General features: G+C 36.7%; 5 protein-coding genes across 15 annotated transcripts in view; 3 read left to right on the top strand and 2 right to left on the bottom strand.

The window, feature by feature from the left end:
- Positions 1-20,141: 20,141 nt before the first annotated feature.
- ctps1b (CTP synthase 1b) lies at positions 20,142-26,624 on the top strand. Its single transcript, XM_039680016.2, has 17 exons — positions 20,142-20,297; positions 20,982-21,160; positions 21,358-21,528; positions 22,369-22,469; positions 22,741-22,857; positions 22,963-23,046; positions 23,119-23,351; positions 23,434-23,566; positions 23,767-23,855; positions 25,171-25,265; positions 25,370-25,432; positions 25,540-25,583; positions 25,676-25,772; positions 25,886-25,941; positions 26,020-26,116; positions 26,202-26,346; positions 26,456-26,624. Exons 2-17 carry the CDS (start codon positions 20,995-20,997, stop codon positions 26,532-26,534), a joined length of 1,770 nt encoding a protein of 589 aa, XP_039535950.2. The 5' UTR covers positions 20,142-20,297; positions 20,982-20,994; the 3' UTR covers positions 26,535-26,624.
- Positions 26,625-27,009: 385 nt separating this feature from the next.
- On the top strand, positions 27,010-30,282 carry taf12 (TAF12 RNA polymerase II, TATA box binding protein (TBP)-associated factor). Its single transcript, XM_039679828.2, has 6 exons — positions 27,010-27,169; positions 27,632-27,864; positions 28,020-28,097; positions 28,878-28,992; positions 29,273-29,361; positions 29,458-30,282. The coding sequence occupies exons 2-6, from the start codon at positions 27,694-27,696 to the stop codon at positions 29,491-29,493; spliced, it is 489 nt and encodes a 162-aa protein (XP_039535762.1). The 5' UTR covers positions 27,010-27,169; positions 27,632-27,693; the 3' UTR covers positions 29,494-30,282.
- On the bottom strand, positions 29,535-33,911 carry rab42b (RAB42, member RAS oncogene family). 2 transcript variants are annotated; one of them, XM_039679826.2, is made up of 3 exons: positions 33,754-33,911; positions 33,432-33,661; positions 29,535-31,304 (listed from the first exon to the last, which is right to left on the bottom strand). In XM_039679826.2, exons 2-3 carry the CDS (start codon positions 33,647-33,649, stop codon positions 30,863-30,865), a joined length of 660 nt encoding a protein of 219 aa, XP_039535760.2. In that variant the 5' UTR covers positions 33,650-33,661; positions 33,754-33,911; the 3' UTR covers positions 29,535-30,862. The 2 variants fall into 2 exon arrangements, with proteins under 2 accessions (XP_039535760.2, XP_088973950.1); XM_089117824.1 differs by having other exon boundaries at positions 33,432-33,628; positions 33,754-33,880.
- A 2,405-nt stretch (positions 33,912-36,316) lies between these two features.
- Positions 36,317-52,056, bottom strand: LOC120484565 (discoidin, CUB and LCCL domain-containing protein 1). The gene is made up of 15 exons (XM_039679825.2): positions 51,849-52,056; positions 48,375-48,596; positions 47,255-47,392; positions 44,392-44,443; positions 44,180-44,252; positions 43,867-44,000; positions 43,298-43,335; positions 42,449-42,628; positions 42,238-42,350; positions 40,589-40,760; positions 40,298-40,384; positions 40,104-40,197; positions 39,189-39,229; positions 38,983-39,090; positions 36,317-37,110 (listed from the first exon to the last, which is right to left on the bottom strand). The coding sequence occupies exons 1-15, from the start codon at positions 51,946-51,948 to the stop codon at positions 36,698-36,700; spliced, it is 1,965 nt and encodes a 654-aa protein (XP_039535759.2). The 5' UTR covers positions 51,949-52,056; the 3' UTR covers positions 36,317-36,697.
- Positions 52,057-56,344: 4,288 nt separating this feature from the next.
- The window catches only part of ptprub (protein tyrosine phosphatase receptor type Ub), a 223,210-nt gene continuing 207,465 nt past the window's right edge, over positions 56,345-72,089 (top strand). For all 10 annotated transcript variants that reach the window (XM_039679819.2, XM_039679822.2, XM_039679818.2 and 7 more), the window contains exon 1: positions 56,345-56,653. In XM_039679819.2, the coding sequence (XP_039535753.2) occupies positions 56,584-56,653 (70 nt within the window). In that variant the 5' untranslated portion in view covers positions 56,345-56,583. The remainder of the gene's footprint in view (positions 56,654-72,089) is intronic.

Here is a 72,089-nt window from a genome sequence, read left to right as displayed (position 1 = left end):
TACAACAACTTTGGGATGGTGCCATGGTGGAATAAGAAATTCGCAGCGTTCTGTAGCAACAGCATGATTGCATCATGCCAATATGGACCAAAATCTCAAAAGAGGAATGTTTGCAGCCCATTGTTGAATCCATGCCACGAATAATTAAGGACGTTCTGAAGGAAAAAGAAGAACCAAACCAGTATTTATAATATATAGAGTATATAGATACTGTATAGGAACACGTTCTTCATGGTGAAATCACATTAACCATTTATATATAGACCTTATTCAGAGCAGCGCCATGACAGGTATGAAAGTGAGGCTGTGAGGGATAGACTTACCGTGTTTCCAATGGCATCCGCTGTAAAAAGCTGAATAAAGCGGCTAGATTACTTACAGTTTTCCACAGCTTACATTGTCTCGAGTTTTTTGTCAACTGACATTTCTTTGAAAGATATTTTCCCAGTGTTTCATGAGCAGAACAATCTGAAAACACATTAAATAACAGTACAGCCCATTGAAGAGATGCAAGTCTATCCCTCACAGCCTCGCTTTCATTCTCATTAAAAATCAAAGATGGCGCTGCCGTGAATAAGGCGTATAGAACAGTCTTTTACAGCATGTAGGAAACGGCATTATCACCCGGATGTAGGTCGCTAACACAGAGGTTACAGGTTCAATCCCAGTAAGGCATGAGCCAGTAATGGACCCTGGAGAGTTTCTAGATCATAATCCAGTCATTTTACAAGTGTGCCCTTGACCGAAGTGCTTAACCCCAGGTTACTCCAGCAGGGCTGTTCCTGTAATTAGTGTGCTGTCAGTTTGAATGAAGAGCATTAACTAACTACTCATGTATACCCCACTTTAGGGTCACATTACAAGAACTTCTGTGTGTTGAAATAGCATTCAGTTTTATTTTGACAAGGTAAAATGAGGGCTCACAGTTCACTGAAAAAATAACTTTTGAATCATTTTAGTTAAAGAAGGGCACGACAAGTCATTATCCTTGAAAAAGTCATATCCATTATTCTCATTATCCCTAAATGCACACACTCAGAAAGTGAAAGCCAAACATGTACCTTGTATTTTCCATTTTAATAACACAAGCCTCTCAATACTGCATTATAATAAATTACATAATGTCTCTAATTAATGTTTTTGGATTTGGGTTCAGGCAATTTATGCTGCGATCCAGACTCTTTTTAATCATCATTTTGGGTCCAGCTTTAAGTTCCTGACTCGACGTAAAGCAGCGTACAATTACGATCATTCACAACATTTAACTGTAGATTAACTAAGATTGATACGCGTTCCTGCGGTGCCCTAGTGCAGGCAGTGTACGTGCTTGTCATATGACTGTAAAGGAAAGGATGGGTTCACTGCACTGTGTTGTTAAACAAGACAGTGACCCAACACCCTACACTGCTCTCCAAGGCACTTCTTGTTAATCGTTTCCTGTCATTGTGTGTTAGAGGAAAGGGAGTGGAAGCGATCTGTTTTCATTTGAAAAAACAGTTTGGAAGTCTCTGACAAACTCACAGGGTGTTTGTCTCTTTTCTTAGTGTGCTTTTGTTCGGCATTAGGTTGCGCTGGTCCAACTCGTACAGTTTTTGGGAAGTAAAGAATTGGAGTGCAAGTAGAACGCACTCTCTACAGATTATTTTTATGCAAAAGAAAAATCACTTGGTTGAGTGTATTGCTGTGAGCACTTTAGGTGCCAATTAACTCGAATGGTTAGGACAGGAAATCCTGAGACTGTGAAGTAATTGTGATAGTCATAGAAACAGTCTGTGAGGGAGTATTGATCGGATCTATTGATTGTGAGACCTGAAATCAGTAGGAGCAATTTGCCAAGACAGGGAAATGGAGAAATGTATAGTGTGTCCTCGATTACCATTAGGAACCAACCATATAGCGAATATTTCTCATTCACAGGGAAGAACAAAGATGCGAAAGTGTTTTGACACAAAGTAACTCTCTTAACTGTTGCTCAAAAGTTAAACCTTTTATCTTGTATGCTATGAGGAAACAGTTTGGCATGGACATGTTCAGCTTTTCTTCACACCGCTACTATTTTGTTTAAATGGATATGTTGTTCTACCAGATCTACTCATTAAATGGGCAAATTCATACATGAAAAACAGACGCCTTGCTATTCTAAAAGTTAAAAAAGGGCATAACATTTAAAACGTAAAGTTACTGAAACCATATACTAATCCTGTGTTTTTCAAAATGTTTAGGCCAAGTACAACCTTGTCACCATAAACATTGTTTTTCTAGCATTGGACAATATAATTACTTTTGTTTAAAGAGACAGTTCACCCAAAATCATCATTTATTAACCCCCATGTTGCTCATCTTGGAATGTAAAAGAAGCGCCTTGCTCTGTTTAAGCTATATATTAAATGAAATTGTGATGAATTTGTCTATTAATATTTTTTTTAACAGCAACGTCGCCTACATTGCAATTTCACCTAATACATCTTGTGTGTTTCAAAACCAAGGCCGTGGGTTTGATGTCTGGGAATCTGTGAACTTAATCAAATGTGTACCTTGAATAGAGTCTCTTCAGTCATGCCTCTTGAGGCAAGGGGAGTGAGGTTTACACACAAAGCTTACGTCCTTTACACTAGAAACGTCAAGAACATGAGTTTGGTTCGCAAGAAATGCATGAACTGATAGAGAAAATGTACTTTAAGTTACTTTAGATAAAAGCATTTGCCAAAAGCATAAGTGTACATGCACTCTCCGAAAAAAGGTACAAAAGCTGTCACTGGGGCTGTACCTTTTCAAAAGGTAAACTTTTGTCCATTTTAGGTGCTAATATGTACATTTTAGGTGCTGAAATGTACAATTTAGGTGGTAATATGTATATTTTAGGTGGTAATATGTATATTTTATCTACAAATATGTACATGTTAGGTGCTAATATGTCCATTTCATGAGCTAATATGTCCATTTTAGGTGGTAATATGTACATTTTAGGTGCTAATATGTACCACTAAGGTACCAATATGCAGCCTTTGGGTACAAAAGGTACAGCCCCAGTGACAGCTTTTGTACCTTTTTTCCTGAGAGTGTGTGCCTATAAACCAGGGGTGCCCAATCCTGTTCCTGGAGATCTACCTACCTGCAGTGTTCTGGTCCAACACACCTGTCTGTAATTATCAAGTGCTATGAACATTTTAATTAGCTGTTTTAGTTGTTTATCATGGTTGGAGCTGAACTTTGCAGGAAGGTAGATCTCTTGGAACAGGACTGGGCGCTCCTGTTATAAACGTTCTTGAAAACTTGAAAGACCTGGAGTGGAGTAGGCTGTTCTCTGGGCAGGCACTTACCCTCGTCATTTATATTAGTCATTACACAGCCTCTGACCAGGAAAAAAAAAAAACAGCCAGCAGAAAGGGAGACTTTGTGGGGGGCTGTTTCCTCAAAGTATCCCCTTACTCCCAAACAAAAGGCTTGTTCAGTCTGCAGGGTGTCTGAATGTGGAAGACCCTGAAGTCTCAGGACAAGAGACAAACCAGTGAGGATTGGTTGGGAGAGTGAATCACTTGCATATTCTTAGTTAAAAACATGATTTATTGATTTGTAATAGATTTGTAAATGTTTTTATTGTACGAAAATGAGCCACTCTGTGATGTTTGCGATGCTATGTATCATGTACAATTATAAGAAAACCTTAGATAATGTATTTTGAGTAGGTAGTGCAAATCTATTTGAAAAAATCTAGGTCAAAATACGGCCTGATAGATGAAAATAAACGAAGCAGTGACAAACACAAACCCATTATTCACAGCTCTCCTTGCAGTCCCGGCCCATGTCTACGAAACCCAGCCAACAGTTTTGGCAAGTGTGTAATCATTCTTGTGTCTGCATAATTCAAACGTGGCGCACATCAATTATGCACACAGTGGAGTGATTAGCATCTAGATTTAGCATCGAGAAAAATAAACACGGAACCGTTTTAATTTTCGAGAGGCTCTCAAAGGTTATGTATTTCATTGGTCTGTAGAGCATTCGCGTGAAGAGCAATATCAGCAGAACTGGATTTTGTTGGTGCAATCTTTTAGATATAAAACTGGTGTTTAAAATGTAGACAGACATAATGGTTTGTGCTTAAAGGAGATCTATTAGAGGGCAGGGGTGATGATATTGAGATATAATGACATAGTTGAGAAGTGCTGTGTTGGGTAAACACAGGAAGGGCCTCATTGAGGAAAGAAAGAAAGAGACGAGGAGGGGTGAGAGAAGAAAATAAAGCGGGGAGGAGGAGTGTGCCAGCAAGCTGGTGCTGGTGTGCCTCAATAAAATGCAGGGGGCTTCATGCAGGACACAAGCCAGGGCTGACTGCCTATTGTATCAACGAGACAGTCCCCAGAGAGATGCCTTACACAAAACATCCAGTCCCATCCCAGAATGAAGAATGTGGCATCCGAACAGCAGCAGACATCAAAAGCTGAGGATACGCCACTGGTCTCATCAATGAGGATATCCAAATACAGAATTACACGCAATGCATTCATACACTAACACACATTGGCGTCATCAGCTAGCACAAGCAGAAATATTATCTTTGGTTAGACATTTTAGTGATCTGAATCAGGGGTTTTCAAACTTGGACATCTATCTCCCTGTGAGGGAACTGCTTCCTAAAATATGAAGTCAGCTATGTATTTTAACACGCATTTTTACTACTGCCATGATATTATAAAAACATGTGTCCTAAATTAAGTATTTATGAAGTCATTTCTTTGTGATTGCATTACAAGTAAAACAAACCATTATAAGATTATGTGGAAGATATTCTATATTAAGTTCTTTCTTTCTTATGCACTGTAAAAATGAATATGCTTTATCTAATCAATAAAATTGTGGCAACAGATTACAAGCAATATTATTTATTAAATTGAACAAAATAGAATTGAGTAATAGTTAATAAAATTAATATTCTAATTAATTATCATTTGTACAATTTAATTAATAATATTGCTTGTAATATGTTGCCACAATTTTATTGATTAGATAAAGCATATTATTTTTTTCAGTGTGTACATTGTGTTTTTAGTTTTTGTTAAATGTTATATATATAATATTATTTTGTATTTTAAGGTAAACTAAGCAACAATTTTAAAAAAATGCCTTGTCACCTAGCTAAAATAAAATAATTTTATGTTTTTTTAATATATATTTTTAATGTTTTAGTTAATGATAGATATACATTTATAACAAATATAACATCCTATATGTAGCATAGTTGGTCTAATATTTCACTTAGTAAAAAAACAAAAAACAAAAAAAAAACGTAGTATTGACAGCTGGACCATTTTAAAGGCCCCTACCACAGCCACTACTAAACCGCCACAGATTCACCGCCCTCATGATAAGATTTTAGGGTTCCTGCGGTGAGCATGGATCTGTGTACTCAGGTGACTGGGGGTAATTACTACTGGGATCTGTCCCTAAGGCACACACTGTAAACGACAAGTAGGCCTAATCACTGCAGGATAACAGGGGAAGACACAGGAAATAGCATATCTAAAAGGGAGGATGAAAGAAACGAGAGTGCAGCATGGAGAGAAAGACAAAAAAGAAAGAAAAGGCAGTGCAACCCCCTTTAAGTTGAGAAATTTGCAGCAGCTGCTACTTCTGAATGTGATGCTTGAGTATTAGTTGTCTCCAGATTGAACGTCCACGTCTTCTACTTCCTCTGGGACGTCGGAGCAGAAGTGTGGCCTCTCTGTGTGCCCGCATTGTCAGTTGCACGCATGCAACGAGGCAGTCTCGGTGAGGCAGGTCTGAATGAGGTTCTTTGAGCTCATCCATTGTAGGAGACAGCTGGCCCCCCTGTTACTTCTTCCCTCACTGGGGGGCAAAGGGCACCCGGCACCAGGGGATTGTGTTTCCCGTCTCATTCATCTCCATTGAGAGAGAACGGCTCCCTCTCTCTGCTTCTCTCTCTGTCTGGGTCTCTCAGAATGACACATTGTTGTTGAGCAGATGACGAGGGTTTGCGCCACAGGCTCAGGAATGTATGGCATGACTAAAGACTTTTTCATGTTTGGGGCTGAACATCAGTGAGGCCTATTCACACCATGCACGAATTTCGCTATGGAAAAACCCAAAAGATTATAAAATGAAACAATGAATCTCTATGAACTGTGAAGATGTGTACTGAGATTAATTGCTTTTTATTTATTCTATTTTTTATTTTTTGTTGAACATTTCATTCAGGTATGCTTCTGAGAGGGATCCCATACGAAAATTGTATTGCTCAGAGAATGTTCTTTTTGTAGACCTGGATAATTAATTTTAGTTATTCATTTTAATTAGGGCTGTCAAACGATTAATCGCATCTAAAATAAAAGTTTGTGTTTACATAATATATGTGGGTGCACTGTGTATAATTAATTGTATATATTTATAAATACACATGCGTGCATGTATATTTAAGAAAAAAATATTTATATCTAAAATATTTATATGTATATATAATATAAATTATATATAAATCTATATATGAAAATATTTCTTAAATATATACAAGTATGTGTGTGTATCTATATATATAAAATAATTATACACAGTGCACCCACATATATTATGTAAACACAAACTTTTATTTTGAATGCGATTAATCGTTTTACAGCCCTAATTTTAAAACATATTTATATATATACATACATTACTGATCAATTTTTTTTTTCAAAATTATCTTTGCAAATATTATTGCAAAATCTTCTATTTTTTTAATTGCAAAGTTTTCTATTTTTAAAGTATTTTAGAACGTTGTTTGTTCCTGTGATGGCAAATTACTCCAGTCTGCAGTGTCACATGATCTCTCAGAAATCATATTAATTTGCTGATTTGGTGCATTAAATAACATAACATTTCTCATTATTATGTTTAACACAGTTAACATTTTTGTGGATACCAAGACACATTTTAAAGGATTTGGATTCAGGATTTAAGATGAGTTTAAAAGTGCAGTGTTTATTTGAAATGGAAATCTTTTTTTTTTAATTATATAAATGTCTTATTGACCCCAAATTTTTGAACAAACGTTTCTGTGTCGAGCTGTTTCTTAGAGTAAAGATAAAAAGGTAATTGTGAAATAAATTTTAAAAATCACAACAGAGAAATATGATCAAATATGTGAGAATTGAGGATATGATTTTCACGTTCATTCAGATATTGACGTTTATTTGTTTCTATTGGACATAAATTCAACATTATTGTCAGAGTGAATAGCTGTGGCTTCCTGAAATGGTTTGAAATTATCTTATAATTTAATTTAGTGTTTGGTCAGACTTGGTGAAAATATATTTTATTAATTTATCTTATTTGAGCCTTTCATGGGACTTACACAAGCTTTTAAATCACACGATAAATATTTCCAAATTCATCAGAATAAGACATTTCTGAATACCTAATATCTGCCATCTTGTATTTCGTATCACCCTGGGGCTAGAAACAAACTGATATTATATCCTCCATTACCAGAGGAGCTGAGCTATCATAGTGCAAGTCGGTTTGGTTGGAAGTTGTGCGGCAAAAAAAAAAAACGTGGAAAGAAACCGAGTGACCAAACTGGGGTATTTGAGCTATTTTAAGTCATCCGTGTCTGTCTCTCTTAGATCAGGCTCCAAATATAGCTCCCCTACATCAAGCACTCAAAACAAGGCTCCTGCTCCTGGGCTCAAATCCACTTATATAATGTCGTCCTTATTCAAGAACAGCTCAATCTCACCATCTGGGGCCGAGATGCCACCCTCCCTCTTTGTTTCGGAGGAGCTTTATTCTGTTTGGGCCCCTGCATTTATTTACGTGCTGCTGCCAGTACAAGGTCATTTGTCTGTGACACATGTTTTGAGAAATGACAGTGTAGGAGGTTGTTTGCTTCCATTTGGATGCGAAGAGCAAATTTAGGAAAAACAAACTGGGTGCAACCCAGAGGCCGCCCTCTGTATCCTGTCTTTTTTTTTGAGGACAATGGAACCAGGGGAAGTTGGAGAAGCTTCCCAAAGCTTTTTAGAGCTGTGTTGTGTCGCTGGAGCTGCAGCTCCATCTAAGATTAAATTCTCATTACCAGGGACAATGTCCTCTGTGTGAAGTCGCTGGTCAGAGGGATGTTGATAGGAACTATCCAATCGCTCTGTTTTTCATCATCTTTACCAGCACTCAAACACCTGCACCATTGGCCAAGTGTTTTTTTATTTTTTTATTTTTTTTTTTTTATAAATATTGTTTGGAGCTTTGGAAACAACACCAGAATATAACCCGAAGAATCAGAAACTGCTAATTAAACAATACAAAGTTCAACAATACAATCTTATTTAAACACACAGACTATAAGACTAAATTATATTGCTACTAATAATTAATATTATTGGTAACACTTTATTTTGATAGTCCACTTTAGACATTCAACTAACTATAAGTAACTTTGCCGCTACATGTCAACTAACTATCATTAGAGTATTAGTAGACTGTCAGCTTAATATCTGCTAACACTTTATTTTGTTGGTCCCCCAACAGACATTCAACTGACTGTAAGTAACTTAGCAACTACAAGTCAACCTGTTTTCCTAACCTGAACCCTAACACCTAACCCTAACCTAACAGTCTACTGACAGTCTGCTACAGTCTACTAATACTCTAATGACACTTAGTTGACATGTAGTTGAAAAGTTACTTATAGTTAGTAGAATGTCTAAAGTGACTATCGAAATAAAGTGTAACCATATTATTTATTGAGATCCATTTTTACACTTGCATTGTCCAAAATATATTTCATATTTATAATTTGGAGTTTCCTCAAATTTGGAAATATATTTACTTGCCCCTTGAAGTACATTTTGTAATATTTTTTGGAATTTTTAAGTTTAAAAAAAAATTGCTTATAAGTTGAAAATGTATATTTCTTTAAGCTGCACTATTTGTAACATATTGTCACTTATTTAGTTTTCAGTCTTAGTTTTCATTATCACCATTTGCTGTGTCTAAAATTCCCTCTTTTATTATTCCCTACATACTAATATAGTTCACTTGAAGGAGTGAAAGAAAACGAGTGAGTAAATTCGGACACTGAGTGTGCCGGAAATTCTGCTGCTTTTGTATAGTTCGTATAGTGAGATGAAAAGATCTCAGTAGAACGTCATTGCAGTACACAAGATCCAGGGGGCGGAGTTGGATAGAAATCTGGGGGGTGGAGATGGGTAGGATTAGGGGTGGGGTTAGGGATCAGGGGGCAGAGATGGGTAGGATTAGGGGTGGGGTTAGGGGTCAGGGGGCGGAGATGGGTAGGATTAGGGGTGGGGTTAGGGGTCAGGGGGCAGAGATAGGTAGGTTTAGGTATGTGTCCAGCAAACACAGAACGTTTCCGTATGGTTCCCATTTGGTTATTTTTTGGGAACCAAACAAGAATGTTCGAGGAACATTCCCTGTAGGTTATTTTTAGGTGCTATTCTTATAACCTAAAGAGAACGTTCCCATAAAGTTTCCAGAATGTTCCCCTAACCTTGAGGGAACGTTCTATTTACGTTAAGAAAACTTTCCTGGATCACCAATAGGGAATGTTCATGGGGACATTCTGGGAACCAAAAACTAACATTCCCAGAATGTAAAATTGTTAGCTCGGTGTAAGGTGGATTGGATTTCCTGGATTTTGTGTTCTGCAGTGAGGACCTTCTCAAAGATCTTGAACTCTGTTATGGAACCGCATGTATAAACATTAATTAAACCATTTATAAATCGATTGAAAAGGAATTTATACCTGTATAATATTACGCTGTACCCACATTGGACGGATGATTCAGCTGCAGGTGACATTTTCTGACGAGATTAATGCGGTGCTCGACTCTCATATTGCATTTTATATTTGTTGGGCATACATCGTTTATATACTCGTTATTGCAGTGCATTGTGGAATTGAATGAGTGAACTCGATAGCGTCCAGTGTGGTTTCGGACACCTCTACAAATGCTGTCCCCTCAATTAGTGTCCTATTTAAGGGTACAGGGGGTATTTTCAGACACAGCCTATAGTCTGTTCTGACCCCACCTGTTCCCTGTTCTGTTGATTACATTGATTACATTGCCCACAACCTTGAGGCGGATGGGCTACAACAGCAGAAGACTCCACCGGGTACCACTCATCTCCACTACAAATAGGAAAAAGAGGCTACAATTTGCAAGAGCTTCCCCAAAATTGGACAGTTGAAGACTGGAAAAATGTTGCCTGGTCTGATGAGTCTCGATTTCTGATGAGACATTCAGATGGTAGAGTCAGAATTTGGCGTAAACAGAATGAGAACATGGATCCATCATGCCTTGTTACCACTGTGCAGGCTGGTGGTGGTGGTGTAATGGTGTGGAGGATGCTTTCTTGGCACACTTTAGGCCCCTTAGTGCCAAATGGGTATCATTTAAATATGCCACGGCCTACCTGAGCATTGTTTCTGACCATGCCACGTAGAATTAAGGCAGTTCTGAAGGCGAAAAGGGGTCAAACACAGTGTTAGTATGGTTCATATTATTATTATTAAAAATAATAATAATAATAATATTATGATTATTATTCCTAATAATCCTTTAGTTGAGTGTATGTTTTGGTGTATTATTACTATTGTGCTTTAACAACTGCTCAAATCTCCCTAGCAAGTAGTAACCGCCCAGAAAACTCTAGCAACATCCTAGAAATCACCCAGAAAATCTTTGCATTATAGTGGAGAGTAATACAACTTTTTGATAGTATAGATATCTAATTTGGTAAATTATTATTTACCTTACATATCCCTGCCCCTTTTCAATGCTGCACTCGTTGTGTTCTGTCTTCTGTTTTGTATTTCCACAGCATGAAGGCGAGATCTTATGGATTTATAAACATTTGTTATTTGTTACATTACAATACAGATAATGTTCGTTAACACTATAGTAAGTAAATCAACTTCACCAGAGAATTATTTTTTAACAGCTGTGGTTGTTTATATGGAATTGGCATTTCTGGCCCAAATAAAGACAATTAGGTTTGGATACACTTTGCAGTTGTACACTTTTTTTTTTGTGACATGTAGTGTTTAAACCCCCTGTGCCACTGACAGACTCAAGAGCAGGTCTTTTGTTTGATGCATGTGCAGGTGCAGTGTGAAAACAGCCATGTCGGAGGAGTGGTTTGAAAAAGGAATATCTTTTGTCTGCTGGAGGTTTGTTGATTCTGGCCTGATGGGTGGAGCATCAGGTCCACATTGTGACGCTGCAGTTTTGGGGAGCAGCTGGGGTAGGGGCAGGAAGATCCGTTAAACAGGCACCTTTTGTGGATCAGCTGTTTCTGTCAGTGCTTTGTCGACCTCCATTGACTCTCCCTCCTCCTTTAACCCAGACCAGAGAGCGGTTTTGACATGCTAATGCCATGCCTGCAACGCACAGCCCAGCTGGAGAGCTCTGCGCCTTAGATGTGGAAAGTGGTGGGGAGAGAGAGAGAGAGAGAGAGAGAGAGAGAGAGAGAGAGAGAGAGAGAGAGAGAGGAACCAGGGTGAAGCGTGCCTCAGTCAGGGATTATGGAAATGATCCTGTGTCTTTTTTTAGGCCCTCACACCAACTCTCTGTCAGGCTTGATTCTGTACTTGAGCTAAGAGATTGGGTCAGCTTTAAAAGCTGTGATGTATTCAGATCAGATCAGAATGTAATATGAGAAAGCCTTAAACAACAAAAAGCTTTATATTATTTGTATATATTTTCTTTACAACAGGAAACTTGAATGTGATGCTAGAGGTCCTCTTTCTTGATGCTTCATTGACAAGTTACCTTTGCCGGCATACAATATACAGGATTTAAAAGGAACCGTCATGCGTAGCTGACATAAAAATGTGTAAGCACCTTTAAAGGAGGAGTCTCTCGGCTAGTATAGCGGCACACTATATTGCGTGTGAGGATGCTGGAGGTGGAGATTTATAGCCTTTTCTCACAGCACTTGATATAATTAAACTTATCAATTTGATGGCGGATCCAGAAAGGTTCAAACGACAATCACCAGTGACAACTGGTCAGTCACCCATTGTAAAATGTAAAAGACATCACTTCAGACTGCAACCAGACCCATGCGAAAACAAGGATAATATCGGAAGGGCATTAAATGTAGTCACGCAATGCTGGTGTTGTTAACATTTACAATTTTAAAGACAAAGTATAATTTGCATGGTTTGATGTTATGTAAGGGATCATTAGATTTAATCAGCGCGATTTACTGCAATGCTTTTTCTCCTTAGTTTGTCAGAACAAAAATGGATGTTACTTGTTCAAACATTTTCCGGTAAATTCTTATGTTGGTTATATTTCCAAAAAGTAGAATCTGGGATTTCTAATGACACTATCCACACCAGCGTGGCGACTGACAGTTGCACATTCTCCTCAAAATATTGGATTCATCCACGCTGTGCCATGGCGATGCACAACTCATGTAAAGTTGACCATTTCGCGAATGACTGCAATTGCAGATTTCGAACAGAGGTGGATAAATAGGATAAATTGCGGACTGCAGATTTTTCTTTTAAAGTAAATTATTTATTAAATAATATTAATTAATTAGTTAATTATTTAATAACAATGATAATATCTATTATTGTTGTTACTTAATATTTAAATAATTTAATATTCTTTATTTGTATTAATTATAATTATTTTTACTGTCATAATTTATTATTACTATTATTGAATATTTATCAATGTTTAGATTTCTATTAATTATTTCAATAAAAAACATTTAATTTGTATTTTTATTATAATTATTGTTTCTTTCAAAATGTATTAATTTATTATTATTTATATTAATAATATAATTGCCATCATCATTGTATGTATATATATATATATATATATATATATATATATATATATATATCATTCTCATTCAATTTCTATTAATTATATAAATAATAAAGATATTTAATTTGTGTTTATTCATTATTAATAATATTATTGTTACTAATATAATTTATTATTGTATTGCTATTATTATCATTATAGGGTTTCAATTAATATGTCACAAAACATAGTTTTGCACAAGAGAAATGAACTCTCATTCAGAGTTCATTCTGAACTTTCAAAATGAAATCTCTTCCGTAAATATATGCAATGTATTATTAATATACGCAAAAGTTATTTGTCAGATACTCAATTATTAAAAAAGAGTTGAATTTCTCACTTTTATTTGGTCAAATATGGGACTGTTATTGGCAAAGTGGTCATTCGCAAGAACACAGCAGGTGGATTGGCCCCTAACTACACTCAATAAACGCTTCTGTCCAATTGTATGATAAATGCATTAAATATGCAAGGAGGATTTGAGCACATCTTCACAGTGCATAAGATGTGTGGTTGCGCAACTTTATATACATGAACCATGAACAGAAAGTTGCATGAAGCAAAGTAGAATGTTAGTTCTATTGTTTTTTCCATGTAAACATTCAAAACGTGACTTTGTTCAAAACGTATGTTATTTGATTTCCATCTGAATACCTTTAAGTCATTTTGACACATTTTTCTGAGTATAGCAAGCTCAGTCTGCCTGCACGTCGATTGGCTGCAGACATCCTCACCCTTCCCATGGTTCTTCACAGCAATCTGTCAGTCCCGTGTGACGGTGACATCTGCGTATGGACGACTGGAGGATTAACACTTGACAAAAGGGCAGCCTGCAACCTCCACCATGACGTGCATGCTTGATCCTTTTCGTAGTTCGTTTGAAACACACAAGCTAACATCTCAGATGCATTTGCACATTATGGGATTTGAAACTAAATGTGTGCTTTTAACCTTTTGCTTACATGGTCTGATGCAACTATAATCCATTCCTTCTAGGAAACTACATCTGTGACAATAAAAACAGATACAATACACATTGCTTCAGGCCTATGTATTGGAAGCAATACATTGTATTCCAATACATACTGAGAGAGTTTAAAAAGCAAATTTGTGGCATTTCCATTGTCAGTTTTTTGACAAAAATTCCTCTACAATGCTAGATTTCATGCAAAGGTGCAGTGCTTCAGAGATTTGTAGGTCGCTTTCCCTCGCTGTTTTGACTCCATGGGTGAGGACACAGTCTTTTGGACAGTACCTGGGCGACAGGTGGTGAATCAGCAGTGCTTCCCAGCTCATAACGTGTATGTGTGTTAACAGCGAGGCAGATTAGAACACAAATTTAGCCCAGAATGATTAATTTATGAAGAAAATGTGGTATATCTTTTTGGATGCTCAACATAGCAACATATTTTTCAGAGCAATAATTGTCATTGTTATTGTAATAAGCAGTCAAATGGTGCTTGCAACCCCAAAGGGTTGATTCCAAAGGAATGCATATGCTACACCTTAAAGGTGGTATCAGCGATTGTGGGTGACGTCACTTCTGTGTTTGAAGCGAGATCCCATACAAACCAAATTAGCTCATTTCTAAAAATGATAAGATATTTATTTTTATTTATTATTTCAAATTTTACTTAGGCCTATTTTATTGCTGTATTTTATAATTGTTGATCGTTGGTGTGTCCGTTGGACTGTCACCCAAACATTTCTTTTCCTCCTCACACTTCTGAGGTGGAAACCTTTGGCTTCTGTTGGACAGTGCTAACAAATAAAGCTCAAATGCCACTTCTGATGCGACCATAGAAGTAGATAAATACTTTACAGAGACAAACAGACAAAGAGCTGAAATCCACTTGAATACTGGAGAATGCAGAAACATGTCTACCCCCATATATATATATATATATATATATATATTCCTTATACCCCGGCCACTGGGTCATGTGAAAGAGTGTTCTCTAAGGCTGGGGAAGTTGTCTAAGAGGAGAAATAGACTCCAACACTGTGAAACTACTTTTATTTCTTTATAAAAATAATAAAAGACTTTATTACCTTTCTGTCATTCCTGCAGTCACATAATCACTATCACTGCCAAGTGTCATAAGCACATTAATAACAGATGATCATATCACACAATGTCCTTATTCACTATGTGTGTGTGTGTGTGTGGAGAGAGATAGTTTAGATCTCATTGAAGAAGACCATTTTATATTTTATTGTCACTTTAATGGGTAAATGGACAAGTCAAACAGAAACATGTAAGCCTTTTATTTGTTCACATAACATTGAAACTATGGAGTGTGTTGTGGTTGCTTCATCTGATGGAGCTTCTTACAAAGGCTTCTGTCTGCTTTACCCAGTTCGACACTCGCAAAGCTTTGAATCTTTTCCCGAAACAGTCAGCGGAAAGCCTCAGTGCTTCATTTCCTCATCCCTATTACACGGTACCATAAAGAAAGAGTGCTCAGAAATGCAGTGATGGCACAAACAAGACTTCGCAAAGAAACAGTGAAAACACAGGGCTTATAGGCAGGGCTTTTACAAGCTAATGCCACACAGATGAACCTAATCACAACATAATGAGTCCAAGCAATGGTTTATGGGTATTGAAGTTCTTAAAGGAGATAACCCAGGGCTGTATTCAAAATCGAAAATACTGAAAGTTACAATAGAAGTATGTCCGAATTTACAGTACTCAGGCAAAAGTACCCAGATGACCTACTTCTTCCAGCGAGATTCTGAAGTGTGGATACAATGGACCTTTAATATCCCATGGGCCCATGGGAGAGGATTCATGAATGGCAGTAAAGCCAACTGACGCTGGTAGGTTACATGATAATGACAACATCGTGAATGTAGTACACCCAGATTCCATTCATACTACACACATTCATATTGTATAGAACATACTTTTTTAGTAGCCTAGTCGTGAATTGCATATTCAAAAGTATATTCATTGCATAATCAAAATAACAATATTGATCTGCTCTGTAGGTGTATGTATGTAAAAGTGATGATGACTGTCTGACATTTTATTGCACAGCTATTCAGAAAAAGCTCAATTTGTGGACTCATTTAGATCCAACAGCTGCCGATGTAGAAAACTTCTCTTTTATAATAAATAAAACAACATCACAATGTATTTCAGAAAGTAATATAATACTATTTGGGCTAGAGAACTAATTAAAGCAAACTAATAGTTCAATATGTGCCTTAAGCAACAACACGAGTCTTAACATTATATAGGGAGTTTTTGTTACAAAATTGTGTAATGGTTGAAATGAGTGTTATGAGTATCATCTTGTGAGTGCTTGTGAAATAATGTGTGTCCTTAGCCTGCCTTTGTCATGCTGTCTACTCATCAGGAAGGGTTTGTACTGTTTGTTCATATGTACATAACAAAATGATTAGATAAGACACTGAGTGACAAAGAGTCTCTTGTCCACAAATTTAACATCTGACTTGTGAATGGTGTGTGTTCTAGGTTTGCCGGCGCAGGATCACATGCTAGATGTTTCTCCAAATCTGGATTTCATACATGACAGTCATTAGACTGAGAGCAACGTTCAGTCAAAGGTTTAAAGATCAGTTTGCATCCTTGAAGATGCTAGACTTTTTTCCCCACAAGTCTAAACTCATTCAACACGAACACACAGTAGATATCAGAATATACATGTGCAGCCCTTTGTTTAAACAGTGATCCAGGATTTGCTTCTTGTAGTTGTTTATGCTAAATACATAAGCAGGGTGCACTTACACTTAGAAAAAAGCAATCTGTAGTGCATGTGTTTTCACTTTATTGTACAATCCTTTCATTTCCAGACCTCCCCTAACACAACCATAGTGAAGTGTGATCTATATCAGCACACTTATGTCTGTATCTGTAATAACACAGGTGTACAGGCACTGCTCAATAAAATCTCAAAAACGATGGCAGAATAATACTGGTTTATTACAATGATATAGGGATACAGTGTTTGTTTGGTTAAAACAGAGATTATTCTTTCAGCACAACACTCTCTCTCTCTCTCTCTCTCTCTCTCTCTCATTTCACCCACCTTCATAATCAAATTAGGGCTCATTCCAGGCAGAGGACTCTCGTCCTGCACAGGCGCACAGTCGACTACGCCCTCCAACTGCATTTGTTTTCCTGGTAAATTGTGGCTTTTACTGAGAGGATGTTGTGGGTGGATTCTGAGCTCACAGGCCTGTAAAAGTGGATATTAGATTGTCTTCGTTCTATCATGCCAGTAAGACACCTGTTTATCTACATCCAAATGCAAAATAGATGACATCATCATAGTAACTTGTATGCATTACACACTGTTTCCAAAAAAAAAAAAAAAAAAAAAGATAAAAAAAGAAAGGGGGTTCCTTGGCATGACTGTACAACTTAAAGGTGTATTCAGTCATTCAGTTTTTTTCCTCTATAAAAAATCTACATGAAATTAGTGCTTTAGAATTTGTTATTAATGAACCAATATGAAACACATAGCATTTTAAGCTTAACAGTTTGAGATAAAATATATTAAATTTACAATTTAGATGCAAAACAATGTAGCTGCTACGTAATGCTACTGCAATTCTTATTTTTCATTAAGAAGCAGGTAACATTTTACAAAAAGGTTTAATTTGTTAACATTAACTACATTAGTTAACAAGAATGAACTATACTTCTACAACATGTATTTATATTAATCTCAGCATGTAATAATAAATTTCAACGTTGCATCTGATCTGTTAATGCACTGACAACTAACATGAACATTTTAACTAACTTTAACAAAGGTTAAATGCTGTAAAACTATTTTGTTCCTTGTTAGTTCACAACTCAAAGTTGTTTTTGTATATACACACAACAATAGACAAAATAAGATGCACCATATTTTATTTAATAGTACAAAGTAGTATAAATAAAATATTTTGTTTTCATCATTTTATAAATAAGTAAGTAAATAGAAATACATAGTCATGAAATGGCAAGATGCAGACATGTGAAGTAAACAAAGGTTTATTCAAGGAGCACAGGAGCACAGGATCGATTATTGAAGATAAATAGGTGAGTTTTACAGACAGGATGAATACTGATGGTATTGGAAGAGTCTCTTATCTGAATACAGGAATGAGTGATGATCCGAAGAGAAAGAGAGAGAGAGAGAGAGTAAAGACCAGACTGGAAGGTGGACCAGGTGAGACAAGGAACCGGGGCGAAGAGCCAATGATGGACAGGTAAGTAGACAAGCGGGTAGATTCAAGTTCTTGATAGAGAGTCAAGTCAGTGTAGCAACATTGAGACAGGACAGATCACTGGTGAAGCTGCTGAACATAGTGCTCATGGGTGCAGAGTGAAAATATGTGTTGAGCAGGTGCAGATAATCAGTATTCAGGGGAATGTGAATGAGTGAGGATGTCTGGTGCTGATGAGGGTGGATCCGTGACATAGAAAACAGGATGCATTATATTTTATTGGATATAATAATAATAAAATTATGCAATTTTAAGTTTACTGTTGTATACAGAAAATGTAAGATGCATTATGTTATTTATTAATAATAAATAATAGAATTATAATAAAATAATGCATCTTATGTTTTCTGTTGTTGTAGCATAGATACTTTACTATCAAAAATTAGACATAAAATAATAATTAAAATCATCTATCCATCAGGAGGTCTCATGTCAAACATGACTGCCATTTCTGTGAGCGAAGCATAAACCAGTGAATTTAAAATACTTTTTAAGTATCACACAAAATCATATTGAAGCCACACTTTTATATATTTGCCAGATGCACTTGATGTGATCTTATATACTGCTGACAGCTCTACGTGTGAGTCTCATTCTGAGCGATGGAGCTCAGCAAACACAAATGCAGTTTGTTCTGGCATAATTACCTCCAACGCTTATGTAAGTCCTGCGACACACCTTAGGAGCCGGTACAGGCTAAACCATGCAGGGACAGTGCACTATAATTAGAAAAATAATAATCAAACCTAAACCCAGCTGTCGCCAGGAGAAACACATCTCAGCCATTAAATGAAATGTTATATAAAGGATTGGATAAATTACTGTATAGTCTCTGAATAATTCACTTTTGGAAGAAAGCACCAGTGATATATTCAGTCATAATCATGGATGACTCATTTTCAGATGCTAATCATTATTTGATTATTAATTTCTTAGTTGGGGGGAAGAGGGAATGTCAATGGCTGTCATGTTTCCCAACCACATAACATTTATAATGAGATCCCTGGCAAAACTAATCATCTTCTTGCTGTGTTAGGTTCTTTGTAATGTATCCAGTTACCCTTAATCGAGTTCTCATAAGTGTTGCTGTTTACATTTGGAATAGAAGAACCAAGCATGTTTAAAAACATGTTTTTATGACTCAGTGCACGTTCAATGTAGCTTTTAATCTTGTCAATAAGCATCAATCTCCAGTTTATGTAGGACCGTGAATTGCACCTCATGCCATCATCTGGCGCCATCTGGTGGAGTCATGTATGGTTATTTTTATAATGATAACATCTAAAGTTTAGTTTTTATTTTTCTCAAATACCACGTATTTTTAAATTTTTTTAATATATAAAAATATCTGTAAAATATTTATAAAATGAATAAAACAGCAGATTTCGTCTGAATAACTATAATAAAACACTTCACTTAGAACAGGATCACTAATAAGATTCCAATTTGAGTGTATAGCCTAGCAGCTAATCCTTTTTATGGGACTGGCCAAAAAGCTATATTCTGTAACAAAATAGGCCTGATTCTGTAAACAGGATCGTTTTGACGTCTTCTGGAATAGCTCTGATCTAGGAATAGTTTTATTATAAGCACGTTTTTTAAATGTTCTATTATGAAATAGCAGTCAAATAAAGGCTTTTTATCAATTCCTAAAAATAATTTAGTTTTTTTTTTTTTTGGTGATTTCGAAATTAGACCCTTCCTCTCATTTAAAATGTATAATTAATTCATAATTTTAAAGGAAATTCCTTACTTTTTATTTTCAAAATATTGATATATTTAAACTCTTTATGGAATTCTAAAAAAAAATCTGAAACGTAGAGCTGGAATGTGAGCCCACATCTGCATTTAGACAAGTTTGAGGGAATGTAACAGTAAATCACGCTAATTAAAAATAAATAGCATAGACTAGATCAATGTAAATGATACAGAAATTATGCGATCAAATATCACAATACATTATCACCTATCACCTATCATAACGCGTTTATTCTACGTTATAACCCTCATTCTTGCCATGGTGCGACTGAGAGTGTCTGGCAAAGCTAGAGTTAACTTAAAAACAGAGTATCTGATCTCTCGCACCACGTGTTGTTTTGGCGCTTTACCGCGCATTTCGCTGACAGTCTGTCGTGAAGATGGCTCGTTTTTATTGAATTTGTTGACGTTTTTAATCTACGGGTTTTTATCTAAACGGCGGGATCTCAGGTAACGTTAACGTTACAGTTAATCGTCCATTTTATTGTCCACTTTTGATTTCATTGCAGTGCACCTCGAGAGTCAGTTGTACCAACATGGAAGTTCACTGCAATGTTATGTAATGTATATTAGGGTTTCATTCTGAGCCTATTAAACTAACGTTACTCTCCGAAACAGGCTATATGCTATACTAGCACGTGTATGCTATAGACTCATTAGTGAATGGGGCTTTAGCGTATTTTGCTTTTGTTTACAAGGTCAGCGTGGTTTACATTTTGTCCTCTGAATATTATGCTAAGTGCTTGGCTGTTGCAGAATTTGGCGTGGGCATTATGAATGTAAATATATTTATGCTAACGTTACTATTTAAATGTATAAATATATACTATTTATTTATTCTGTCAATATAAATAATTATTTAATTCCTGTCAGTGCCACATACATAGACAGTCAAGACAGAGGCACACCAACTAGATGTTAGATGTTAAGTCCCACAAAAATATAAAAATAGAATTTAGTTCATAAATTTGCTTGTTCATCATAGAAGATGTGTATTCAAGACATTTTTATGGATTGCATTTATGTGTGTTTTTAACTCTATAGTTCCAGTAAAAAATGTATGTTTGTGGCTGATGGTTAGATTGTATTGCATCATTGTTGAAATAAACATCAATGTCTTTCTTCCACTGACAGACGCTATTGAGTAATGAAGTACATACTGGTGACCGGTGGTGTGATATCTGGTATTGGTAAAGGGATCATAGCCAGCAGTGTGGGCACTATACTCAAATCATGTGGCCTGCATGTCACTGCTATCAAAATCGACCCCTACATCAACATCGATGCAGGCACTTTCTCTCCCTATGAACATGGTAAGTGCAAGCTACTTCTTTTTGTTGACGATACAGAAATATGAACTGCTACATGATAGTTAGCTTGGGAACATCAGTCATATTTTAGCCTACAGCACAAATAGAGCATAAATTACTGATGGCTTTGACAGCTGTCTTTTGTTATGAATGTCCACATGCCACAGTCAATCTCTCTGACACTATGTTTACTACTGTAGGTGAGGTGTTTGTGCTAGATGATGGCGGTGAGGTTGACTTGGATTTAGGGAATTACGAACGTTTTCTGGATATCCGCCTAACCAAGGATAACAATCTGACGACGGGGAAGATCTATCAGTCTGTTATAACCAAGGAGAGGAGAGGGGATTACTTGGGCAAAACTGTACAAGGTGAGTTACACAACAAAGTCATGAGGATGTTTGGAATATAAATATAAAATATGACACGAGGAAACAGGATTACAGTATTTCTTATCTGTGTTTAAGATGTAAAAATATTATTTGAATACCAGTCATAATTGGTCAAATATGCAGTAAAAACTGTAATGTTGTGAAATATTATTACAATATTATTAACATTTTCAATTTGTGTATATTTTAAAATATTCCTGTGATGTCAAAGCTTTAGCAATTTCTAGTATCCTTTCTCCAGTATTCAGTGTCACATGATCCTTCAGAAATCATGCTAATATGCTGATTTGGTGCTTAAGATAAGAACCATTTCTTATTAACAGTATTGAAAATATTTTTGAATGAATATGAATATGAATATAAAACAATTGCTTTTCTCACAATAATGCACTGAAATTGCATTATTGCAATAATTTGCATCACAACAGATGTACTGTAATGTTTACTGTATATGTACACCACCCTTAAAGGCCTTTGTTTGCTCACTGAGTCTGAAATTTTGGCATGTAAAAGAATAAATTCAACCTCAGTAAGTCATGCTTGCACACTGCCTCTGAAGCGTTTGACGGTCATAAAACAAATTGAATCAGGTTCGATTTTCTGCGTTTTTTGCATCTGTAACCATTTTGAATTGTTCATGAATACGAAAAAACGCATGCAAATATTTCGGACTTAGTGTGCAAGGGCCTGTTTGCATGTCCTCCACTGATTCTATTACAAAGGTTTAAAAAAAATATTGCTCACTATACCTGCTTCTTTTAAGAAAACATAATGGCATATTATGGTGTCACTAAGGCGAATGTGAATAATTTTTTACAGTGGTACCACACATTACCGATGCTATACAGGAATGGGTCATGAAGCAGGCTAAGGTCTCAGTGGATGATGACGGTATTGAACCTGAAGTCTGTGTTATTGAGGTATAGCCATCTGTTTTATGCTGTACATTGAGAGGAAACAGTTAAAATTGTCGCTACTAAGGATCTGAATACATTAAGATTTAAGATACAAAAAAAGTATTTTTTTTAAGTCCTCTGTATTGTACTACTACCTAGCTAGGTTAGCTGGAATGCTACATATTTACAAGCTTTGTGAAAAAAAAAAAAATCCACCACTGCTAAAATTAATAATAAATACAATTTGACTATAATGTGCATTTTTAGCATAAATGTATTTACTTTTTTTCCACAGCTTGGAGGTACAGTTGGAGATATTGAGAGTATGCCTTTTATTGAAGCTTTTAGACAGTTTCAGTTTAAAGTGAAACGGGAGAACTTTTGTAACATCCATGTCAGTCTCGTTCCTCAGGTAGGAAACAAGCTTACTTTTTATATTTAAACCTTTGTGGTTTAAAATGAGTTTAAAAAAAAAAAAAAAAAAAGCAACTACTGTGGTATTTGGATGTATTTTCAGCCTAATTCAACAGGAGAACAGAAGACCAAACCCACACAGAACAGTGTCCGAGAGCTTCGTGGACTTGGCCTGTCACCTGATCTGGTCAGTCTTTACTCTAAAGAGCCAATCCATGTCAAGTCACTCTAGTTCTGAGAGATGATTTTTTCGTTGCAGATTGTTTGTCGTTGCTCGACTCCATTGGAAACTGCTGTCAAAGAGAAAATCTCCATGTTTTGCCATGTAGAACCTGAACAGGTGATCTGTGTACATGACGTGTCCTCCATCTACAGAGTACCTTTACTCCTGGAGGATCAGGGCATCGTTGACTACCTCTGCCACAGGCTGGACTTGTCCATTGTGATGAGACCTCGAAAAATGCTCACAAAGTGGAAGGAGATGTCAGACAGGTTTGTATCCGCCTAACAATCCCAAAAAACAATTCCAAGGTTGTTGCAGCTGTTTTGAGCCACCGGTGTTTTTGCTCCCTAGGTCTGACCGACTCCTAGAGCAAACCTCCATTGCTTTAGTTGGCAAGTACACCAAACTATCAGATTCGTATGCCTCTGTTATTAAAGCACTGGAGCACTCTGCCCTCGCCATCAACTATAAGCTAGAGGTCAAGGTGAGAAATGACAGCAACTACAGTAGTAGCAATATCCTGTACTGTTATGATGGATGGGATAATTTTGTTCCATTTGATGAATTTGAGTTCATTCATGTTAATAATTTGCAGAAAAAGATTAACTTTGCTTACATTAATCATCTCGCATATATTTGTTTAAGTGTGTAAGTTTAATACTTGAAAATGGTCCCTTATTTCAGTACATAGATTCAGCAGACCTGGAGCCGGCAGCGTTGCAGGAGGAGCCGGTTAAATACCACGAGGCCTGGCAGAAGCTCTGCAGTGCTGAGTGAGTGTGTCCTCAAAATACACTTGACAAATCGCTAGAAAAGGACTAACAACTAACAACATACTACTGTTCCAAAGTCTGAGGTCGGTTTTGAAATGTTTTGAAAGATGTCTCTTATGCTCACCAAGGCTGCTTATTTGATCAAAAATACAGTGGTCAAGTCACCTTGATTTATACAGCGCTTTTAACAATATAGATTGTTTCAAAGCAGCTTTACAGTGATGATAGGAAATTAAAATAACAGATTGTTTTTTCTTTACAGCAGCTCTAGAATAAAGTTATTTTCCAGCTCAATGATTCACTTCTGTTGCAAGGATCATTGGTTATTAACTTAAGGGCCGCTTACAGGACACTGTTCTAACAGAAAACCCATAACACGATCCGGCCCGCTCATTCGCAGGACAACAGTGCCTGGTGGCTCGAGAACGCAAACCTTAAAATAGGTGAAAACATAATCTCTGTGTAAGCTTCAAAAACGCGAATCTGTGAAAACGCAGATGGTGTGCACATGAGCATTATGTGTTTAGTCTATAGATATTTGCGTTTGAATATGTGCGCAGGCATGTAGTCTTTCTTTACTAATTGACCTCAACAAATTACTTGTCTGGCCCTTGTCTAAAAAAATCATAATACAAAATTTTGAAATATTACTGCAATTTAAAATAATAAACATATGTAATTTATTCATGTGATGGCAACGCCACTACTCCAGTTTTCATTGTCACATGAGCCTTCAGAAATCATTCCAATATGCTGATTTGCTGCTCAAGAAATGTTCCTTATTATCAATGTTGACAACAGTTGTGCTGCATATTATTTTTGTGGAAACATGGATACATTTTTTCTCAGGATCTTAGATAAATAGAAAGTTCAAAAGAACAGTATAAGCAGTATTTTTAATATAAACAGTAGTACTTTTGTTTAAATACAAATCGTTTGTAAAAGTATGTGTCCTTACTGTCACATTTTATTGATTTAATGCATCATTGCTGAATAAAAGAAATAATTTCTTTAAAAAACAAATCGTACCTACCTCGAACTTGTATGTTCCATTCCGCTGATGTCATGTTCAACTATATTGTCTCTTCGTCAATGTTAACCAATTATCCAAAAGCTGTTTTCACAATTAAATCAATACTTTATGAATACAATCAAGGTCCTAGTTTGCATACTGCATTTCACTTTGATTTTAAATGTTGTTGTAATCTGTGAGTCTGAGAATACACTTGTATGTAATAATCAGACTTTGTTAAGGTTGTTAAGTTTGAATATTTATTCATTGAATGTAAATTTGACTATTTCATTGTGCTGTTAGTGGGGTTCTTGTTCCTGGAGGCTTTGGTGTGCGAGGCACTGAGGGAAAAATCCAAGCCATTAACTGGGCAAGGAAACAAAAAAAGCCATTTTTAGGTAACAAATTATGTTCAGAAAGCTAGCGGTTCAGTGCTAGTGACAAAATATGATATAATCGAAGCAGTCCTGTGGTTCAATTTGAAATCAACCTTGTTCTGCAGGTGTTTGTTTGGGCATGCAGCTGGCAGTGTGTGAATTTGCTCGTAATGTACTCGGCTGGGAAGGTAACAACACCCATACTAGATTTTCTGATATGTTTATTAAAGCAAACATTGCATGCTTTTAAATGAATGTGTTTACATTTTTATTTTAAATGTTTTTTCCTTAACAGATGCCAATTCTACAGAATTTGATCCTGAAACAAAACATCCAGTGGTAGGTGTTGTTTTGGTAAAACAAATGAGAACTTCTGCATAATGATTCCCTTTTTTTTGCGTGCTGTGTTAAGATCTTTTTTTTTAACCCAGGTGATTGAAATGCCTGAGCACAATCCTGGGCAGATGGGAGGAACCATGCGGTTAGGGAAAAGGCGTACCTTATTCAAAAATACCTCCAGCGTTCTCCGTAAGTTGTGATCTTTTGTGCCATTGTAAAATGTGAAGGTTGCATATCACAAAAATAGAAACGGATACTGTTTTGAAAGGTTTAAATATGCATGTTTACGAATTTTGTTGTAGGAAAGCTGTACGGAGATGCTGAATATGTGGACGAAAGGCATCGGCATCGCTTTGAGGTTCACAATAGTAATAATTGCTAAAATTATTCATCATCAATCCCATTTGCTCAATCAGTTCCTTTTGCATTTTTCCAGGTGAATCCAGAACTGAAGCACCACTTTGAGGATAGAGGCTTTCGATTTGTCGGTCAGGACCTGGAGGGGGAGCGGATGGAGATCATTGAACTTGAAGGTCAGTGCATGTCCAGTATCTGAACCTATGTATGGAGAAGTTGTCAGACAGTATTCGCTTCAGCTCGTTTCTTCTGTCACAGCAGATCAAACCTATTTTGTCGGAGTGCAGTACCACCCGGAATTCACTTCTCGCCCTATTAAACCCTCGCCTCCGTATTTTGGCCTTTTACTGGCAGCATCTGGGAAGCTACAAAACTACCTACAGAAAGGATGCCGGCTCTCACCACGGTTTGTTGCCTAGTAAATTCTCTCATATCAGCTTAACTATTTAAAGTGAAGACAACTGCCATATAGATTGTCTCATTATCTTGTTTTTTCTTTTCTCTCTATCTCTCAGAGACGCATACAGTGACCGAAGTGGCACTAGTTCACCAGACTCGGAGATCTCTGAAATCAAATTTCCATCACTCTCTTAAAGGGGGAATATCCACATGGGGAAAAATTTATTTATGAAATGAAATGATGAACTTGAATAAATGAATAAAAAAGGCTTATGTGTAATTTCTCTAAGTGGCCTGTGTACAGTGATTTATTTGCAGTTAAATCATATGGGGCAAGATCAGAAGAAATATACAGCAGAAGAATATAGTACACAGCTTTAAAAGTACATTAATAAGAATTAAACATTGTGTCAATGTTTACACAGAGAAAACCAGTTAATACATTAATCTACCTTAAACGGTAATCCCACATCTGGAAATTTTTGGGTAATTTACAGATACAAAAAAAACAAACGCAATACTGTAAATGCAAGTTATATATATATATATATATATATATATATATATATATATATATATATATATACTATTAAAAAGATTTAATTTGGAAGAAACGTCTATTTGTTTTCGGAGGAAGGGCTTTTTATTTTCTAACTGCTTTTATTTTGTAAAACTCCGTTCCCTCAGATGATCTCGCGATATTTTGGCTGAGCTCCGTTCGCCAGAAGAGGCGCTTGTTGAAGGAACAACATCAAAATACATAGGCTTCTGAAAAATTCCATTTTATAAATGTCGAAGATGGGAAGATAATACAAAATTATTTGGATCAGGTATCACACTAATTTACCATCTAACAGGATTACATGAAACCAAAGGAAAGCATCACGAGACGTGGATTGGCACCAATGTTTACTCGCTAGCTGCTAATATGTTGAGCTGAAGATGATTGGTGTTCGGTGATCAATAACAGCAACCACGAAGACATTCGGACAAAAAAAAACAAGATTTATTTGTTAATTTGTATTGCTAAATCTATTAATGGCACCATCACATCCCCGTTTATCCAAATAGTTTAAGTTAATCATCTCAGAAGACAGCAAAGCTAAAAAGCTAAAGTCGTTAGCCTGCAGAGCGAATGACAGCTCTGTGATGTTTTTCCTAGTGAGCACTGAGTGGCTCTAAAAGTTCTTGGTTTTGTTAGTGGACCTAAAATAACATTTAAGGTCGTTTATATATGGGATGCGTTGACTCAACTCAATATATTCTCTCTTAATACCGTTTTTCGTTTGCAGCTGAATAGACCTCACGCTGGTTTTGAAGAGGCTCGTGACAGACATCTCTTGATTATCATAGTATGACCCAGTACCCTCCACAGACTAGTCGCTCTAACTTCTACGCTGTTGTGAAAGCAGAAGCCTCTTCAACACCTCCTCTCTCCACAAACATGGCCAACAGCACCGTCGTCCCCGGCAAAGTTCCAGGCGCCCCTGGACCTGCAGGAAGACTGAGTCCTGAAGGCACTCAGGTGAGACACTGTGACTTCATGAATAATCCATCAGACATTCTGAATTCATTTATATGCACATACACTTACACAGCACTATTATATAGTTAGTATTACATTCTTCTTACTCCATTTGTATTCCTCATAACATTTAGGATCTAATATCTTCCCTACAGGTGCTCAGCAAGAAGAAGCTGCAGGACCTTGTGCGTGAAATTGACCCCAATGAGCAGCTCGATGAGGATGTGGAGGAGGTACTTAATATGACGTATTATTAGTGATATTTTAAGTCAGTGGGTTGCCTGAACTACTCGTTCATGAGGAAACGTTTTATAATAGTTAATTGTTGCAGTTTGAGATGAGCTATGTCCCTTTATATCCACAAAAAAGTCATAAACATCAACTAGTCAGTTCTGTTCCCTACTGTTTTCCTTCTCTTCAGCTCAGTGTTTAGAATTATTTTATATCAGCATTATATTACGTTTATTTAGCACGGATGCTGTAAATTGAACAAAAAGATTCAGTAAAGACATATAAACAAATGTTACAAAATAAATGCTGTTCTTTTGAACTTTGTATTCATCAAAAAATTAAAATTATTATGATGTGCACAAAAATATTTAAGCAGTACAACTGTTTCAACATTGATAATTATAAGAAATGTTTCTTGAAAGCAAATCAGTCTATTAGAATGATTTCTAAAGGATCATGTGACACTGATGGCTGTAGTAATGATGCGGAAAATTCTGCTTTGCTTCACAGAAATAAATTAGATTTTAAGGTGTATTAAAATAGACAACAATTATTTAAAATTAATTGTAATTTATTTAAAATTGTAGTAATATTTTAACACTATTGCTGTTTGTTACAGTATTTTTGATCGAATAAATAACGTTAGAGTCTTGGTGAGCATAAGAGAAATAAATCTCACCAACAACATCTGAATGGTAGCATGTATGTATTAATATATCTGTGTATTTGCTGACAGACAGTAAAATGACTTGCTGACCTGAGTCTTTTCCCATTCCCTTCAGATGCTCTTGCAGATTGCTGATGATTTCATTGAGAGCGTGGTGACCGCTGCATGCCAACTTGCACGACACAGGAAGTCAAATACTCTTGAAGTGAAAGATGTCCAGCTACACCTTGGTGAGGGTCTTGAATATGCAGCTCCCAGTGGTTTAAGTGCCTTTTTAAAAATGAATTTAAATAAATAAAAGTATTTTATTTATTTGAATGCATCCGTTTACAATAAACTTAATGTTTTTCATGAATTTCCTTACTATAATAGTAATTTTATATGAAAAATAAAGGTGCAGCATACATTATGGATCCTATAAGTTGTTAAATCAATGCTAATTGCAAATTGTTTGAATGATAATCTAAGGGATTGCATTAATATAGTCCATAATCCTGTTTTGAATTACAGAACGACAGTGGAACATGTGGATTCCTGGTTTTGGCTCGGATGAGATCCGACCGTATAAGAAAGCTTGCACCACAGAAGCCCACAAACAGGTCAGCCATCGCTCTCATGCCCTTAAACTGATCCCTCAAGATGATTTTGAAAAACAAATAACTTGCATACCTAAATATTTATTTCTGTTCTTTCAGAGAATGGCACTGATCCGCAAAACAACCAAAAAGTAGCTAGATCGGAAGTACCAACAAACATTTTTTTCCCCTGGAAGTTTTGGAAGTGGATAGGGTTTGAACCTATACATGTTATGTTAATCAAAGCGGAAGAGTGCATTGTACTATTTGCAGTACACCTCTTTTGACATTTCCCATTCAAAAGGTGTGCAGGAATTGATGTCATTTATCTGTACAGTTCACTTTGTGTTAAATCACCATGTGAGCATTTTGTTTGAGCACCTTGGTGCTATACTGGGGTTTTATTATATGATAGAATCTCACAGATCTCTGTAAAAAAAAAAAAAACTCACTCACAAACTACATTTTTATTCATATTACACGTTTAGTTGACCCAACATGCAGTCGCACAACTTCTGCTCAGCTGGCATTAGTAGCTATGCACAATTACAATCACAATGTCTGATTTGTTTATAATGTTCGATGTTATAGAACTCGTCACTTAAGTAATATTAAGTACTATAGAGAAATCCTCAGTGTGTGACTTTCTAAAGGTAAACCGTCATTTTTACCAGAGAAATAAATACCACTTCCCCATGTTATTAATTGCATTGGAACTAGTGACATAATGCAGATGTTAATTGTTAGAGGGGGTTATATATGTGACGTGGGAAATGGTGCATAAACCCCACTTGCTGTGGGCAGATTAAAAAAAAAAAAAAAAAAAAAGTTAAACAGTATAAACTGAATTGTTTTTTTTTTTTTTGGCCGTGTATCACAGTGTTTTGCAGTCTCCTGTTTTTCATGAATAAAAAACATAATTGTGATTTATTCACACTGAACTCACTCGCATTGTGTTGGACTGACATCATATCAGAAGTAATAACCAAGGAATGTGTCTAGAGTCTAGACTGTGTCAACTGTATATCTAAAATCTCTTTATCTATGAAAGTCAAATATTAGTGAATCATTTACAAATCTACAGGATTAGCTCTTAAAAACCTTCGGAATGTCATGTAATCCTGAATTGTATGATTATCTGGCAGCCCTTTCTGTAACAACTAAAACAAATCCATGTTTATGGAATGATGTGGTCATGTGCTAAAGTAGTGTGGAAATAAAAACGATTTTTTTTTTCAACTGATGGAATTACACGAAAAAACGTTTATCCAAAGTGAAGCCTAGAAATTTGAACAAACATTTGGAAATCAAATGTGCACATGTATGTAAATGACGTTAAGTGTTGTTTACAAATGCTGAAATCTTGCAAAAAAGCATATATTATCCATGCCATGAGGGAAGATCTGTCTGATCAAATTTAATACTTACAATCTTACATCTTAAAGTGCTAGAGATTAGTTGTAGGTGTATTTGGCAATGTCAGACTGATTTGAAGAACTGTACTCAGGTTGCGATATATTTTAAGTTAACAAGCACAGCTCTTGTTTTTCTCAGCTGCTTCATTGTTTTGTATCTTCTGGGACATCTGGGCTGTAGGAGCTGAGCTCTTGACTCCATCCCACCCGTCGCGCAACTTGATCTCTCCACTTTTCAAGCCCTGGTAAACCCTTCGGGTCAAAAGATCAAAGGCCTCTTTCACGTTGTGACCCGTTTTGGCCGAGGCCTCGATGTACGGTGCTCCCAATTGGCTTGCGAGCTTTTCTGCCTCGGTTCGATTCACAGCTCGCTCTCCGGCCTTGTCCTGGTCACTCTTGTGTCCCACCAACACGAAGAGCACTGTGTAGGGATGCACACGTTCTGAAACCTCCGCGTGCCACTGCTTCACATTTTCGAAAGATTTGCGATTGGCCAGATCGAATACCAGAAGACCTCCGACTGAGTTCCGGTAGTAGGAGCGAGTCACAGACCTGTAAATGTATCATAGGTGAAGGGTTATTTTTTTCCAGACCTTTTTACAATGATAATCAATCATGTATTTATACATTACATTAATTATGGCTCCATTCTGGCCTCTTTTTACCAGCCAATCAATTCCCATTAGATAAAATCCCCCCCAAAAAATGTCTCATTGGATATTCTGTATCATTCCAAAGGAATGTCATATTCAAGGAAAGTCAGTTCACTCTATAGCCATTTTTGCAATGCCTCCAGGCAGCTATTTTAGGCATGCAAGACCAACTCCCATCTAGTTGAATGGGGAAATATTAAAATCTTAACACTTTTCGAAATAACATCAAATCAGCAATAACATCTGACATGAACTACCCCATACACGTTGTTTCTTATCCTCAAATAGCATTGGTAATATGCATGGAAAAGTGCTTATCTTAGGATAAGAACTGGAGCTTCAATTGGTAAACTGGATGATAGTAATATTATGAGTGAACCATCAAAATGAATAATAAAATGAGTTTATATGTGAAATCATGTTAACTTTCAGGGAAACAATGCAGATTGGGCTCTCACCTTTTCAGGTCATCCACATCATTTGCAGTGAAAAAATGGCTTGATACCTCAAAGCAATGTTTATTGTTAAATAAGTGCCTCCTCCCCCCCATCACAAGGCTTACCACCCATGAGGCATTGGAATGACATGAGGGTGAGTAATTTCCTCTTTTGGTGAATATGTCTTTAAAGTAATTTATGTATACCAGTGAACAGGCCCAACTCCAGGATGCTAGATGGGCTATAAGCCTTTTCTGGTGGGGCAAACTGTTGACTGGGTAGGACAGTTAAGTGGGCCAAGCCCATACTGTAGACAGTGTGAATCCATAGTGTAGACTGACAAAATACTTTCTTGAAGTATTACAAGAGAACTTGCTGCCGTGATGAGTAATACGTTTCACAATTCTGTTTTACAGAAGCAAGGCAACTTCTTTAAACTGTTTTTAGACACTGAACATCTGACTAAACGTCCAGAAGATATTTTGAGGGAAAAAACAGTCCTCCTTCTATCTCCATTTGGACAACTGTGGATTGTTCACCTTAAAAGGGATACTCCCAAAGTTGATGCATGCACAGTTGATGCACCTTCATGCAGTTCCAGATGTATATGACTTTCTTCTGTAGAAGACAAACTTTTTTTTTTTCCCCACTAAGATTATTTTGGAAAAAATACTCAATAGTCTCAGGGATGCCCAACCCTGCTCCCAGAGGTCAACACACCTGAACTAGCTAATCAAGGTCTTGCTGGGCACACTACCAACTTCAGGTGTGTTGAGGCAAGTTGGAGCTAAACTCTGCAGGACAAAGGCCCTCCGGGAGCAAGAGCATAGTGCAAGTTGACAGTTAAAAAAAAAACACACAAAATGAACATGACGGAAATCCATACAGCACCTTTTGATGAAGTAATGTTTTCTGAAGTGAAATGTTTGTGTGAGAAAATAATGTTTTATACAATTCTAGCTACCATGACTAGCTGTCAAATATGTGTTTGCTTGACGTTAGTCTTGTGTAGCCAGACTTTTATACTGACGGTAGAAGGTCTGGTCTCTATCGCAGCTTTTCTTGGCCAAGGCCCATCCAAGAGGACGTTTCACTGACATGTTCTTCTTCCACGAGGGGTTTTGGTGTCACGGCATTAGTTTTCAGGTGGACCGTTAACGAAACTCCTGAAGAGTTTCCAGAAAAGTCTCAGTCTGAGGTTGAGACTAGCTTGACGTAAACGTGGAATTACAGAGGGCGCACAAGTGTACACGCGTATAAAGCGATGGCGAAGATTCAAATATCAGTATTTTTCTCATTCAAACCTATCGTTCCTCACCTGGGCTTGTATGGATCACCATCGTGTTTGTTTTGTGTGGTTTTTGAAGCATCAAATTTTGGGTTACTATCCACTTGCCTTATATAGACTCAGAGATGGATCAATTGTCCAAAAGTCTCCATTTGTGTTCCACAGAATAATCTGGGATGGAGTCATTGATGAGAGAATTTTCATTTTTGGGTGGAGTATGCCTTTAAGTGTTGGAAATTAGGAGAATACAGTTCATTCAATTCATGGCAGAACTTTCAAAAGCTTGAATGTTTGGACTTACCTAAACCTCTCCTGACCAGCTGTATCCCAGAACTGCAGTTTGATCCTCACTCCAGGTTCGACCTCTAGGAAGTGTACATAGAAGTCTACTCCGACAGTCTGGTTGATGCACTCCAGAAACAGGTCCTCTGTGTATCGCTTCAACATGGATGACTTGCCCACCGTGGAGTCTCCTAGCATGATGATTCGAAACTGGTACTGCCACAATGTGAGATCCATGACTACCAAGAGCTAAAACCAACGTGATAAATGAAAACACTAGAGTTCACTAAAAACTGTCACTCCACCAAGATCCTTGGATATTTGACCAGAGAACCCCTTACCTTAGAGTACTTGAAGTTCTCATGTTAATAAACCCATAGTCCCATAGCAAAGGGCAGCATCTGTGTGAACGTCTTAGGGTTGGGAGTGTCTACTTGATCTGTTTCTTTAATCTTTGCCTGTTCATACTTGTTAGTGGGCTGGGTTTATGTGAGGGGCGGAGATTATAAATACCAGCAAAAAGTTTGGAATTTCTCATAGACCAGAGGGAATGAGCATGCAGTATCATATCAGGACAAGCCCAGCATTTCCTGTTGAAAGCTAGTTGCATGCATCACATAAAAGCACATGTAATGAGCAAAAAACATTTCAGCTAGACTTCCTCAATAGGCCAAACCACGAGAATGCTTCCACCCAGGTCATAACCTCTGAAGATGGCTGGAAGACTTCCAATGTTATGATGAAATCAAGCCCATATTCCTCACCAACAGTGTGCATTACAGGTTAGTTTCCATTATTATGAGGCTTTCCAAACAGGAGGTGATCAACAATGGAACTGACAGACGGGAGGACACAGACAGACGATTTAAGCTAGCTTGAGCTATAAATAGTGTTTCACTTTGTTTTCGGTTACATAGTTTACTTTATAACTCAAATGAGGCTTTAATTGTAGAACTGGTATCCGCATGTTACTGCTATCTGTTTTTGAATGTACTGAAGCACAAAGAGCCACCAATAGCCCTAAGTCCACTTAAACTCGGCATGAAAGTATTTTATACCAGGTTAGGAAGTGTGGGGATCCAGTGAAGCGAGAAAGCATTCGTTTAACCTAAACAGGACTTGTAATTTAGTTCGTATTTATACACTTAAAAGAACTAAAATATCAATTTAAACATGACAGTCTCATGAGTCACGACTCCTCATACTACTGGAAATAATTTATCATTAAATAATTTATGATTTTTTTTTGTAGCGTTTCTTTCATTAAAACACCTCGTGATCACTGAACTGAATAGAGATCGGTGAATGCACTTTTCTTGATGACCGCTAGGGGGAGATCATTCTCTATGACAATGACACTAAAACATCCGTAAAGAAAAAGAAAAAAAAAAGCTGACTGTTTTTTTTCTGCTGTGATTTTGATGGGAAATCTGTGAAAAAAGTATTCAATCTTGGTTGAATTCAATGTACTATTACTACATTCATCATAAAAGCAAAATCAAATTAGTCAAATATTTAATAAACAAACATGAATAAATAAAAAATCTAAATAACAATTAAAAAAAAAAAAAGCACACGTAAGCAAGTATACAAAACCACAAAGCACTTGAATGACATGAACCTGTTAAATTAAGTATATGTAAGTGTATTTCATACACATAAAAAGATAAGTGTAACATTTTAAAATACAGTAGATATCAATTAAAGAACATCAGAAATCAGTCACTGGCGCTTGTAATGGAACATGTAATTAAATGTTTATGATTTTATGTGATTTATGTCTTGCTTTTTTACTTATTTTTTCATCCAAAATACATGATTACATTTGAATGGCCATAACATGGAAAACCGTGCAGTTATGTTGACTTCATTTGTTGTTTTCCGCTGCCTTACTTTTATGGATCTTGCCCCAGCTGTCATGCAAGCTCACCTCTCCACTCAGATAGCCATGATAAATGCGCCGGGTCAACAGTTCAAAAGCTTCTGCCACAATGTGGCCTGTTTTGGCAGAGGCTTCAATGTACGGCGCTCCCTGTTTATGTGCGTAGAAGGTTGCTTATTTTTCACTTGATTTTCACTTTTTTTTAATAAGCAATATTTCTCAATATCATCAATATTTTCGTTTTGACAGCATGTAGCCTTCAATTCTTTAATAAATTTACCATCATAAAGTCATTGAATTTAATCTTTTCTTCCAATAGTTCAAACTGAAAAATAGTTCAAACTGATTTTACTGTGGTACCGAGAACCATCAAATTTTAATGGTATCTGTATCGACTACTGGAATTTCGGTACCGTGACATCCCTATCCGTGTTTTAATATGCTCTCATTCATAGAGTTTTTTAGATGGATGCTGAGGCTTTTTAGGTTGGGTTGAATATGCTGTGTTTCCTGGCAATTGGCAACCCTGGGTTTCGAAATACAATTGGGTGAATTTGCCATGGGTGAGATCACACAGACCAAAACAAAAAAAAGACATTCCAACATGGAACACAATTTCAAAGTAAAATAACTCAAATATCTCCAAACATATGCATTTTTATGTTTTAGAAGAGTGAACAAGTTACATAAAGCACCTTTAAGTAAAGATTTGTCTTTTAAAATTGAGAAAGAGCCCAGCAAACAAAGGTCCCATGAGGTTATTTTTTTGGGAACCAAACAAGAACGTAATAAGAACGTTCCATGTAGGTTATTTTTAGGTTCCATTTTATAACGTAAGGAGAATGTTCCGGGAACGTTCCCTTAACCTTACGGGAAAGTTCTAGAAACGTTCTGGGAACCGAAAACTAACGTTCCCAGAACGTTCTCAGAACCTAAATTTGTTTGCTGGGAGGGAGAGAGAGTTTAATGCACCTTTAAATTAGTTTTATAGCATGCAAAAGATAGCACAGAAGATAGATCAATTGAATTTTGGTATGAAAATGTCACGTTTATTTAACAACTATAAAAAATGTAATATTTTTTTAATACTTAAGTGGTTTGAAATCACACAGACACAGATCCTCTTAGACTATTTTCTGATTAGTTAAAGATAAAACGCCCACATTTACATTAAATAAAAAATACACAGATTAAGAGGTCGTCTGAACAATACAGCTTTCCTTATAAAATCACTTCTCCCATTTTCTACATTCTTGTTAACACCCACATAATATTTTGATTTCTTGTTGCATGCTGATCCCTGATGCTATTTAACACAGCATAACTCTTTGTATCATTCATTAGGTTACATTATAACAGGACAAATGTCACAAATTGGTTTCGGTATGAGATTCCATCTTGGCTCAAAGTGGCTCATGATACGTATGCAATAGTGGTTCTACCGTCTGGGGCTCAAAGTAGATCATGCTAGCATTATGTTGGCTAGTACCATGTGACACTGGAGTACAGTACCCGTTTGAGATCACTCTGTGTGCGGGGCAGTCATATTGTTGTTGTCCCGGCTCTGCTCTTGCGCCTTGTGTAGATCGACACCCAGGTAGATTCTGTCGACTGTCCAGTGTTGAGTCTGTGGGCATTTCGCCGAAGGGTGTCGCATATTCTGGTTCGGGTGGCAGGGGATCGGCGTATTCGGGAAGTTGTCCGGGGGTGTCGTAGTGGTTGAGGGTGAAAGGGATGGTGTAGCCTTCCTCTATTGGGGGTCGGAATGTGAGTCCCATCATCTGCCCACCTGCTCCTACATCAGGCTCAGCATAGTCTGGAAACAACAGAGAAATGTTAAAGAAGTAGAATTAGGAATAATAGATAAATAGGAAGTAGATATTCCTGATCATTGGAAATTTGATGCCAAGAACAAACATCATGTCCTCCTGGGCGGTTCAAGTTTACGAGTTAGGAAGTCTTAATAATGACGTCAGGTGTATTCAGATCACTTTGGTTTCTGCAAAATAGTGATCTCCCTTTTTTTACATAATTTTTCAATTTAAAAGGTGCTGTTAAATGAATCCGTGTTATCATAATTGTGCAACACTATGATATTTTGTACATGCAACTTATCCAACTTATTTTCTCAGTGAAGCCCCCAACTCAGAAAGTTTGGTCTCAAAGAAAATATTATCTTTCTGACATGACTTGAACACAATTTAATAAAGGAATTTCCAACCTTTCTTGTCATCTCTGGACTTGTACAAACTAAAAAATGTGTCATTAAATTCTTTATTTATTAAAATTATATAAATATTTTCTAAGCGTACTTGATGTAAATTATTTAATTGAAGTAAATACACTTCATCAAATACACTTAATGATGATATATGAAAATATTCATATAATTTTAATGAATAAAGCATTTAGTGGCTTTCCCCCCAACAGGATCAGAGTAAATTGTTATATTTTGATTGTTTAATTTTCTTACAATTTCTTATTTAAAAAAAGATTATGATTTTAAATAAAATGATTTTAAATTATATATATATATATATATATATATATATATATATAATGTCCTATTAGAGGATAAACCTTTTCTGAATACAATAACAACAAATAAATCAAATACATTTTATTTAATATGTAATCCTGTATTCATTTATTTATTATTAATATTAATGTATTATTTTGTTAGCTATTAAAAACTTATCATATTCATGGTACAGTGAATAAACTCTCCCTAGATTAGCCTTCATGCCCAGGGCTAGCTTTTTTCCTTGGCCAACCCTTACCCGATTTTTTTTTTTTTTTTTTTTTTGTCCCGCCTGTTTACATTTCACTTTAGACAATACTGGTATCTGTTATCTGTGTGTTCCCCCATCACCTTATTATGCATGCGACATGTTTGACCCGCGTGTTTTGAATGGCCGTGCTAAAATTATTGATATATTTCACATCGGGTGCCCATGATTATTTGCCATCGCAAAATCTGACAGAACAGATATATAGCATTATTAAGTTTCAACATGATCCCACTGCACTGATCCAGCAGTAGTTCGGGCTATGAAAGGGGTCCCACGGTTCTCTCTCTCCTTTTCAGTCCTTCACTCACTCAGCTGGAATGCTAAGAGGGCGAAGACGTTTTAATTGAAGCGACTTTAGAAAGAACTCTGATTGTCTTGGCCACTGACCCTCTGTCCTCCTCATCCCAGAACCCCTTACTGAAGGGTCTGTTGGCCAGTGGGTGGTGAGGAGGGTGCTCTTCTGACTTGAATGCCCCTAATTTGGGCTCCAATTAAAGAAGCCTTTCAGGGAAGCACTGCCGTACGAAAGAAAGACATGTTTATGCCGCCACTGAGCAACTGTTGGAGGAATGAGCCCAGAATGAAAGCCATTTGCCTGTCATGTCTCTTCTGAGTTCCACTGGCAGCTCAGCTGAGCAAAAGCACACAGAGTGGGGCAAGCGAACAAAGGGGTCAGAATGACTACTTGGCTTTCTCTCGGTTTCCGTCCTGCTGTTTGAGCCACATTAACCCTCTTATTCAATGCTATATATTACTGCAATGTCAGAGGGCTGTTGATCTGAGATTCTGAGAACTGTTGTACCCAGCGGCGTCATCTCGACAAACACTGCCTTGTCTCGTTTGCCGTTTGAAACATTCCTTTATGAATTGTCTAAAAAGCTCAGTGGATATCTTACCATTGAGAGGAGGGTTGGGGAGAGCGTCGTGGATGTTCCGAACCAGAGGGTAAGATACAAGATCTGGATTTGTGCACGGAAGCTTCTTCCCGTGGAAACCCTGACAGCCTTAAGCAGAGACAAAGAAAGTCATTCAGAAAATATATCAACAACATAATACGTGACAGCATAAAAAACAGTGCTAGAGATACAGAGCAATAGGTTACCTTGGTCAACACAGCATTTCTTTATTTGTGCATTCCTTTTTCTGAAATAAAAAACATGTAAATAATACAAAACCTGTCAAGAATATGCCTGGGTCATATTTCACCCCAAAATAGTCAAGTCAAATATATTTACAAAGCAATTTTCACAATACAGATTGTATCAAAGCTGCTTCACAGTATCAATCAAACAACTTAACAGTGTTTGTTTATTACTGGAAAAAAAGTTTGGTAGAGCTGATCAATGGTATGATGGGTCATTTAATTTGAATATCCCCTACTGAGCAAGCCAAAGGCAAATAGTAAAAAAAAGGAATAATATTTTTCTTAATTAATATGAACTTTAATATTAATATACATTTTTTGCACCCTTTAAATTTGTTGCATTATTTTTAGACCCAGTGAAAAAAAATCATGGTACTGCATTTAATTTTTATTTCCTATTTTATTTAAATTATTTACATTTAAATTAAAGGAAATCTCAAATTTATGGAATAGAATCATACATTTCTAATTTGTGCATATTTGATGTTTAAAAAGTAATTTGTTTTTACAATTAACAGATATTAGACACCTCAACTGAAGTAACTAATTAATCAGATTTATTGTTCGCTCCAGTAAAAATATATATTTAATTTAACATCATGGTAATATTTGTTGTACTGGATTTCATTTTGTAGTTAAAAAAGAATTTCTATACACTATACAATATTTATTAATTATATTAAATATAAGTTATACAATTTCTATAAATATTTTTTTCTTTCAATTTAAAAGTTAAAATTCATATGAATACTTGTTATGGTGACATGTCTGATTTTTTTATATTAATGTAAATTACCGTTATAGAAGGTATTTTTATATTTCTTATTTTTATATATATATATTATTCTATATAAGGAACAATTAGTGTGTTACCTTCTCCACCAAATAAGCCCAGCTAAAAGGCAACCCACACACAGAGCGGCTCCCAAAACCATGCCTGCCACTAATATCACTGCTTGACTGGGGCCTGTAGGGAAATAATAAGAAAAGATTTAGCCTTTCAAAACAAATCTACTACCAGTTTACACATCATGATGTTAGAAGATTAACTTGAAAATTCCCCTCACCTGAGCTTCTTGTGATGACAGGACTCTCAGTGGGCAGAGTTTGTAGAGGCACAGTCTCTGGGACAACTGCCTTCCCAGTATTCAATTCTAAATAAAATAATTGAAAGAATTTATCACAGGTTCAAAAGACTAAGAATTCATTTCATTCTTAAAATTCTTAATTTACCATAGTGTGCTTGGACTTTGACCAATACAATGGTCTTTTATTGCCTATGTGTACTATAAATAGGTTTAAACTGAAGTTTATGTGGCTTAAGGGAACTTAAAAGAGATTCTGTAGCAGGCCCTCACCGTCTCCATAGGAACGCGTTCTGAGGGGGGCAGAAGGGCAGCCCAGCACTTGAACCTGCGCACAGGATCTGATATGCCACTTCTGGGGTTTCAGAAGAAGGTAGCGTGCGACTACTGGAGGAATCAGACTGTTGAGTACCGTCACATGACCATCAGAATGGGCCTCAAACACCTTAACATGGAGAAAAAATGTGATTTGTATAATTAAATAATTGTAAAATAAAGCCAAGACAGAGATTATACCTAGTAATGTATATAAATGAGTAACTGTATGGGTAACATTCACACAAAATGTCATGTTCGTGTCCAATGTCCATTTGCGCAGGCTTTTTTATGTAAATATGCGCATGTTTTAAAGGGATAATTCACTTTGAAATTAATTTTTGATGTGTTTTAGCTTACCTCAAGGCCATCCAAGATGTAGGCGTCTTTGTTTCCACAGTATTTTCAATTTTGATATTTTTAGATCAAACCTTTCTTGTCTGTCAGTCATATAATGGATGTTTTTGGGGTCCACCTCAAAGAGCATGCACAGAGAAGTCCAAATTAAACATGATTTAATGACTCGTAAATGTAAGTACACATTGATGGTCTAAGACAAGAAACGAGCGCTTTGTGTGTGAAAACGAACAGTATTCATGTATAGACCATTTTACAAGATGTAAACAACACTGGTCCAGAAACACTTCCTGTTTTAGTTTGTAACTGTTTTCTTTATTTCACATGTAAAGAAAACATCTTAAAGATGCTTGTTTAACTTTTTGATTCAGTTTTATATGTTCTGTTGGTTGTATTTTATCCCAGCTTTTATGTAGTGTTAAAAAACTGAAACAGGAAGTGCTTCTGGACCAGTGTTGTTTACATCTTGCAAAATGGTCTATACGTTGCGTGTACGTCACTCATTGTTTACACAGAGATTTCAGAAGTGTTACCCTTCACTGTGAAGATCTAAACATATTTAGATATACAGGAAATTGCAATGGAAGATGATTTCGATATATCAACAGACAACATTGATTTTTGTTTTATTTATTTTTTTCCGCAACCGCGTGAGGGATAACTTCCGGCCCTTTCCGACGCTTGCGCAGACCGAAGCGCCCGTGCCTTCAGAGTACTTGGACGTGGCTGTGGTTACAAGAGGCAAAAACTATATAAATACTGCTCACTTTCTCACACAAACTGCTCATTTCGTATCTTAGGCCATCAATGTGTACTTACATTTATCATTAAATCATGTTTAATTTGGACTTCTCTGTGCATGCTCTTTGAGGTGGACTCCATAAACCTCCATTATATGACTGACAGACACGAACGGTTTGACCTAAAAATATCAAAATTGAAAATACTGTGGAAACAAAGACACCTACATCTTGGATGCCCTTGAGGTAAGCTAAAACATATCAAAAAATACTTTCAAAGTGAACTTTCCCTTAAACACCTTAAACTGGTTTATTGAGGCACACTGTATAAATGATTTTTCAAAGCTGTAAATAAAACAAAGATTACGAGAGCACGTTTTACAACACGTCTTTCTACTTCAAAAATTCAAATTTAATTCAATGTTACTTCCATCTCCTTCATAATTAATTGTGAAATTTACTAATGAACTCTTCTTCACTTATATTTTTCTAATGTGCAGAATTCTGTACCTTCTTGTCTTTGCTCGATGCTGCTTTGTAGACTTTCCAGGTTTTGCGGTCTTTGCTGAACATGAGGGAGTAAGATTCAATGTAGTAATGTGCCGTACCCTTTGTTATGATGCCTGAAAGCAGATGTAAAAAAAAAAATATATTTTTATGCTTCTGTAACATTCACTTTTGCTCTAATATTACAGCAGATGTTTGCACAATGACCTCTGACCTGTGACACTACTCCTGTTCCACAGCTCAAGCTCCATCCACGGTTGCTGGTCCCCAGAGCTCGCAGCCCACTGAGAGTCGCCGTGTCCCGGAGCCCAGGAGACCTTCTGACCCAGTCTGTTCACCTCATCCCACACTGAAGAAGTGTTATAGGCCACCACCATTAGCTCCCTGTCACACTCTGGACACGCATGGAAAGGGAACAGAACTTGTTCAGACAAGTAAAGATTATACTTTCTCATACCTCAGATATACATTGTAATTGTTAGTCTTCAGTTGTTAGTGTTTATCTTCTAGCAATGTATAATTACAAATAGGCACTAACAGCATGTTTAAGGTGTAAGTAGTATCATGTACATGAGGGTGTAACTGTGTATTAGATAAACTGTAATTTATTCCTGAACGCTCACACACGACACGGCACAGGCTTATTCCTGGCATTAGGGTCCAATTAGACATTTGAGAATAAAGCAGTAAATGTTTGATGTTTTTGAACCAGCTTATTTAAGTCTATTTTTATGAAGAAAAATCATGTCAGGGTTTTTACAAAAAAACTTATGTTATGAAAAAAACCTATTGTACAATACAAATTACAGTAATCCTATATATTTAGTAATTTTTTGTGATTACAGATCTTTGTAAGAATAAATGTAACTGACATATATACTATATTTTAAAATGATATCAACTTTGATTTGCAGTTAAAGAAACATTATCAAAAATATCATGCAGAGCAAAGCCAAAATTCAACATGAATGTAAAAAACAATGTTACGGAATTACATTTGCTATGAATTCAAATAATATCTTTTGAAATCATATTTAACATACAGGAAAATAATAGTTATTACCTCTGTGGAAGACAAGCCGTTTATCTGACAAGGAACCGCTGTAAAATATATATACATAATAGATTATTTATTGTAAAATAATAACATGGTACATGCAAATCATATCATTAGCCTAAAAAAAAGTTAGTTTTATTTTTTATTTGGGTCATCTCATGGAGGCCATGGTAAAATCAAATGACCAGCTGAATACTCAGTTTATCTCCTGTTATTGAAACTTTAACACATTTCTAAGGGTACGTTTACACGAAATTGATGTACTAAAAATGGAAAAGTTTTTTTCCTTTGTGTTTTCGCATGTAGCCGACAATGTTGTCAAAATGATCCTTGTTCACACAGATCTGCAAAAACGATTACAAATGTTGCATTATGCTGCCAGGCCAGTAGTTATGTGAGATTTTTTTTCCATTTTTAGGTATGTGTAGTGTAAAAACACATACAGACAACACATACACTACAACAGTGTAGTATAAACGGCTCATAAGTCAGTAAAGCAAAACTTTGCTTTTGTGTGATGCTGCATCCACACCACTAGGTGTCAGTATAACTTGCACAACATCCCAAACACTCACGTTTTCGACAGTACTCCATTAGCGAAGTTCGCCTCATACAAGGTAATGCCCCTCTGCAGAGACGCGTTGATCATGCCCCCCAAACTGTCTGAAATAACCCCCGCATGGACTGCAGCTTTGCATAATACAGAGGTCTAGAAAACACAAACACAAGCTAATGTTAACACTCCTCTTCTCAAAAGACCTCAATGAAAAGTGACTGTTGTGAGGTTTTAAGAACACAATTTCTGGTATCAATCCACTTCTAATAGTGAATTAAAATGCCATGACTAATAATCTCTCTATATTGCACACAGATAAAAACCCAGCTTACATCACGGTAGCCTTGTCCATGCCAGCCCCAGATTTCTCCTGCAACACCTTTGCAGCCTGCAGGACAGAACGCACTGGAACACAAGTGAGTCCAGGTTTCAGATAATAAGCATTAAAATGTAACCTACAAGAAAGAGTGGGACTATTCAGACTGATGATTTTTATTTTATTTTGCTGTAATGTCAGGTGATTTTTTGAGGATTTCTTTCTTACCTAATTTGCTGAGAGGAGAAATGCGTCCCTCGACGCAGACATGAAACCAGCTCTATGGGATAGAAATAGCATTACCAGTTACAATTCGGAACATGTGCTCATATACACTGGCTTTTGCCTTTTTGTAGTCTACATTTCCCAAAATGGCGTCTTACGAATCTGATGTATCAGTGTATACTCACAGGAGAAGGTCAGTATTTGATGCATAGCACAGTCAAGTTGTCTAGGGCTTTACATAAACAACTAAATACACAGGAAAGGAAGGAAACCACTTCTGTTACCTCTGGAGCAAAGTGCGAACTTTTGACAAAACATTGACTTCAAGGGATATTTTCTGGAAAGTTACATCTTTTAACTCTGAGTTCAGTAATGGGATCATTAATAACTATTCTCAACATTGATAAAACAAATAAACTTTTATTTATTGATTTTCTGATATTTAGAAGAATATCAGTAACCAGACAGTTTCTATAGTCCCAATGACTTCCATAGTAGGAAAAAAAATATACTATGGAATTCAATGAGACCAGAAACTGTCTGGTTACTGATATTCTTCTAAACATCAGAAAATTGGCTGAATACATTCGAAAACGGTAAAACTCGACTGTTTAACTCTGGGGGAGTTATAAAATGAGCCTATTTCCAAAAAAGTGGAGTATCCCTTTAAAACTGCTAAAGAAAAGATTCTGAAATGATGTACTCTATGCCAGCCGGTCAGGAACTGCCATGGGTGAGTGCTACTGTGTGGTCAGGTGATGGTTAAGCTGTCATGCTGTGCTTGTCTATGCAGGAGGAGTGAGCATACAGCATTCCATCTACTTCAGTGTGTGCCCAAGCACTGGGGCCTCTCCTTATTCAAGCCAGGAGCGGCAGTCTGCTGCCCTGCTTACAAAGCAAACACTCTGAAACTCAGCCAAGGAGGAGAGCCGCATTCCAGCCGGTCACCCTAACGCACTTTTTAAGATCCCTACATCCAGGGCCGGCCCATTCAAAGGTCCTCTAAAGCCTACACTCCTGGGCAAAAAAAAATATATAGAAATTGGGCCAAATGGCTTTTAATAGTCTCAAATCACTGGTAAGGAATTGTAGATTATGCTGTAGATAAATCACGGAATGGCCTTCCCCATCTTGCAGACAGCTTTTTACAGGGAGAAGAGTCAGTAATGACTTCAAACGGTTCATGAGAATGTTTAGAGGTTTGAACATGTACTAACGCTGATGTCCCTTCAACAACAGACCAGGAAAACTCTTGGACGCATATTAAAGACTCTATGCCGCAAATTTTACATACTTCACAATACTTTCGAAAATCCAGAATTGAGTTGATCCTGCCAAGCATTCATTGTCACACATCAAGGCATCTTTATTTCCAGGCATACCGTTAAAGAATAAGACACGGGGACATCCTGTAGAATTCAACCAATCAAATGACGACTGCCAAAAACGTAATTCTGTCTTAGTGTTTTTCTGAGACAGCAATGGCTTTTTAAGTTGTGCATTTGCTTAGATTTAGCACTTTTCCTGACCAATAATTTGTGGGGAAGACAATTAAAAGCTTATTGTTTAGCCATTTTGGGCTTGGCCCTTTTTTTTTTTACCCAGGAGTGTACACAATGGCCTTGGTCCCACTATAAAAAAAAATATATATATAAAAAGGGAATAGTAAACGTTTTTACTAACAAAAGTAAAGATGGACACTAAATTTTACAAAATTTAAAAAAATGAAACTACATTACTTTAGTGTAGTTTACCACATTGACACATGTAAGGGTGTATAGATAGATAGATAGATAGATAGATAGATAGATAGATAGATAGATAGATAGATAGATAGATAGATAGATAGATAGATAGATAGATAGATAGATAGATAGATAGATAGATAGATAGATAGATAGATAGATAGATAGATAGATAGATAGATAGATAGATAGATAGATAGATAGATAGATAGATAGATAGATAGATAGATAGATATCAGTCCTTACGGACATTCATTTTGTGTCATACAGCAAATGTCACATCAAAAACATCAACAGACCAACAACCAAACAACTGCTTTGCCAACACAAACATCCCCCTTGAGTGCCATACAAATTATGCTAAGGTGCAACTGCCCGACACCCCAAGATTCAACCCTGTTTTATTATCTCATCTCATCGCTTAAGAAAACCAATACTAGGTACAAATGACCTGCGGGCCCGGTTGGTTTGAAGAGATGGCACCCTGTACCGTCTGCCTGATGGTAACAGCTCATACTCGCCAATAGGGGATGTGATGCATCTCTAGTAATTGTCTGCCCCTTCTTCACCAATCGGGACTCACAGGTTGTTGTCATGCTAGTTTGCTGTACCCTGGCAATTTTACGGGACAGATCAAATATCTTATGCAGATTATTTTTAATATTCACTGACAATGTAAAATAAAATACCAGGCAATATGGAACAAAAAGTTAGTATGCTTTCCACAAAGGAGCGAAAGAAAAGAACCAATATATCTCTTTCCACATTAAAAAGTCTCAGTTTACGCATAAAATATAAACGCTTTAACCTTTTCTTATAAATAACATCTGTATTAAAATTGCGTGTGACCTTCGGTAGGACAATTTACATGTTATGTTGGAAACGAGTGTAAACAGTAGTTGAGATTAGGATGGGAACTACTTCACTCCCACAGTCAGATGAAGTCCTGTTTACGGAGTAAGCTGTACAAACAGTCCTTGGTGTGTTTACTCTGATCATATACAACATGCTCTGAGCAAAAAGAACCATGTAGCTATTAGCTCTTATTTGTTGATAGAAAAGTTTTTCTTTTTTATTCCCTACTGTTTATAGGTGACGTGGGATGGAGCTGTAGGACATACCTGAGTGCTGATTGGTTGAATAGGACATGACAAAGCCCCGTCCTGAACGGTGAGTGCCGGAGATGAAACGCACTGTTGCTTCATTAGTACTCAGAGATATATTCCTGTTTGTGGCGGCTAACTGCCCACACAGAGGACCTGTAAAACACAGACCACATAATCTAAGCACATCAGATTTAATGCAACACAATCCCGCACAGCTTCACTGCCATTAAAGGCTGCCATGTTCATGCAGATTTATGTGACCACGAAACTGTCATGGTACAGCAGAATGGAATGGAGCATTCAAGCTAGAGTCATGCTTATGGTCACATGACTTCAAGGCACTAAATAACAGCATGAGGTTGGCTCTCTGGAATTTCTCAATAACAACATACTGTAAATGAGGTGGTTATACAATTACAATAGTGGAAGGTGGTGAAAAACTGTAAATTCCCTTCAATTGTTGCCTTTTGTGGGTGAGAAGATATTTAATATATATGAATTCATATTTAACTTGTATTCATATTAATTTTTTTTTTATTAAAGTTATAATTATATAATTCAATTATAACAATATAATTAATGATTATTAGTATTCTATTTATAATTACAATGTATATGATATAATTTACAAAATTAAATCTTGGATGTTTTTTGATTATCATTTATATTTAATTATATTGTTATAGTAAGCTAAATTGAATTATATTATTTACTTTTAAATGTATAATTTTAAATATTTAATATAATTTATATGATATTCATTGCATTTAAAAACTTAAATCTGGGACTGATGATTGAATTCATATTTAGCTATTTTATTTAATTCAATGATGTTATTAACTTATTCTATTTAATTCATAATTATTTAAAAAAAAAAACAACAACTGAAATTGATGATTTCCGTTCCATATCATATGAGAAAATAAATCCTAGATGAGTTTTAATATAAATTAAGATAATTTATACATATTTATATTAAATATAAATTAATTATATATACATTTATATTATATTTTTAATATAAATTTATACATTTATTTGAAATCTGTAGCATGAAAAGTTTTTTGGGGGGGTATATACAGTCAACTGGGCTAGACTCTGTAATTCCATAACGTCTGTGTGAAGAGGGTCATACCCACTCTAGTGGCTCCACTGGTGTCTGTGATGGTCAGAGAGCCAGATATGCAGTCTTGGCTCCACTCCAAGTCAAAGTCACCAAAGGTCAAGAGCAGAGTCTGGCCCTTCGCTACCCTCAGGCCCCACTCACACTGGGTGTGGTTAGGGTAGGTTCCCGGGAAGTTCAGCGAGGTCAGTGTGCCACTGGTGGGACTGAGAACTGTATGTCCACACCCATTGCCTAAAGGGAAAAAAAAGAGAGGGAAGATTAAAATGATATTAATGCGAAGGTAGAGGCATTTTATCTTCGATTCATGTTCTGGTTTCGTGGTCTGTTTCCACACATAATTAAACCAGACATTCATTTAACTTCCATTAGTCATCAAATGCGCTAACTAGTTTCTCTCTTGGCATGTTTCTAGCCCATGGGAAAATGAGACGGGACACATTTATAGTAGTGTGAGAATTGTGGGTATTGGCAGGTCGCTGGATGCGTATTGAAGAGTGGATCGCTAAAGCTTGTGTGGCAAGGGGGCTTGCCAATATCAGTATTAGTCACACTTGAGGGACTTTCCATAACTAATGTTCATTAAAGCTATAATTACAGTAGGGTTTAGCTGATGGCAATGCTGTGTTATAGAGTAGCTTCCACAGTCATGCCCAACCAAGTTCATTAACGAGACCGCAACATAACCCCAAAACAATTGGCAACTAGTTTGGAGCTCATCTAAATCTCAGAGTCCATATGAATTGCCAAATGTATCTGATGTTTTTGAGTCTCCTGCTCCATTTATGGTCTAGACGCTGTGTGACAAAGAAGAGCGGTTTGAGTTCATCGTCCGTCTTTCATTCCTAATTTCTCAGTCACCTCTGATTCATTGGGGTCAAAGCTTCTCTGGCCCCCTTCTTTCCGCTTTTGGTGCAATCTATCTCCAAATCTACTGAACAATCTTAATCATTGCATAGGAAAACAAACATCATTTGTGGTCAGGCTGTTAACTGTAATGCTCAAACAATTCGCTCAGTGTGGTTAAAGAGTTGATTGTTTGATCTACTAAATCACTCTTTATACATTTCCAGATACATTTCAGTCAGTATTTAACCCCAGCTAAGATTTTTTTGGCTGTTTCAAGCAATTAGATGTTATTTCAACCCAATCTCATCCAAAAACATAACTATTTTAAGAGGTGGCATTTTTGTATGAATTCATACAATGTGATTTCGATTTGAAAATGAATTATTTATTTTTTTTGGAAAACCTAACCACCAATGGGGCATAATCAGATCATTCAATGAATGTACGAATCACATTGTTATCTTGTGTGTAATGTGTAATCTGTTTGGTTAAATAAAGTTCGTAGACCAAATAATAACAGAATATATTATGTTGATAAATTTAATTATCAAATCGATTTGAAGTTTCCCTAAAGGGCAATTTATTTCGCAGCACTGACAAAATGTTAATGCAATACAAAAAAATACATGTTAAGAGACAAATGTACAGAATAGATAGGAAATTAATTAATTAAAAAGGTGGATTCTGCCTATAAATTGTGAAAAAGTGATGACGTTTTAATATTTAAAGCTTAATGGGCCGTTCACACAGAATGATTTTTTCCATTCCACTAAGCAAATTTTCCATAGTTTTTCTTTGTAAATGCGTTAGATAGATGTCTTTAACCATTGCGCTCTGCATCTTGCATCATTTGTAACGTCTCGCACATGACAAGATATACTAAAAAGGTAGAGCCCCCCCCCCCCCCCCCAAAAAAAGGAGAAAAAAAAGAAAAAAAACACTTCTAGTCTAGACCTTTTTTTTTTTTCGTTTCACTGACTTGCATCTCACGTTATTAACAGCAAAAACGTGTTCTGTGTCCACTGGCCTTATTTTTATGTTAACTTCACTGTCACTATAAAATAGTCACTTCTATCAAAACATTGCTTGTTGTTTGATCCAGCCCAGCCCCACTGGCTCAGCCAATGATGCAGGTTTGGGGTGGGGCTATCTGTTTTATTTGACCAATGGCAGGCAGGGTGAGTGTTTAGGAAAACCTGTGTGAAAACAATCATTTCTTCAATTCCATTTGGTGGTACTAGTGAAATTAGACACAATGGTTGGCCACAGTTTAACAAGGTCAGTTTTTTGTAACCACAGCTCAACAATTCACAATGAACACCTCATGAAGCACAGCCTGAGGCAATCTGTAGACATTATTTAACAGCAGGCAGACACTTTGATGACATCTGTGCGACGTCTGCGAGTTTACAGCAAGGTGTTTAAAACATGCAGTGACCGAGGATGCATAGACTGGGTATAATTAAGACACTTGCTGACACACAATATAACATTCCTTACAGCTGAGCTACTATGAATGCACTGGGACCATGGATACCAATCCATCATCAGCGCTACACTATCAGGCAGCATGTAATTTTATTTTCTCGTCATGAGATTTGCGGGCACGTCCCTGCAGGCCTGAGCCCATGGCAGACAGGATGTTCGGCTGTTTAGATTGTCACATCACAATTCTTCTACATCCATCATATTACAACTGTAAACTCAAAAATATGTGTGGACAAGCTGTTTTTTCCTGCTCTTTTGTGTTCTGGCAAATCCTGGACACTCTTCTAGAATATAGTACAAGCTCAAAAACATGTCAGATTCCACTCCGCTAAAATAACATCCCCAAAAACAGTCAGCATCCCATCTGGCTCATCGGAATGAAGTATTGTACGCGCATCTGGGGGTGTATGTTTGACTGGAAAACATTTTGTCTGTAGTGATTCATGCTCATATTGGGAAATACCATAAACAAAGTCATTCTTCCTAACAGACTCTCCTAAACACAGGCAGAGCTTGAGGACATCTTGTCCAGCAGTTTGGATGCTGATATGATTGTGATCTTATATGGACACACACTTTATTCTTTGAATATTTCTCAAAATATTTTTTTAGAGAACGCAGTCAAAGGTGATTTCAAGCTGATATATTGTTGAGCTTAGCATTTTATAAATTGAACTCCCTACCAATTACTATTGCATGATTTTTCTTTCTTTTTTTCTTTTTTTTTTTTGTGACCTGTTGCTCATGATCCTAGTTACAAGTTCATATTTTTACATGGGCAAGATGACCATAGAGTAAAGTAAAACCACCAACAAGTGGCCAACATAGACTACATCATAAACTTAAAACATTTACATCTTAAAGTTTTTGACAGTGTTCTTCAGAACTGTGCTATAAAAAAGGGCATGTTACTTTGAAGAATGTAAAATATAAGAATAGTTTCAAAATCAAGGTTTTTGTTTAAAATGGTTTACTGCCATTTGTGTTATTTCCTTGTTTTGTCGACTTAAACAATATTTTATAAACAGTTTAGAATATTAATAGCCTAATTATAATATTGTATGAATTATACTTTAAAAAATTAAATACAATTTTAAGTATTTGATACCTTCCACCCTAATTACTAGTAGGCTAAATGCACAATCTTACCCTTTTGACCGCATACCAACACCAGCGTTTCGATGCTGAGAATAAGACAAATCCTAGAGAATTCCATAGTATCCCAAAGCGTTGCATATCTAGCGTGCATGGTTTCATACGGGATATCCCGTCGCTGCCTCTGTCGTTCAGAGTTTATGCCATGAGTTTTAGTTTGTCGTAATCCGTCTACAGTCTCTCTCTCTCTCTTCTCATCCAAGTTAAGAGGCAGAAAAGTAGCCCATCCCCAACTGGGCATGGGTTAATAATGCACTCTCCTCTTATTGGCCTCGGGACGTGCTAGTCAACTAACAATTCCTGTTTCAATACCTAAGTTGAGTAAAGCGAGATGTTCCCCTCTCTTTTTTTCTTCAATAAAACGATAGAGGGTGCAACGGACTGTTTATCTAATGAGAAAGTTGGGTGGTGGTCATTGCGTTAAAGCCTAAAACCAACTGTGGACCAGCATTACTAACGAAACCTTTATTAAAATATGCACTTCAATTTAATTTAGCTACTAAATTATTCGGTTTTTTTTTTAAATCATTTGAATTATTGAAATACAACGAACACTCTTAATAAAACTAAACAAACAATGAAACGCTCCTTAAGCGACCACGTGATAGTGTATTATGATAACTAACTAAATAATTGCTTCATAAGGCCAAATCACCTCATAAAATAGTTTACACTGAAATTAGTAAACACATCACTATAATTGCCTCAGAAATGTAAAGTATTATTTTGGAGAAAGTGGAATTTATTTAAAGTTGGCAAATTTAAAAACCCTTTACAAAGCTATTGTAATAATTGACTTGTGACAATAATTGACCACAAAAAACAAATATACATACAACCTGCAAGCAATAAGTTTTTAAAAGTGCACTAAACCAGTCATTTGTTACTGTGGCAGTAATCTTACGCTTACACTGACACCTAGCGGCAAATTGATTCCGTGAGTAATAATTGGGTGTGTAAGATAAAGCGAATGGTATTCAGCTAGTTATGTGATCTTCTTAGGCTGATTTCATGATTTTATGGTTTTTCATGACAATCTTTTTTCAATTTTTTTTCTTCATTTTTTTTTTTAAAAAATAGGCCTACTATTCATATCTCAGGGGTAAAACCTTTGTTAGGTGACAATTACAGACTGTGCCCTTTAATTGCATTTAACAAGTTTTTGTAATGTAATGTACATTTTCTGCAGCTGTTCTGTGTGTGTGGAGCGAGCATATTATTGGCTATATACGTGGCTGTGTGTTTAGTGTCATTTATATCAGATGTGGCAGATGTTTGGACTTCTGGACCATCAGAGCTATAAAGCCGATCAATAGCAAATTCAGGAATCATGTAGGCCTAATAGTGAGTATAGAGACCCATTGGAATACATTATGCAACATTAAAGGGAAAATGCACTCATTGTTTGTTTGTTTTTTCCCCCCGTCATAATTTATTCACCCGCATGTTGTTCCAATCCTGTAGGCCTATAGTTTTTTTCTTCTGGAAGATGCAAAATAAAATATTTTGTTATGTTTTGAATTGCAATTAATATGCAAATCTCATAGCCTTGTGTGTAAATTGTTCTCTGTTTATTTAGCAAATTAGTTTTTCGCTTTATAAATGTATTTAGAATCAGAAGACTTATTCAAGTAGGCTATTTATTTTTTAATGAAAGAAGTCAAAAATCTAATTCAAATATTTACACCGTGTAGATCCTAAATATGACAACCTCTAATAATTTGCAATACGCAATTTTTGTACATTTTGGAAAAATAATGCTTTGTGCTATGCAAAAAAAAAAAAATATTCCTATGAAATTACAATTATTTGTAAGTAAAGAAAAATCCTACCTTTTTTCTTGCATAAAATAGTAAGTTATATTTTTAAGTACTGAACTTTTGACGATATTATTTTTAACTAGCCCTGCACTCAAAATGTTTCCATTTATTTTTTAGATATTTTATAGCAATATTTAACCAGTGTACTGTACATTTCTCTTGAAAGCATGTTATATGCCTTTAAGGTTGTTACCATTAATTTTCTGGATTAAAAATGTCGGTTACCCAGTGAATAATCGCAATTAAAAAGTATTTTTTTTTAATCTCATATGGCGTTTGAAATGTAAATAGTTTTTTGATTATTTTTACGTATTAAAAATGTTTTTATTATGAATTTTAAAAAAATTTAAGAGTTTTTTTTAAAGATGGGTTTTAAATAAAATCAATGTAACTAGCCATTATTTTAATACTTCTCACATTCTGAATTTTTACCACTAGATGGCAATGAAATATAAAGAAATCTCTGAATGAGATGGCATGACAATCCTGTTGTATATCGTCTGCCATGCGAAAAATGTTGACATATCTGTCTCCCTGACAGATTACAGTCCATGTAAGCATCTTAAAATAGAGATCATTCTGCTCTCAGTACGAGGTCACAACCTTCAGACTGTTTTCTCTCACAAGTCCAATCTTTTTTTTTTTTTCAAGTGTTTAATCATTTAAACAGTTTCCAGTATACTGTTTTTATTCTTAGAACCATTTTCCCTATACACGACACATACGTGCTCACAATCTAATTTTACGTGAGAGGTGCTCTTCATAATCCCCCCACGCTTCGCTCGAATCAAATAAAAATGGGCATAGTCCATCACTCTTTTGTCATTTCCCTGGAAAAATAGGTTTGTGGGTGTACTGGTGACTCCCTTAACAGAGGCTCAAAGTAGTTTTGTGGAGGAAAGCGCACCTGTCTCAACCTTCATAATGCTATACAGGCCCCATTCTGACATTCACATGGGACACCTAAACAAATGATGAACCGCTGCAGTGTGCCCGCCAAAGCAATGGCTGAACAAGGTCATAGAAGATGGTGACTATTACGCAGTGATTTGTGCCTTTGCCCAAGGCAGGTCCCAGAGATCATGCATTTATTGCTGCAGTATCAGCAATTAGGGACTATTTTCTAGGCAAAATAAGCTAACTTTGGGTTGTTCACCTAAAAATGTTTCACTCAACTTGACATCCAAACCAGTATGCACTTTTTTTTTTCAAATGATTTGTCTAAAAAAAAATGAAGTCAATGTGGTCTATATATATATATATATATATATATATATATATATATTATTATTATTATTATTATTTATTTATTTTTTCTTTCATTTAAACATTTATCCTATGAGCCATTTTTAAGTTGATAGGAAGATCTACTACTTTGTGGCCTGTTGGGTAATATTTGCTCCAACTTACTCTCTAGCATAATTTATTCTGTTTTTTTTTTTTTTTTTTTTTTTTTTTGTAAAATAGCTGGCTATCATATTGCTTGATCTGCACCTGTGAATATTCAATATTCAATGCAGTATTCTGATTGTGACAGAAAGACAAAAAGGTTGCACTGTTCGCTGCTGTGTGAAATTAAATTGGTATGAGAGACGTGAATGGATCTGCATGTGGCTATCTGCACCTGCCATCCTTGCTGGCTGCGGGACATGGCTGGACCTTGGGCAGCTGAGGTTCAATTTGGCCCTGTTGCTTCTATTCATGGCTCAATAGGTAGTCCTTCTTTTGTGAAGCCTAAACAGATTAACACAAATCCATCCAACCTGTGGGACCGCGTAGATAAGATGCCCCATAGCTTGTTGGCCTCACAATGGCTATTGTTCTGGAGAACTGGAAACCTACAGTGCAAAAATCTGCTTGGTTTACCGGCTTGAATTTGCATGAAAAATGCAATAACAAATCTTATATATGCTGTTTCTTGCATGACATAGTTTCGATAGCTATGCATACAAAACTGTCATGCAATGAACTGTTTATATATAAGATTTATTAGTTTACTCTTTATATTCCATGAAAAATCAAGCTGATAAATGTAGCCTACAGCACAACTCAAAGTACTGATGTGTCAAAATATACGTAATATTATAGTATATTATTCACATTTAAGACATATATAGTTAAAACAATCTTAAGCTAAAATGCAAAAAAAATAAAAATAAATAAAAATAAGATAGAATGCCTTGTAAACTAATATTGCATTTTTCTCTTGATCTTTTTTAGCTACATTTATATGTTGATATAGGTTTAATAAATTGATAGTATAGTAAAAAAAAAAAAAACCCTTTAAAGTCTTTCATACTGTTTTATATGTACTTTCATAACAAAATGGACATATTATTGGTTCACCGAACCCTTTTATTAACCCGTTTGAGGAAAATACAGTTCTATATTAGTGTGTATCATGTATAAACAACTCAGAGGCAGCAATGCAACCTTGGATTCAAAAAAGGATGACAAGAATAGTGTTTTATAGAATGCAAGAATGCATCCCCTTTTCCTCTCATCTTATCAACCAATATAAATAATTAATTTCACTGTTGTAGAAGCTGCTTGTCAGCAGCCAGGTTAAAGAAATGACGATGAATCATAATGAACACCAAGATGATTCGAGCTGAACTTCTCTAAAGGCCCGCGTGGGGGCGTCGTTTGCACACTTTCAAGATCACTGCGCACTCTCGAGCGCCAGAAAGTGCGCTCGGAGAGAAAGAAACATCGCTTCGAACTGTTTATCCTGACGTCAGTTCGAACAGATCGCACTGCCCCCGTATCACTTCACGCGACTCTGAACTGAGCTTCGGCTGGATTTCGCGAATCGATGAACGGGAGTGAGTCCACAACTTCACCAGCCAAACTACTGGAGCCACTGAAATGATTTCGGCTTGTTTTCCCAACTGGACTAACAACAGAAAATGAATACCTGCGCATTTCTCTTGATCCTGGCTGTTCAGATTCACGCCGACAGCGTAGAGGGACCAACAGGTAAAGTCCCGTTTATCTGGAGTTAACGTTACAGGGACTACGCACTTTCAAACTTGTGTGTGTGTTTTTTGAGGATATGGGAAGCATAAGCTTGTTGTCCTGACAGCAAAAAGGGGACCAAGTTGCACTTATGAGTCGAACTTTTCTAATAATGGAGAGCTTTCGTCTCGGTTGTCATAAAGCAGTGAAGGTGCCATCAAAAGCTAAAAAAAAAATAGCGCTAACTGTTTTAGGCTGTTGTTTGCTGGGCTAAGACGCCCGTTTAAACATTCCCTTAGAAGTTCTGATTGACGTGGTTCATAGTGTGGGTCTTTGAATTATTGTTATTGTGTATTTTTCATTCACTTGTTCGTTGTAATGTAAACAAGTGGGACGTAGTCTCATCTGCGATGCTTGAAATCAGCGTTTGAATTAACGAATGATTTGTGGATGCACCAGACGTGTTATAAAAGCAGTGAAGTGGATTTTCTTTTCTTTTTTGGATCGAATCCACGTCAGAAAGATTGACAGTGAATTGTATTTTAAAGTTTATTTTTGTTTTAACCGAGTTAACACGTTCGGTTTGCTTAAAATATTATTATTATTATTATTTATTCACCACGAAATAATCGCTATACACGCTTCGCCCCCGCTTTTAGTATTTTACAGTGAGGTTTATGGAGAGTTGTGTGAAGTACAGCCATGTACTGCACTTCTCTGCGCTCTTTATTGCTGATAAAAAGCTCTCGCATATTATCTGGTGGTTATGCTTATGAATTATCGGGGCTTGTTCATGAGTTGTTCACGCACTGAAGCGCCCACAGCGTCCAAGAGCCTATTATCTCATGTCCAAAATAGGTTTCTTTATCATTTAAATAACAAATCTGTCTTTTAAAGTCCATCTGAGTTTGCCTCCACTCTTCTGTGTTTTTACTGTATAGGGAATGACTGAATAAATATCCATAAACTAGCCTAATTTCTTTCTAGTCTCTCATGTAGTTTATATCTGACCAAGGCAAGCTAGCGTTCACCTGGCTGGTTTAGCTAGCTGTGTGTGATAAAACCAGCCTGACCAGGCTTGGAGACCACCTAAAACCAGCAAACCAGTTTAGGTTTAGGCTGATTGATTGATTTGCTAGGTAAGATGGGAGTTCATTCACATTTGAATTAAGAAAATACAAATGCAAATTGTACACATTTAAATGAGTCATCTTTCGTCATCCAATGATGTTTTTTTTTCCCTGAAAAAACATCAGCTGCTGGTAGTTTGCTGGTTTTAACTGGTTTAAGCTGGTCTCCCAGTCTCTGAAAACCAGCAAAACCTTTTACATTTGTACATTTACATTCTTTTAAATGACTTGGTACTTATGTCATGTACCTAAGCTGTTTTCTTTGTGAGGAGTGTTGGTTGTTTCGATTTCAGATTTTGCTATCCTCGTAGGCATAACCTGATCCGCACAGATATTATGAACAGCTTCCTCCTCCACGCTGTAAGTGGGCTGTATGAAGACAGACAGAGAGCAGGTCCAGGAGAACTGAAGGGTGCCGTGTGTGATTGCTGCTCATAATGGACCACTCCCTCTGAGCCAGGCTGTAGGAAACATGTCGCATGACTCGGCCAAGAAACTTGACAAACAATCATGATCCATTTGAGGAAGCTATTGATTTTCAGTTAACTAAATGGCTTCCATTTAGCAAGCTGTCAAGTAGCTGTAGGGTTTCTGTGACTACTGCTGCGGTCTGTGCATTCCCCTCTGCTCTTCAGCTGCAGTCTAATCCTAGTTTCTGTTGGTTTTTGGCCTGATTTACACAGTGTAATCCACTCTTATTGTGTTTGGCTGCTGTTTCCGCCATTGTTTTTTTTCCCTCTTGTTTTCCCATGGCCTGGTTGACAGAAGGTAGCGACGAGTGACCTGATGTGAGATGAATATAGGCATTGTAACCAAGTTTTTATCTCATTTATAGCTTTTCACATCCTCCCCCCTTATCAAGCTGCAATGCTGCATGCTTTCCTTTTGTGAGCTGTCCATCATTATTTTCAATTTTATAGTAATGAATGGATGAATGTTTTAAGCACTGATGTTGTAGGCTAATTAAAAAAAATAATCAAATGGATAAAAGCACAAAATCCTTCAACATTTTAATATTTTTTTTAAATAAAATGGTAATGCTTGGTGAGGTTTCTTTGATGATTGGAAATGCACTGGATTCAGTATTGAGGTTAAGTAAGGTTTAGATTTATTGTTTTTAAAGTATTTATGAATAGCATAATGATTGCATGGCTGACGGTGACCTCCAATTGATTTCACCTTTCAAGGATATATTTTCTTTTAGTTCTCCTGTTCGTAATCATAGATGCTGTTGCAATCCAAACTGTGTCGCTATGCTGGAACTGACACAAGCGAATGTCTCTCATAATAATGGGAATGAAGCACATCATTAGGAGGAATAGGGAAATAATTAAAGCACATGAAGATAATTATACTAAAGCTGAGATAGAATGGGGCAGCTTCACATTAGCTGCCTAGTGATGGAGTCTCAGGAGGTTTGACATGCAGTGCTCTTTGTTGGGTTGTGCCACAAAGTTTTATTCTATGGTATTGACATTTTGAATAATCTGTTAAAGCCAGGTCATATCTGTTAATATAGCTCAGCATAATTTTTTATTCATTGCAGTGTGTGTTGTGTTGTGTTGGGATTTGTAGGATTTGACAGATATGAGTCTTTCATTGGCCAATATTGATAACGACGTTGAAAATTAGATTTTCTGAAATTAAAGTGAACTAATTTTTAGCAATGTATTGGGTGCTGAATGCAACTTATGTTATCGTTATCAGACTGATAAAGTAAAATAGGCCGATTATAGCTTATTATTATGATAGCCAAGTTATCACACTCCATTATTTTGCCTATAATTGGCAACAAATAAGTGAATTGTTTACTCGGAGCCTGTAAATTTTCTTTCATGATTTTTTGTGAAAGTTATATTTTCCATTTAACTTTTCAAAAGAAAGTTTCTTTATTTCAAAAGTTGACCACATTTAAGTGATTGAGGGGTAAGAACTTGTTTTTAAAAGTAATAAATCATTTTAAATAATAATTTGACTGGAGTTAATTCAATTAAATAGCCTTAAATGTCTGGTATATTTTTTGAGTCATACATCTGGACTGTATTTATGAGTTTTGTTTTCCTTTCAACCCACAAAAATGTAGATTCATTCATATCTATCAGCTTCAACATAAATTTATTCTAAGTGTCAGCCAAAATTTCAATAGAGTTGCATCCTTGTTAATTTTACAAGACGTTTTACCACTTGTGGTCATTGGCAAAGTGTAGGCTGGATAATTAGGCTTGGCTGATATCGGTCTGTACTCAACTTGTACTCAAGATCTTGAATTTGAAATGCTGATGTCAACCATGTTTGGAAAAGATGTTTCCATCCTTCCACAGTGCCTAATTGGCTTCCTCAGGTTTGCTGGACTGTCAGTCCTCTAGCTTAGTAGTTTCTTCTATTACAGAGCATGCACATCAAGGTGGTATCCATTTTCCCAGGACCCACTGAAGCAACTGAGTGAGTCATCATGCAAAAATCTCGTTATTGTAAAGTTCTAAATGTGCGGATGAAGTTTTATAGGGATTTCCCCACTGATTATGAGATAATCCAACATGTCTGAGCTTCAATGAGACCGCCCATGGTGCCCAGGTGTAGGCGGGAGATCGTGGGCACCTAGATATTACGCGTCAAACAGATTCATTAATCAGAATCAACCTGACATGCAAATTCTTTGACCTCATTTAATTGCAGAGTACCTGTAAAACAGGAGGCGGCGAGGACCCTGGTGACCAGAATTTGATTTCTTTTGTAATTAAGGAAATTGCGTAGCTTTTTTCACCCTGCTCTTCCATCTGCAGTAGAAGCTCAGAGGGCCTTTTATTTTTCTTTCAGTGTTAAGCGCCACCGAGGTAATGAGGGAATGTGTCGGAGAAGGTTTTGAATGCAACAGCTGAGAGCGCTCATTCCCCGGCATCAGAGGCAGTCCGTCTCTTGTCGAGAAATGTTTTCTTTGGACTTGCCTGTCATATATAAGAGCTGCGAGCCGGAGAGGGGAGGGGGTTTTGGGAAAGGAGGACTGCCAGAGGGCTCTCTCCTCCTCCTCCTCCTCCTCTTCAAACGGCAGAGCTGCTCAGAGTCAACATCTGATGGGAAACGAGCGTACGACAACAGAGCGAACCGGTGCTGGCTTTTCCTTTTGTTGTTTCTGGAAGGCTGCTCCATTCTTCACTGATTTATGGATTTCAAAAAACAGTTCCAATTTAAAGGGGCCCCTGTTGGAAATTTGGCTCCAAGAGGATCTGAGACTGGTGCTTGGATGTGAAAGTGACAGTGAAATAGATCATCACAGACTCCAGTATACAGGAAGGCACTTCGAAGCCTCGGCTTGCCCTTAAGTTTTTTGCTAGAGAAAGATCTCTGCCTGGTTAGATTCTCCCATGTTAAATCCAGGTGCAGCATTTTTGATTTCACCCCGACAATGCACGTTATGATTTGTTCTCCTCCTTACAAGCAGCAATGCCTGAGGCTACGCTTTTTTCATTTTCAGGAAGCTTTTTGCCTTTACTTTGATTAGCGTCTGTTGAGCAGAGGATTGCAGGTGTTTACAGTGCGTGGGTGGTGAATATACTTTATTTTTAAGCCTAGTAATTTCACAGGTGATGGTAAACAATGATTGAGACTGAAGGGCGTCTCAGCAATGACTTTTTGAGTTATATCCACCCAGGTTACAAAATATTTCCTGCGAATGTTTTTAATTGATAGTTAGGAGCATATTTCCATTCGCAAAATGCTATTATGCTCACCTAGGCTGCAATTGTTAGGGATGGGCATGTTTTTAAATTTCGAGATGATAAACTATCTTTATGACTTTGAATGGCAGTTTTCCATACACTGGGGAGTGGAGGGGGGATAGGGCACTGGAAACAATCGGGCACAATCGGACTGCTGCAAGTATGCCCAGTGTGAAAGCCCTCTATAACTACAACTACCTCTGATTTTATTCTCTCTGAATGCATTCTTCTTGCCTGTCTTAGGCTATGTTTACATGGAAACGATCTGAAGTGAAAACGCAAAAGTGGCTTTGCGTTATCACTTTTTATTCTGCGTTTAGACGAGTGTTATGGGTGGGAAATCTGCGTGCATATGGTGACGCAAAAGTGTGTGAAATTTGATGTAGTATGCACTCCAGGCGGCTAGGTGGCGATGTGAAGCACTGCCACACAACAACACCAAGTCCACGTGCCTGCGTACACCTTCACTGTCTAACAGACTTTTGTGTTTTTACCCTTTAGACGGGAACGCTTTTTAAGCATTTTTAAGACTTCCACTCTGGAGGGTGGTTTCACTTCTTTGCGTTTTTAAGCTCCAAAGTGTAAACGAAAGGCACATCTGATAAAATATTTTTACGTTTTCACCCTCGAGCATTCTCGTTTAACTCGTGTTTGGTCTATGGTTAGGCCTTCTTAGTGCAGGGCTTCTTGCCATGAGAACCTTCTGCTGTTCTGGCCAACTTTGCTTTTACAGGTGATATTCTTTTCTGTTATTAGAAAAGCTATCCAGTCGCTCAAGAGACCCTTTCAGCTCCTGAAAGATTCACTCTGAGACATGCCACAACAGCCGAGGTCATAATTGCATGGAGCATGTTTTTGTGCCAAGATTTCCTCAATGGACATCTAATTACTGTAGGTTGTCGAGGTCGGAAACCAGTCATGTTCAATAGAATGCTCAGTGGTGATTTAGGATGTTAAGAAGCAACTGGCTTCTGAAAAAAAAAGGTTATAGGTTAAGATTTCAACATTAAATAAATGAAGATGCTTAGAGACTTTCGTTCTTCCTCAAATTACAAGGAATGTGAAAGTGTGCAACCCTTTGAACATTTTCTGACTAATTTGGATGTAACTTCATTGTTAAAGAATGTACTGCAGGTAAAAAAAAAATAATAATAATATAACCTTGTATAAAATAAAATAAAATGAAAAGTTAATGCAGGATTTCAAATGTTTTAAAACAACATAAGGGCACTAATTTAGAAGATAAAGGGTCCCACTTTATATTAAGTGGCTTTAAGTACTATGTAATTACATTGAAATTAATAATTTGATACAATGGACTTATTGTGTACATACATGTTTTTACATTGTACTTAGATTTTAAAATTCCAGCATGTAATTACAGCTATAATTAATTTATGCAATTACATTTGTAATTACACAGTTGATCCTCCCCTCACACCTTAACCTACCCTTAAACCAACCCACACACCACCACACCTGTCCCTAACCTTACCCATATCACATCTCAATAGCAGCAAAAGTGTTTTACAATACAACAGGGACACAATAATACATTGTACTTATTGTTCAATGTAAGTACCTAGTACTTAAAGCCACTTAATATAAAGTGGGACCAGATAAAGTGAGCGTTTCTTGGACTGCTTGTGAAAACGGCTTTTTTTCCAACATCGCATCATTTTACGTCATGACAGGGAGCTTCAGCCTCGGATCACTGCAGAGTAGGCTGGTATCAGTGTGTTTTTGCTAGTTTTTGTATTTTAATTTTGTGTAGGTTTGTGAAGGTGAAGAGATGGGATTTCTCTTCCGCATCGGCTTCGAAAAACTCGGTCGTGTGTAGCGTTCACTTCATCAAAGACAATTATCATCCCGACGGAATGATTGAGTTTAACATGGGATGCCGAAGCAAGAATATTGATCGTCTTATGCTGCACCAATGGCATCAAATAGTGTGTTGGTAGTCATGCCCTAAATAGAGGCAAAAACAAAATTACTAGGTTGTTTAAATATTCAAATCTTTAATTTTCTGTTTATGTTAACTCAAGTGAAAAATATGTATAAGTATAGTTTTTATACATTTAATCGTATAAATCTACCCTAAACATACTAATTTCTGCTGGTCTGATATACGATGGGAATAATCTGTATAGTATTGTGAGCACAGTGTATATTGTTAGCAAACGTATATCGATAAGCACATCTCTCACCAAGACACTTGTCCTGTTCTCCACTGGTTCTCCTCACATCACAACTCAATTTGTCTCTGACCGTTCTGTCAAACATTAATCCTGGCCTGTCCTGCTCTCTCGGCGGCAGCATAGCAGGCTCATAATTGTATGGCTGTGGTCCGTCATACGAGTAACTGTGAACAATTTCCTCAGCGTCCGAAATGTCATTGCAATCCATTATTTTCCTGTTGATTGAATCGACCTCTCTCCCGCCCGTTACGTCATGCCCACATGCTCATTTTCAGACGCGTAAGTAAAATTTTCTCACTAAACGACTCCAGAAGCGTATTTAAAAGTATTTTACATTATTTTTCTATACATTGACTCGTTGGGTCCTCTAACCTGCAATATGCCCTTTAAAGGGATACTCCACTTTTTTTGGAAATAGGCTCATTTTACAACTCCCTCAGAGTAAAACAGTCGAGTTTTACCGTTTTCGAATCCATTCAGCCGATTTTCTGTTATTTGGAAGAATATCTGTAACCAGACAGTTTCTGGTCTCATTGACTACCATAGTATACATTTTTCCTACTATGGAAGTCAATGAGACCAGAAACTGTCTGGTTACTGATATTCTTCTAAAATATCAGAAAATCGGCTGAATTGATCGAAAAACGGTAAAACTCAACTGTTTAACTCTGAGGGAGTCGTAAAATGAGCCTATTTCAAAAAAAAAAAAGTGGAGTATCCCTTTAACAAATGAAATGTTAACTGTTATAAATGAAAATTATTGCATAATCAATGGATTTAATCTTTTTTTAGTGCATGGTTTGCCCATAATTTAACATTTTAGGATCAACTGAACTTCAATGCTTTCAACCATGAAATTTTAACATATGCGTTGTGTTCTGCTAGTAAAAAAATATCGTTTTTATACTAGCGGGACATTTTTAATTTTTTAAAAATGGTTTGGCCTTCATTATATTGTTTTTCTGAGCATTTATTTTCTGTCGTGAGAGTATTCAGTGTGTCTTCGTGCTTGCCTTTTGTCTTCATGGCCTGGTTTGAAGGTCTCTGCTTATTTCAGTGCTTTCTTATAATCAATGTGGCCCTGTGGCATTTTCCTTGTACCTTCTCTTTAAACAAGGGGGGTGAGCTCTTGTCTGAATCATTTATCTGATTTACCAGTTCCTGGCAAGTACAATGATCTGAGGATGCAAAATGTCCCCTCAGTTGAATAGATCTTTTGTAATTGCATGACTCTTTATTCTCTATTCATTGTGAGTTTTTCAAGCCTCTCCCTCTTTCACTATTTCTTTCTCTCTCACCTTTTGCAGTACTTCTCAGACTGTGTATGGTGATAAGACTGCTCATAACATTTGGTTTATGGCAAAACTTCCCATTTCCCTGACCTTTTAGCTTGGGTTTTAGATTCACATGCTACAAATATCACGCTTTATGGATTCCCTGGTTGGTATGTTTGCAATGGCTTATATGTGTTGTGTATGCAATGCATTATCTAAGGAATACACACACAGCTGTCACACAACTCTCAGGGATGTACTGATGAGGTTTGTGGTGGAGCTCTTGAGGTTTCTGAATTTCATCTTGGACCTAGTGCTGCACTGACAGGCTGGAGAGATTTACACCAGACCTGCCCTTATTCTCCATACTCAGCCTCTCGGTGGCCCCGTCCAGCAGAGATTAAAGTCGTATTGATCCATGAGCCCAGGATAGTCCATTTCTGTAAGACTCCATCAAACAAGGAACCCCTTTATGAACCATGTGTTTCTGATAGAGAGACATGAAATATAGTGGGTATGAAATATAGTGGGTGAAAGCCACCTAGACTCATATCTGGACTCGTATGAATGTAATGCGATCATAAACTATCTTGCTCTTTGTGTTGTATAACCCTCAAGGAAGGAGTTAGAATACATTTGGATTTCCTTGTCTTTCCTTTTATTGTAAATTGGAAGGTGTGTAATTTGTTTGTTTTTTTTTACTGGGGATACTCCCATATGTCTGAGATGATGGATAATAGTTGATTTTATGATTTTGTGACTTAAAATATCTGTCTATGTCATTTTTTTTTTACATGATTTAAGAAAATCCATGTGCAAATTCATGAGTCAACACCATTTTTGAGTATTTTCTCTTTAAAACAGCAGTGAACCAAAGACAGTCTCAAAAACGCGGTTTGAAATCGCTGGCGTTTCTGACGGCACAAACTACCTTGTAACCAATCACGTCAATGTTTGAGCATCAACCAGTGTATCTCTGAGCTGGTGTGAGTGAGTGGAGGTGGGGCTAATTTACATTCATAATATCGCATACATCAGGCAAGGGCGTTGTTACATTCAAGCTATTTTAAGGCATGATGAATTTTTCAAGAAAAAAAAACGTTTAAATATGTAATTTTGGTGATCAAAAATGAGTTTTAAAGGATAAAATTGACTACAGGGGGCATGCATTTTATACAAAATGCATGCATTTTTATTTAATTTAGTACTTCCCTGAATAAGATATTTTACATTAAACTGTTTGCCTAGTCCACAAGACAAAATAGAAGTTGAATTTATAAAAATTACCCCTCTCCAACACTTGATTCTTAATACTGTGTGTCATTATCTGGATGATCCACTGCTGTTTTTTTTTTGTTTTGTAATAGTTGTTAATGAGTTTCTGGTTAAAACTGCCCAATGTCCTTTAGAAAATTCCTCCTGGTCCTGTAAATTTGTTGGATTTCCAGCATCTTTTTGCTAGAGATGCACCCATTACAATTTTCTAAGCCGATTCCGATTTCTCACAGTTTGATCTGCCGATTCCGATTTTATTTTTTCTAACCACTTTACAGCACACACAAATAATTATTTTCTCTTTTCTTTAGTAGAACATTTTACATTTTGCACCGAACATTTTGAACAGTAATCACTATAAAATAGGATTATATAAATTACTCCTGGTGTATGAAATTCACACAGATCTAAAGTCTTTTCACATCCAATATTAAACTAAAAAAAAGTGTTAATTAATTTTCTTTTCTGACATATACTCAAATGCAAATTCTGTGCATTTTGGGCACTTTTGTGTGAAAATCATATTTATTTTGTCCATAAAGTGTGCTTTTACTTTGATTGAGCGTGAGAGGTGCAGCAAAAATAGACTCTGCGGCGAAACCCACGCTTCACAGCTGCTCCTGCTCGATGCTCACGCGCTGTTCACGTTTGCGGTGTGAAACTGCTGTAATTCACAAGGTTTCCTTCATGTGCGTTCCGTGTGCACATGTGATGCATTTGACCGGCATAAAATCGGCATATCGACGATCATGGCGTGAAAATCACGTGAAAATCGGCCATTTGCGGTCACCAGCATCTCTACTTTTTGCATATTTGAACCCTTTTCAGTAGTAACTTTAATTTGAGACTCATCTTTTTACACTGAGGATGACTGAGGGACTCAGTACACAACTGTTACAAATGGTGAAAACATTCACTGATGCACAAGAAGGAAACGAGATGAATTAGTGCTGGGGGTGAAAACTTTCGAACAGGATGAAGATGTTCCTAATTTATCTGATGTTGATAATTTTATAAAATGCTAATAAAGACCAATACCGATATAGTCGCGATCTTGATGTATTGTGCGTCATTTGTCCTTTCTGGCAGAATTTGGACTTATTTTAAAGCACATAGACAAATTATCTCATCTTAATCCACCTCTATAAATATCTCCAAAAGTGATGCCAACTTCTAGAAACTCTGGCACTTTTCCGCAGTTATTGGCAGCGAGCATGAGCTCGCGATCACAGATGCATTCTGTCATACTTGTTAGATCTCATCATAAACACACCCATCTGGTAGGCTGTTCACTTTTCTGTCAGTTGTTTTCTCCTACTTTTCCTCAATGTGACACCCAAGCAGAAAGTTGCCGCCTGTACTTCTGGATACACAATCTGCAGAAAGCCCTTTGTCACTCTCCGGAGATCCTTTGGGAAAGTATCGAGTTACAGTCTCAGGCATTGATCTATGAGAAGATTTAGTTTGAATTTCATAAAATCCACCGAATTTCCGTTGAATCACTGTTTCCCTGCTCGAATGACGCTGGGTCAGGAGTGGATGTGCGCCAAACCTCCCGACTATTTCCTCCTCTGGCACGCAAACGCCTTTAGCTGCAGCACCCGTCATCTTTCTCGATTTCCAAAATGTTGCCCAATTACAAATTGTCAAGTTACACAAAACTTGCAGAGTTAAATCCGCATAGAGAGTGCTACATTTACGTGCACGTCCAGCTCGCACTGTGTTGACGCCATGAAATACGAAACCACTAAATGAGAAGCACTTTTCAATGAAGTTTCCTGATACTGTATGGATAGTTGTAAGCCTGTATAACAGGTTCTCAGGGGCATCCTTTAGACTAGCTGTGTGGCATCACGTGGGTGGCCCGTAATCACATCGGCACTAGTGGTTCAACGGATCACAAAACTCACGGCTCAGGTCACAGGTCGGATTCAGCGAGAATAAAATGTTCTGGAAATAATGAACATTTTATTCAGAACATTTTATTATTGCTGATGCACAACTTTAAATACTTTGATACCACAGCAAAGACTGCCTGCCTAACTAATAGACCTAAAGTTCAAACATTATTAAAGGCAAGAGAAAAAAAATACTCGTTACATGCATACAAGTAGGTAAATACAATATAATAAAGAATACAAATAAAGTAAGGTCTATTCAGTATTCACTAACTATAGTACAGAAATGTAATAATTAAATGTAAAATAGGTTAAAACTATAGTTTTTAATATGGATTGATCTTTGTTAAAGTGGTGTTTTGTTGTTTGATTGACATTGACAACAGCAGAGAGCTGCTGTCACTTTAAGACCTAATGCATGGATCCAATATAATGATACACATTCAATTTCTTTCTCAACTGTTTACAGTATTTTTACATATGTTTGTATACTTGTCCATCCAAATGCACATTTTTCACATATTTTACATTTTATAACAGCACCTCTCATATTTAAAAGTTGTGATTCACAAACAACAGATTGTCCTGACAAAGTGGAAAATGATTCATTTCAGGAGAAGCTTTAATTTCTCCATAAAATGTTCAGTGCACTGACAAACGTTGGGGTTATAATGTTCAGTAATAGTGTTTAAAATTATTTTGAACCACTCTAAATTTGTCACCCTTAGGAAGGCCAAACAAATGAGATTTGGAAACGGGGCGGGGAAAAAAGTGTCTCTTTGACATAGCGACAACACGTGCACCTCGTCCCCTTTTTTTTGCATATTCCGTGAGTGAATTATTTTAAATGAGTTGGAAAATGTTCAAATTAAGTTGTAGTTCTGGGAAAAAAATGCATTTGGTTAAATAAAATATCTCCCTTTGGAGTGGACTTTTTCATGCTCAAAACTGCAACTTTAACACAAAGTTGAAAAATGAAAAAGCATAGAACCTATTGAATGTGTAAACTGGCAAGACAAAACGCATGCAGATTATAAACCTTCGCTCTATGCAGGTTAAACTTTTAAATGTAATTAATCAGTGAATCACATGTGTGCCGAACCGTAGGGCCTGGTCTGTATACGGATCATGGATCAACTACGATCTGTTTAACCCCCTAATTGCCACCATTAATTCATTAGATGGAATAAACGGGATGTGAGCTCTTCTGTCTTGAAGCGATAATTAAGGCGTAGGTGGTGTCAGCTTGATTTAAACGCACACATTCACACATCCAGATGGATAACATCAAGCCTGAAATAGTCAGTTTCCTCTATTTTACAGCTTTCGGTGACACATGCCATGTCACAGCATTGTGGATGTTATTTGAATGGGAAGTGCTCTCTCTGTTTCCGTGGGTGACTTCTCCCTGGTGTGACAGCTGTTCTTGGCAGGTTATGGCATGAGTGCGCCCGGTGTGAGCAGGGACTGCATCACTGTCACCTCAGCAGACTTCTCTTTCACACCTGTCTGTTCTACCTGAGCTCCGTGTGCATGTGTGTGCTTTAAGACCACTCTTTCAGATGCAGTTTTCACTTTGTCATATTTGCTTACACTGATATATCATGTTAAATTATGCTCACAAGCAGTCCGTAATGATTAAGGATTAGAGCCCGACCGATAAAGGATTTTGAAGGCCGATACAAATTTTTTTGGGTTTTAAAATCCGATATTCCGATATATCGGCCGATATTATATTTATTTATTTGAAACTGGACATGATAGTCATGCAAATTTTGTCATGCTTATTTGAGTTAAGAGAACTGATGGAGATGTTCTTTAAATTGTTATTCAAGCAATGTATGTATCGTGACCAACTCAACGAGTGTTGCCAACAGGAACGGTGTAGAGTGCCCTCTGGTGGACAAACTATACAACTCCAACACTCATGACATGGTTGAAGCGTGTTTCGTCTGTTTTTATTTTATTTTTGAAATATTAATTTATCGGCCATTATAACCGCCGATACCGATGGAAAATGCCTGGAAAAAAACGTTTGGAAAATGCCTAATATCGACCGATAATATCGGTCTGCCGATATATCGGTCTGGCTCTATTAAGGATGTACCTGAAACCTGAGCTGTCTGTAGTTAATGTATTAAAAGGAGTGGTTCACTTTGAAATTAATTTTTGATATGTTTTAGCTTACCTTAAGGGCATCCAAGATGTAGGTGTCATTAAATCATGTTTAATTTTGACTTCTCTGTGCATGCTCTTTGAGGTGAACCGAGGGAGGACCCCCTTAACCTCCAGTATATGACTGATAGACATCAACGGTTTGTACAAAAAATGTCAAAATTGAAAATGCTGTGGAAACAAAGACACCTACATCTTGGGTGCCCTTGAGGTAAGCTAAAACATATCAAAAATTAATTTCAAAGTAAACTATCCCTGTAATGGATTAACGCCTATTCTCAAAAGAGCTCCACTGCCTACATACAGTAGATATTAGCCTTCTAAGGCAGCTAAGCTAACAATGTGATATTTAAAAAAATAGAATTTGCAAAATATAATTTTAGTTTGATTTGATTTTGATTGATTGCTATAGAATTCTATACAAATCTCTTTGTGGAATATTTTGGCCCATATGCATGTGCATACCCAGATGTTACGCCACTGAAGTGAACGCAAACAGTTGAGAAAGAAATCGGACGTGCATCATTATATTGGATGAGTGGATGTGGTTTTAAAATAACAGCCTACAAATACCTGCAGCAGACTGTCATTATGTTAAAGGCACACTATGCAGGAATTTCGTTTAGGTTAAACAGCGACCCCTAGAGTCGCTGTGGAGTACTTGTCTTTAACGTTACTGTCGTAAATGCCACTCACGCAGAGCGTCCGCCATAGACTGGTCTCTGCACTCACGGCCTGTTACCCATTTGAAGCTATTATAAAGTACAACTCTTGCATAATGTGCCTTTAAATAAGAGATCTAGCACTAAAATGTGTTTGTTGAACTCAACCTGAGCGCTCGTGTCGGCTGCTATCAGTGTCATGGATACATGGTGTCTCTTGTGGCTGCACTCGGACGCGCTCTTCAATCTATCGCCGTTGCGGAGACACTGTATTCATTCCGGTGAAATCACAAAATAAAATGCACACAAACTTAGAAAGATTTACTTACTAGTCCGTCAACAAGATCGCCATGTCAGCTTACCAGCACATTACAATATGCTTGTAATTATTGTATTTGTTATTTTATTACTGTCTGTTCACTTTCCTTGAATAATGTTTGAACTTTATTAGTTTGGCTAATAGTTTTTGCTATGGTATCAAAGTACTTGTTTAAGTAATAAATAAAAGCAAAGTTATATTAGTATGTATGTATGTCAGCATATAAACTCTATTAACATATCCACCACCCATTTTTCCCAGTGGATTGCCTTCTTCACGAAGGTATACTTTAATTTTGGATCAAAGAAGTTTCCTAAAATGCATAATGTTGCTTCTTACCTTGTGAAACAGCCTTGTTTGCAGCTCACTTGGGTTTGGAACAGAGCTTTTTCATTTAAATGAAGGCTTCTTTTAGTCTGCATATCCCTGTTATAGAGCAATGCCTCTACAAGCAATACTTAATACAATAAGTAAAAGCACAATAACAAGCACATGTCCACTGTCCATTTTGTGTGATTTCCTGTAGGTAGTCTGTCCCTCTCAGACCATCTCAGTCTACACCTACACGCTCCTAAATTCGTGTGGCGCACAGAATGATTTCTCCCACATGGTCTCCAAATAGTGCCAAGACGTCAGAGGAAGCCTTGCCAGCACCCGCTTGGCACTCCAAAGTAGATGTCTAGCAATTTATAAAATGTTCAAAATGATCCATCATATGGTTTTAAATGATATAAATGCAGAATGAGGATAATTGAACGAATGAAGGGCGTTCAGACTCAGGTGTTTGCTGGAGACCTGAGAGTGAAGGAT

This window comes from Pimephales promelas, chromosome 12 (genome assembly GCF_988280905.1).
Source record: "Pimephales promelas chromosome 12, fPimPro1.hap1.1, whole genome shotgun sequence".
Lineage (NCBI taxonomy): Eukaryota > Metazoa > Chordata > Actinopteri > Cypriniformes > Leuciscidae > Pimephales > Pimephales promelas.
Note: the sequence above shows the minus strand (reverse complement) of the source record. Positions and strands in the feature narration are given on the sequence as shown.

Bases quoted from the DNA above. Each gene is read 5' to 3' on its own strand.
- LOC120484565 (XM_039679825.2), bottom strand. From the start codon at position 51,948: ATGCACGCTAGATATGCAACGCTTTGGGATACTATGGAATTCTCTAGG. The intron at 42,629-43,297 runs GTAATAACTATT...ATGCGTGTCCAG, and splicing joins ACGGCTTGTCTTCCACAGAG to AGTGTGACAGGGAGCTAATG. The intron at 40,761-42,237 runs GTACAGAATTCT...CTCCATGTTAAG, and splicing joins CATCGAGCAAAGACAAGAAG to GTGTTTGAGGCCCATTCTGA.
- ctps1b (XM_039680016.2), top strand. From the start codon at position 20,995: ATGAAGTACATACTGGTGACCGGTGGTGTGATATCTGGTATTGGTAAA. The intron at 25,584-25,675 runs GTAGGTGTTGTT...TTTTTAACCCAG, and splicing joins CTGAAACAAAACATCCAGTG to GTGATTGAAATGCCTGAGCA. The intron at 25,942-26,019 runs GTTCACAATAGT...GCATTTTTCCAG, and splicing joins GGCATCGGCATCGCTTTGAG to GTGAATCCAGAACTGAAGCA.
- taf12 (XM_039679828.2), top strand. From the start codon at position 27,694: ATGACCCAGTACCCTCCACAGACTAGTCGCTCTAACTTCTACGCTGTT. The intron at 28,993-29,272 runs GTGAGGGTCTTG...TTTGAATTACAG, and splicing joins AGATGTCCAGCTACACCTTG to AACGACAGTGGAACATGTGG. The intron at 29,362-29,457 runs GTCAGCCATCGC...CTGTTCTTTCAG, and splicing joins CCACAGAAGCCCACAAACAG to AGAATGGCACTGATCCGCAA.
- rab42b (XM_039679826.2), bottom strand. From the start codon at position 33,649: ATGGATCTCACATTGTGGCAGTACCAGTTTCGAATCATCATGCTAGGA. The intron at 31,305-33,431 runs GTAAGTCCAAAC...ATACATTTACAG, and splicing joins GCTGGTCAGGAGAGGTTTAG to GTCTGTGACTCGCTCCTACT.